Source organism: Pseudochaenichthys georgianus, chromosome 20 (assembly GCF_902827115.2).
Source record: "Pseudochaenichthys georgianus chromosome 20, fPseGeo1.2, whole genome shotgun sequence".
NCBI lineage: Eukaryota > Metazoa > Chordata > Actinopteri > Perciformes > Channichthyidae > Pseudochaenichthys > Pseudochaenichthys georgianus.
This window is the reverse complement of record NC_047522.1, coordinates 15,382,211-15,454,299: the sequence shown is the minus strand read 5'-3', so window position 1 is coordinate 15,454,299 and position 72,089 is coordinate 15,382,211. Positions and strand designations below refer to the sequence as shown.

Sequence of the window (72,089 nt, the reverse complement as noted above, 5' to 3'; positions counted from 1 at the left end):
CAGGTAATTTACAAATTAATCATATTCCAACATAGATTTCTGACATAATGCTAGTATCACAGTCTAATTCATCCAGCGGATAACGTGAATGTCTGTACAAAATAGCATGGCAATGCAATAGTTGGTTTTAACTAACCAAGAATTCCTCCAATACATCTCTAGCAATTTTAGAGGCAGTCCATCAGAAATTAGTCAGAATATTTCAGTCAACCTCATGTTGGCGATAAAGGAAAAGTCAGGGTATAACTAAAGTCTTTGGGATACATCTTCTGGGCACTATACATATCTTTATTACATTGAATGGTTATCCATTCATTTAATCATGAGCTTATTCACAAATGTCAAGAGTTATCCTCTGGGGATCAATAATGTCAGCAGAATCAAATCAAATATGTGTTGAGATATTTAGGTGTTGATCAAAGTAGGGGACCAACTGACTAACATGCCATGCTGCTGTGTTGCTCAAATGAATCATTGTATGCTATTCTAGTTTTCATTAATGTTCCAACAACAGGAGTCTGTGTGTTGACATCTTGATGGGGGCTCTCGGCTATTCAACATTGACCTTTATACTATAGACTCAGCATACAGCAGTATACACTCTGAGAAAGAGTGTGTACCTAGCTCTAGTACTCTCCCACAGCACTCCTGTATTGGAAACCGATTTTCACTGATGAATGAAGTTTAAGTTTGAGTACAACGTGTGTAGTGAAGAGTTTGTGATTGATAGAGGATTTACAATTAATGGTACAGCAAAAAGGATCAATTGCAATTAGGTGTCTGTAACACACTATGGCTGATAAGCATCCCCGCCATCGATCAACATGCCAACACCACAGTGTTGTGAACCTGAGGCGCTCCACGTCTTCTCACAGCCAACATAATTGACCCCACAGGGTCAATAAACAAAGCTCAGGATTTGTCATAGCTCCGGGATGATCCCTCATGTGAAGGAAAACAGCAGACTTTGCATTTGCAGTCATTTTTATTTGTATGCAAATGCTCAGTAATCTGTGAAACCACTGACACAGTCGGGGCAATATAGTGGCATCATGGCGTAGTCTAATGCTAAGCATGAAGACTGTAGGATGTTTTGAATTCTTCTGCATTCTCAGCAAACCAAAGATTAGCTCATGGAGTACATTGTCAAAACAGAGCTGAAAATGTCAAATCTGGCCTTCTGAAATTTTTTCACTCCTCGTGGTTTGGGCCAAAGTTGGATTTTTAATAACATAACTTTAAACTTGTATTAAACAATTCAGAGGAACCTAAACCTGTTTATGCACTGAGCCTATGTATGTTGCTTTTAATCATGTGAATGTTCAGAATCCTTTTATAGAGAATGCCGTCTTCTTTAGCTTATGTTTTGCCCAATATCATTAATCGAATCAATTAAATGCTAAAAGAAAACATTTTATTTGAATACCTTGAGGGAACTTTATACTTTCAAATACGTCCCCAAATCTCTAGGTTTGAAATGGTAGAAGAAAATGTGACTTTTAATAGGAAATTCATGAAAACAACATTATGCAATACCAGTGTTGGGACTAACGCGTTACAAGTAACGCGTTACTGTAACGCCGTTATTTTTGGCAGTAACTAGTACTCTAACGCATTACTTTTTAAATTCAGTAACTCAGTTACCGTTACTACATGGTGCGTTACTCCGTTACTGCGTTAGTTTTTTTATATAGTCAACAGCCAGGTGAACAGAAATGAGAACTGTACTTAAGTACTTGAGTAAATGTACTTAGATACTTCCTGTGTCACATGCGGAGACGGGCTGTGGGCGTGTTTGTGTTGTTTACTAACAAGACTGTCATGGCGGCGGCGGAGCTCAAGTCTAGTTTCTCCACCTGGAGATATTCTCACTATTTCACTTTTGTCGAGCACAAAGAAAAGAACGTTTTAGTTCAATGTAAGTTGTGTCCTGGCGGGTCAAAGAGCCTATCTACTGCCCAAACCAGTCATTCAAATCTCTTAAAACATCTGCAAAAACAACATGCTGGGACGAAGCTAGTAGCTAACACCACCGAGACTCAGCCGACGCCACTCCACCTCCACCTGCACCGAAGCAACAGCAGCTGGATTTTAACCAAGGGACTGCTAGCCAGGGAAAAGTCGATAAAGCCATTGCACGGTATGTTGTAGAACACATGCAGGCTGTTGCTACAGTGGAGTCACCCGCTTTCAGGGAGCTAGTTAGCATGATAGCATGTCCGGGTGGCACACGGCATATGGGACGGAAAACTTTTTCCAACTACCTGGAGAAAGAATATACAAAAATGTAAAGCCAGCTAATATCGATGCTATCCAGATTGCATATAATGCATGTCAAGTTGATCAATAGATTGTATTATTCTCCAATGCAATAACAGTACTGAAATTAAGGCTATAAGGGCATTAATGGGAGCCTTTTTTTAAAAGTAACTAAAACGTTACTTTTCACAGTAACGCATTACTTTTTGGTGTAAGTAATCAGTAAAGTAACCGAGTTACTTTTGAAATGAAGTAACTAGTAATGGTAACTAGTTACTGGTTTTCAGTAACTAGCACAACACTGTGCAATACAGACAAGAATAGCTCACTATAAGCAAAACAAAATTAATTGTTAATTCCTGCCGTGCATTCTGGGTTCTGTCCTGCGAGCTGCCGTCAAACGCAATATTTTGTATTCAGTAGTCTCTGAATTTGAGTTGCTGGGTTAGCCTCAGTCTACTACATCCATCTTGCTTCCCTGTGACCAGACATCCGCCAGGTGCAGCTGGTAATGAAACAGCCTTAGGCCCAGCTGGGTTAGCTTAGCTCCCATCTCAGTTCGCCTTCCTCTCTTCCTGTAGTGGCCACTCTGCCAAGTTGTCACCCCTGTGAAACATAAATTGTCGAAAATGTTAAAATGTTCTAACATTATTCAAACGACATCCAAAACAAAAGTCAAACGTGTGTATAAAAGATGCTTCCATTTGACACATTATACTTGTTAGGCTAGTTAGCAACCCTTGTCACTTGTTCACTGCACTGGTGCATAGTGGCCTTTACTGACACATTATTAAAAGTTTTTCATATTTTATTGAGACGAAGGTTTGAAAATGATTTTGATTTGAAAGACTGGCTGTAATTTAAATTCACACACTTTACAATGGGTCCAATCACAGCAGCAGCAGGGAGCTGTCCCCAGAGGGATTTTTGACCCTGTCATAAGGCAAGAAGAACTCGAGGAAGGATAGATTTGGTGGGAAAAAGGAGCATTTTGGAACTGAGTGAAGAGCAGACTGGAGCCAAATGTCACAATATGTCAAAATGTATCAATTGTATGTAGCTATTAGACACAAAGTCAGCATGGTAACATGGTTCTGTAACTATTGAGCTCAAGCTATAGGTGGGGCTCACAAAGGTCTGGCAATGCTGATGTTTTAAATGTAAAAACATTGTTTAGAGTAATGGGTATTTTAGGATAGAACTTCCCACCCCACACTTTTTATTCTACAACATTAACTGTATAGCTCTAGACACCATATACGGTTATTAAAATGAGCAAGCTGAAACATAACGTGATGCACAAATGGATATATAATAATTACAATCAAGTAATATGATATATCATTCTGATTGGGCCATCATGCATACTAGGTTTCTAATATATTTTAATGGTCATCCTTTTATTATTTGTTTACTATTTTAGTTGAGTATATTGGTATTACTTTCACGTAAGAAAAAGTTCGGAATACTTTTTCCACCGCTGAAATGTAGTGTGTGTTTGGAAGGAATCAACACACATTGCTGATAGGAAGAGTGCAAGAGTTTCAGAAGGCAATGACAAACCATACTTTGTACGAGTTTGCATAATGGATTGGCTTTCTTGTCTTGGCGTTGGGCAGAAATGATGTTACTCTGGTCCTGACTTGATTTGCACACCATGCCTTGACTAAAGGAGATCTGTCATTGCTGGGCTGACGCAGAACAAGGTCCATGCAATGCTCTGACTCCGTCATCTCTATTCTGTGGACAGGTTTGATCCATTTGGGCCGAAACCTTCCCAACTGTGAGATCACTGATCTTGACCTTGAATCCCTCTCATGGATTAATCTAGGCAACACTACCCCGGAGTTTTTGCAGTGCTGATTTATGATATTGATATGTTTTTCTGCACCTGTGCACCTTAACATGTTTCTTATGAGAGACTTTTCATACAAGCATTTGAACATTATAACAATTTCATTTGAATTAAACTTCGAGTTAAGAAAAGATCAGTGTTCTATGAAACAACAACGTTAAGTTAAAACAACAACCCACAATTTGCAGCTAATTATCGTTATGTGTATAAAACATTAGAAGTGCATTTCCTCTTATCCTCCCTCATTATACACTTTCCTTTTTGTTATGTAATATATGATGTAACCAATTAACATGCATAATTAATTACAGAGCTTAATGAGGCCATATACCAAAAGAGTCCTGAGTAATTTACATTACTGTAAATCAGGTAAATAAACTATAATATAAAATATTAGCAATGGCATATTTGGGTTTAAATATCCACATATTTTTAAATTCATTACATCCATACGATCTAATCCTGTGCAAATTGAATATGTGTTCAATCTCAAACTGACAAATAAATAGTAGACAGTGAATATCTAATCTAAAGCTGTGATTCTCCTGGTTACAAAGCTCTTAATACCCCTATAATGCAATATGCATACTTTAGCAATGCACAGCTTAAAACCAGCTTCTCTGGGAAATAAAACTGAACAGCTTGAGCAGAATGCATTTACTATTTCCTCAAGCTAAATACAGAAAAATGCCAAGCATAACAAAAATATAACAGCCAGTCGTCAATGTAGTTTGGGTTTTTAAAAGAAGATAAAATCTCACTTTTATTGGCCTTTGTGTGTTTGTCGAAGTGCCAAGAGGATTACACAGCTAACACTGGAATCATCATTTCCTTTCTCGTTCATAAAGCAACAGTATGACTCAGGCTAAGCGGGTTCATACCTTGAGCGTTAGCACCAACAGCTCTGTGTATGTAAACATTATGTGGAATCAACAGATTTGCTTTGCGACTATAGTTTACTTGGATGTCTCTTTTGCTCTAAACTAATCGACCTCTGTAAACAATTGTGGCTAAGAATAATTTCCACTGTTTTAACACCATTGTAATTTGAATGAATATATTGATAATGTTGTTACTGTGACTGTCAAGCTATCTATTTCAGCACATCACATATTCAGTAAAGTTACAATTTGTCCACAATTTAGCATTTTCATAGTCCAGCTGCACCGTATGTTGCAACGTTTGGCCTACTTTACATTGTGCTTTCTGTTCTTTTTTAGTAAAAACGTATTGTGCAAATTCATAAAATGATGGACCTGCCATCAGTGATTTTAGCTATGAATCATACATCCTCTGAAACAATTGCTCTCCAGTTTATAACAAGAAACGATGGCTTTATTAGCTGTCTATCTAACACTGACATAACCCACTAAATTCACTCTCAGAGAATGCAATGTTTCCAACCAATTAGCTTTAAACTGAAAACACTATAAAAGGGTCTTAACAATGCACTTACTGACTGTATTCATGATATTGAGAGAGCTGCAAAAGTCAACATAAAGCAACAGCATTGTATAGTATTTCCCCTAGAGGTGTTTGCACTATAAATTCAAATTGATCTAAAATTGATATGCAACTAGCTTACAGAAAGACAAACAACAAGCAACATTGTGCTTTGATATATGCTTCTGTTCATATTGTAAATGTTTAGTCACATACAAGAGAGAAGGATATGAAGATGAAGAATAACCCACAAGCTTGGCAGTAGCCGGATTGTTCTTTTCCCTAAATAAATAAAAAATTGGACGACGGAGTTGCTAATTTTACTCTAACCTCGGATACAGCATCTTTGCTCTTTTAATGAAACCTACATTACAAACTAATGTAAAAAGTAATCAAATCAACAATATATGTGTTTGCCTTATACTGTAAGAGCTTAATGAAGAAACCATAAATACATATCACTTTAATAAAAAAAAATGTTTTCATGTTTTGCGAAGCTACATTTCTTTGCATTTTAAATGTTGTGTCTGAAAAAAAAATTCTGAGCGTACAGTTGGTAGGCCTTCGTCCTGATGGCATTTTACTTGAGTTTAGGCTTCCACTTGAAGGATGTTAGCGCTGTACTCCATAGGATCTGTCTGTTTTTGTTACGGCTCCGTGTCATCTTTGAATTGCTGTGAGGAAGTGAGACATGATGTATGCTTCTGTCTCTTGTCATCATGAAATAATCAGACGCACTGCAACTATTGCAATTATTCAATTTATTCTGATGATACTGATGTTCCTGCACTTTTATTCTTTGTAATCTATGATGCAATAGTTACACAAGGTGCATCAATAAAACATTACACAAATGTAAAAGCCAACAATCTGTGGGACATATTAATATGCTAATGAGTTTATTTCAATTTGTAAATGCTTTGAAACTTCACTAAAGACGCTCTCTTTACATATACTGTACACCATTAGACTGACTGAATAAGGTGATATACATTTAAAGTGGCACTTGGTGAACCCATACAGACTATTTCATCTTCAGTCTTAAGATGTTGAGATGAGCGAGTGAGATGTTCAACTCTGCTGATTATCAAACGCAGACCAAAGAGGCCAGATCAAAGGGAAAGTGAGAAGAGGTAGGGATTTGCAAAGTCAATCCCCACCACCCTGTTAGCTTCAGATACACTGCTTGATAAGGACTCTGAATCGATACGCTGATGGACACGGTGACAGAAGCAGTGTGGTAATGTACTCCCCACCAGCGGTGTCTTTTCATGTGTTGTGTTGCAACAGGATTGGCTCATTACTTTTGACCTACATGGACCCATTGACATCTCCAGTGACTGTGTTTTCCAAATGTACTTCTTACATTTTTAAATATTAATTCTACAGTATGTCATTTTGACTATTAAAAGCTTTGTGTACTTTTGTGCATGGGAGGTTCTAAAGGGGGATCAACAGGGGCCAGTGCCCCTGTAACATGGAGCTTGGACCCCCCTGTGGGCCCCTCCAAAAGAATAAATCTATGATAATGCAATTCCTTTTAATAAGTTACTGTGCTTTTTTCAGTAATGTAATTTAGTGCAACTAAGTTACTGAAAAAAATGTAGTGACTAAAACAAATCCCAACAAATATTAAGAAATAAAATAAAAACAAAGTTTGGCTGCATAAACAATGTATTTATTACCCCAAACTTATTTTAATGTTCTGTATCTTGGGCCAATGTAAAAACTAAAACTAAAATATTAACAAAGTCAGTGACACAAACTATCTCACTAACAAACTAAAATGCTGACATTTAAAAAAAAATATCCTTCTTCCTGTATTCAATGGGCCCCTCTCATTTAATGATTGGCACCATCACGCCCCCCCCCCCCCCCCCCAGTCAAATTAGTTTAGAACCGCCACAGCTTTTGTGCGAGTGCATTACACATAAGTTGCAATGAACCACACCTTAATGCTTGCTATCCACAGTTTGAATAACTATTTACACTTTCCCATACCCAAGTGTACACATCCAGATAAATAAATAAATAGTTTCTCAGTTTAGTGTGTATGAAGTTGACCTTCCTGTACACGGCCCTGACCTCAACACCATCCGACACCTTTAGTATGAACTGGAAACCCGATATTGAGCTGGGCCTTATCCCCAAGATGGCTAACCTCACTAATGCTCTAAATGTGAGTAAATCCCTGCTTTCCAAAATCTCATGGAAAGCCTTGGTGCAGGCAGACTCCTATCCATGGCTTTGGAGAGAAATGTTAAACAGGATGTTCTGGTGTCCACACACCTTTGGTAATGCAATGTTTGAAGTGATATAAAAGAGCATTCTATGCTACTTCAATGTATTTTACTCTTTTGTACTAAAGGAAGACTTCTGATTTTTGACTTGTGCTTTAAATAAAGTATTTGTATTTTAACTTGTAAGTATACTTGAGAGCAAGCTCCACAATAATACACAAATCAATAGGATCCACATCATAACATCGTTTGTATTGCAGGCTTCCTGATATAAATATCTACTCTGCCCAAGCTAAATTACCAGAGTGAGTATCAAACTGTTTTCTTAGGCTGAGTGATTTCTAAATATACATTTGGTGAAGTGCCCCCTATTTTTGAATACTTTTTTCACCACAAACATATCATTATCTATTAATGATCAGTGGAGAGTTCCCTTATCCTAAGAATCGATCTTCTTTTTTTAGCACCTTTTTGAAGTGCACCCAAAACATCACGCAGCCTTTACAAAAACACCATAACTCACAAAGGCCACCATTCTCCTCAATTCTCTAAAAACTGAAAACATTTTTCTTTGGTAAATGTATTGAGGCAAACTATAGCCGATGTGTTTCAAAATGTTGTTTTCCTCACCTGTCTAATGGAGATTCTGCTGTTACTGACACTCGGCCGTCAAGAAAAGAAAGTCCCCCTCCTCCTTCCCCCTCTGCTCTTATCAGCGTGGGGAGATTGAAACTTTCAATTGAGTTTATCGTATCAATTGTCCAGACTGACATTCAGGGTAAGGACTGGCAGTATTGTCATGGTCCAGGAAAATGAGTGCTCTTAAACGGAGACGGAATGTCAAATGGTTGAATGCAATAATGTGAAGGAAATTATTCAATATGGTCTAATAACTTTATATGACAGAATATATTTTTGTACAAATCATTTGGGGGATCAATCTGAAATACATTTGGGTCTGAAAAGTGAAGCCAATGCAAGTGCGCCGTACACCTGCATTCTTTTAAATAGCCAACAGGGGGCGACTTTCAAAAAGAGGTGAGATTGAATAAAGGTCTGAGAAAATCATAAAATCTCAGTATAATGTTTGGTTATGAGGTTATGGTCTCAATCATTAGAACAATAAACGTTTTTAAAACAGCATGATGTTTATTGGGAAAATATGGTCCCATGTAACATAAAAAGTGCCATACAAAGACAAATCCTGCAGCAAAGCAATTCATTTAGTCAAATGTTGGAAAATAACTTTCATGGGAATGAGTTTATTCAGTCAGGATTGTTTTGTGTTTGTTTTAAGATATACTAAAGTGAAGCTTGATCTGGCCATTTTACTTGGAGTCCATGTCACAGGTGTAGTAAAACAGAGAATAAAACCTTTGGGAGGCTCACCGTCTTCTTTAAAAAAAACTAAGTGCAGCCTTCTAGCCTGAGAGAAATGCACAAAATCAATAAATCCCCCAAAACTATGATACAATATTAGCTAATCTTTTTACAATTCAGAATGACATGGATGGGGATTTTTTTTTAACAGGTGCATTGCTGAAGTGCCTTGGGGCAGAGATTAGCTACTGCACCAACACATGACTAGGGGACTGAATAAATAATACCACGAGTATTACTGTGACTGGCTAATGTGAGGACTGACATGCTGTTATCTGAATGTCAATATTAAGCTCATACTGTATATCCCCATAACTGACATTTGTTCACCCTCAGTTATTTGTGCAGCTGATAAAATAATGTCAGAATCTGTAGACCAGCCAGGGCAATCAACTTCTCCATGCACTAACATCCACCCACATGTTGTGCTGTAAGAAATGATGGTTAAAAGTCACTGGAATATCAACTTTAAAATTGGTTGCAAACATTAGGGTGGCAAAAGTTAACAAGTCATGCTGTCCTTGCCACTTGTCAGCTTGTGTCAAGATGCCCTTTGGCAAACACTTTCATTTCCAATGTCCTCAGATGACCTGCGTGAGACAATTAGTGGTTTATAGTTTGCAAACGTCCTTCCCTCTGTACCTGGGTTGGGCTTAATAATGTTATTTGCTTGTTTACTTCAAAACATGTTCTGAAAGGGGCCATATTTGTGGGTTTTCCCTTCTCTGTAGTGTGACCTACATGTTTGTGTGCATGTAAATGGTCTGCATCCCAAAGTTTCCTCCAGAGGGACTTTTCTCTGCCCCACACAGACCCCCTGCCTGAAATGACTTGATTGCGCTCCTTTGTTTACTCCCATGACATGGTGACATCACTATGTAACACGCTCTTCTCTTGGCTCGAGTTTCAACACATTGTATGTGATACCTGGGCTCCCATTTCAGACAAAGGGAGAAAATAGGTTCTGCAGCACGGGCAGTATGGGAAAAATAAAGACCTGTTTGAACATTAAAGCATGTAAATATGAAAAATTAAAATGAGTGTAATAGGGCCCCTTTAAAATCGAATAACAAAGATATGCATTTGGCTGCAGTGGTGTTCTCTAATTGCCACTAGAAATAGTTAAACACTTTGAATTCTAATGGACAAACACTCAGTTAACCAGCATGTACCACATGGTCCTATGTTCTCCCAGATCAATAATAGTTTAATATGGCACAATAAGGCGACCTTTCAAATGGTTTATGTTCTCTATTTTTTTCCCTTGGTCAAATATATGTTTCCCAGGGAAAAAGCACATACAGCTTATAGCCTAATGATGTTATACCTATGCCCCGTGAATTGCAGGAAAGACTGTTTTCTACACTTCAGACATATATTCACGGTAGCTGAACACTCTTTGACCACTCAACCTGCATTCAAATCATCCGCCTCCCTTCGTTATTTTGCAATTCAATCTGCAAAGCTAGCAGTTACCAATCTTTAACAATATTAGTTTTGATTAAACCCAGGGAACCTACAGTAAGGGTAACCCTAACCAAAGCTTGGAACTGAATTGCTAGTATCTGTTATTTCAGCACTCCCATCATTGGGTACACTTCTCTATGTCATGATTCAAATCATGGGGTACTATACAGAGAGCTTAGGTTACATGACAACCAGTTGCTATGAAACAACAACTGAACCCATGAAAAGAAGGATTGCTAATGCTAGCTAGACTTCCTTAGTTTAGTATGACCAACATAGCATGGACATACCAGGAAAAGTAATGTGGGTTATGTGGCTATGACAGCAAATTATGCTATTCCACCTCATTAGCTTGAGCTCTCCGAGTGCAATGTAGACAGAGATCATTATGCATCATCTTTAATGCTAAATGAGTACAAATGTATTTACAAAGCCAGCAGTATGTGAAGAGTAACTGACGAAATAATTAAAGGAAACATATTGTATAGATGGTACAGGTAGTAGTTGTAGTCAGGGTTTAAGATTACTTAGTTCGGTTGGAAATATGGTTGCTATTTTAACACCCTCATATATTGAGTAATTAAGAAACCTCTTAGTCATACATGAGATACTTAATGAAAACGTGACAAAAAAAGAACAAAAGCTTCACCTAAACAAACAAAAAATATTTCTCAAAATGGTTGCCAACGGCTACCTGAAAACTGTTTTGAGCCCTGGTAGTAGTTAATATCATCTCTTAGCAACACCAGGTCTCAGATGTCAGTCTGCTACTAAGGAAACACCCACACATAAATTCAAAGCTTAAAGGCTGTATACACAAATGTTTATAACTGCTTTTGGAAGTGTAAAGTTAATATTTCCCAGCCTAAAAGAGGATGAAAATAACTGTATTGCACAGTGCATTCAGACTGCATGGTATGTGGATGTTATGTGTGCAAGAAATGCCTGAATGTGAAAGGGACATTTAAGAGGATGAGATGCAAGCTAAGTGGACTCTCAAGTTCGCCAAAATGCACTTTCCTACTTCAAATGGTGGTCTGCAAGGCAAATGTATAAAATAATTAACCATTGGATAACATAATATGAAAAGGACGCCATTGACCTACAAATACAATTAAGAGGAAAAACACAAACTCAAAAATAAAATGTAGCCTTTAGTATAAGGGAAATGTGTAGCTATTGTAATTATTATGCTGTGAAAGGGGTAATGTACATTTACATTTGGGACAAACCATGTTTATTCAATGGCACCTTGGCCGGGTGACGTCCTTTTAGTAAGGTGATACACAGAAGATGTAGAGCTTGAATTTGCATACTTAATTGCTAATTTAGTTGGGATAATACAATTGTTTTTGTATGCAGAACGTTAGTGTGCGATTTCAGTCCACTCCTCTGGTAATGGTCCTCAGAAGCAACACACTCTCATAGAAAGACCTTGAAGAACAGCTCTTAACTGCTCCGCCCAATCATTGCTGCAATAGGGAACAGCTGTCTACCAGCAATACCAGCACAAATCACTCATTAATCACCTGTTTATCTTAAATACTGCAGCACGGAGGTGGCCTGAAAGGTGCCAGCAATTTGATGCTTTCATTAGCGGCTCACCGTGATGATTACCTGGAGGGTATTTGAAGGTCATAGTCAATTTTCTGAGATTGTTAAGATGTGTAACCTGTGTTTAAATGCTGTGCAGGAGTAGCAACATGTTCATTATTTGGTAAGAGAGATAAGGAGCCTCTGCTGGGACAGACATAACATGACAAAAGGAGCTGAGATGTTGACATCATCCCTCTTGTCCTTATATAACGCGCGCTTGTCGCAGGTCTTAGACTTAACACTTTTGTTCATGCCCCCGGAGGTGGCTGCTTTCCCACCAACTCAAGGTAGAGGACATTGTCGGGACGCGGCAGCTTATACATGTTAATGTTCCCTTGTTCCTATTCCACTCCTGTTAGATTGATGGCTCAGCAGTGGTTCTCATTGATCAATCAGACACAATCTGCGTCTTAAATGAACGCGGGCCAGGGGGACTGTGCATTCTTCCAGGGGAACCACATCCCTAAGGGTATGACAGTGTGCTGCACTGGATCGATTGTTTTCAAATTATTTGTGTAAATACTTTGTAACCTTGCCGATATATCAGCTGCATTTCTTTGCCACTGTGTTAGAAAACTACAATAGATATCAACCCAGCCTGCCGACAAAAGGCCCTGCCTTGTAATTCTCATCTTTGCGGTCAAGTCTAGAGAAGGATTATAGGAATGATGAGAATTAATTATGCATTTCATCAGCATGATGGATACCGCACGTTCAACTCAAAACTATATTTCCCCCGAGAACAGAGAGAAGTCTGCTCCTTCCTTGAGTGACTCCTTTGAGAAATGCTGTCAGTTCTCCCTCTAAGAAGATTAAACTTCGCTGACATAAAATAAAAAAACACTGATATGACTTTCTCATCATAGTGTAGGTATTTTTACTTCTTAACACCATGTGGACTATTCTTAAGTATACTGAATAACTATAAAGAGACTGCATAAATGACACCTTAGTTTTGAAACACACTTTCTTTATTCTAAATAACTTCAGGACATTTATGACGATAACACACTTAGGTTGTATTCTGCTTTGTATGGACGTTTTGAGAAAGGGTTCAGTCTCTCTGAAGCACATATATATCCAATTTCCAAGGAAAGATTGTAGAATAGTATGTATTTTAAGTGATTACAAACTGTTCTGTAATCACAACCAATGATTATGGTTTAAAGTAAAGCATTAACTGCATGGTAGCACATGGCATCCATGTTGTTGATATGTAGTTATTTTCATCTTACTGTGATGAAGTTGTGGAATAGGTGGCCGCCGGGTACAGACGTATTTTCCCCAAATCAGAATTCCCATTTCATTTTCTGCTCTCAATGACGTCCTCAATATTACTCATCATATAACAATAGTAGTCTCCTGGATAATTGCACAATTCTATAGTTTTATGTAATGATCCTATACGTTTATGTAAGGGCTACAAATAATTTAAACCACCGATCTTTTCCTGTTACTATGTGGAAGACATACGAATCAGAATAGCGTTTTGTTGCACCTTTGTAGTCGTAGTTAAAGTATTTTGTTTTATGCCGCTTGGACCTTTGACTTTTCATTAATTGAACAGTGTTTCAAGCATTCAAGGATTATTGATTTTGAATCTAAATGTAGTAACAATATAACACAATACAAACTTGACGAACAACAAAACAAAATTGAATTTGCATCAGGAAGAATGTAAAAGCTGCAATATATCTGTGTTCATTTTTCGAGACAGTATGAACATTAAAGCCATAGTATGGGCTTTAAAATAAATACTTTAGGACCCAGAGGTGCTCACAAAAGCCATTTTCCAAATATCTATCTATATCTATTTTTAACTGGCTCTTAACTGCACTGATTGCCAGCCAACCAGAAACAAGTAATTCTATAATAATTGTTCATTGTCATTCCTGGCTATTGCAGTACTTATAGGAACACTTCTAAAACGGTTCTGTGGCCCATATTTAGGCTACATGCTTTGTTTATAAGTCTGTAATGTAATTCCAAATATATATATGTACACAGATAATCAAATGCACTTGGTGACATTCACCTTATCTAGTTTGCCTAGTTAGCCATTGGCATTGTCAGACATTTGAGTTCATAAGTTATTCCAAAATAGAGAATATAGATACAAATGTATATATGCAGCTTTCTTGAGTATTTACAAAGAATCTGACCAGAGAGTAATTTAGCAGCTGATTATGTAGATTTATTTTCTCTGTATATCTAGAAATCAATGCAACTTTTATATTGTGACCCAATTTATTTCCCCCTCCATCAGCCCAAGTGTTGACAAATGCACATGTGTCTCGTGAGGAGGGGGCAGAAACTGTGAGGAGACGCTGATGATTCCTGTGGAATACAGAGATCCACCTCAGGCAGCGTCAGCTCTGTCCTTATTTGTCATAAGTGTCCCCTGTTTCCCATGGCTAAAGACAAAGGCCAAAGAACGTATGAGGAACATGCATTTTTAATGTGACATTCTCATCAAATTCACCACAGTGGACTGAGCAGAATGCCAATGACCAATTACAGCGAGACGATCATGCAACAATATACACAAGCTGTGAAGGGCACAACATGACAGAGCCTGGACAGTTCAGTGCTTCTTCTCTTGTGAGCTTGAACTTGTGAACTTCATATTGATGTTGGTGTGGTAAGATAAGATAAGATGAACCTTTATTAATCCCCGAGGGGAAATTCAGTTGTACAAAGCAGCAACAGGGTAAGCGTGAAAAAAACAGTACAGCAAAGATTCACACAGATCAATAAAATCTAAAATAAATAATAAATAACATAAAATCAAGGAAATAATGATAATAATAATAAAAGACTATGAAAATAGGAGATGAATACAAATAAGAGTAAAATAACTGTCAGCATATTTGGTCATCATCTAAGTTATAAAGTGCGGAATAAGTTAAAGTGACAAGTTAACATGGGTTCATGAGTTAAACATGGGTTTAACATGTTGGATTAGGCAATAACTTTAAACTTTAAAAATACATGAATCAAGGGAGCACCATAGGGGGAGGAACTGGGGGAAACAACATTGTACGCCTGTGTGAAAACATCCGTTTAATGTCAGAGCAACATTATCTTCTCTGTGTGCCTCCTGTGAGGAGAATGATGTCTTACCGAAAAATACCGCATATAAGCATGCAGTATATCATCATTATAACCTATATTATTTATACAACACAACATCCCTGTGAATGCTGGTTTGACCAGACTCACCTTTATCTTGTTGCAAATATGCTGACCATTACTCTGTGCCCATTATTTGACAGGCCTGAAATGTCACCCGAGACTGAGAGATAGTTGGAATCACCTCTTCGTTCCGAGAGAGGAAGACAGCGGGAATGTAAATAATCCTTGCTGGGACCAAAACCGTAGCTTTCATCTCTGACGTTCTTTTGCAGTGGTCGCTCCACACTCCATCATTATAATGAGGGAGGTTCAATTAGACAAGGTCTACAATGGTGGTTTTAAATGTCACAGAGCAGGTCCTGACATTTCTCTGTTTGATATGGAATCAGAATGGGAGCAGAAGAGTTCACAGGGAGAACTAATCTCAACTTCGGAAATAACACATTCCACCCTGTCACAAAGCCCTGAGGAAAGGCTGGCGCGGCTGCTTTGGAGACTTTCACTCCCCTACAATGCTAGGTTGCCCCTGTTAAATCATTATAATGAATGCATCTATTAGTATTGTAATGAGCCCTCTGGAGGTTACCATGTGCATGAGAAGCATGTCATGAAGGCTCTTTGGGTATTCTAATCGAAAGGTTATTTGGTTGTCAAATCAAAAATGACTCAAGAAATAAAAACCGATACCTGTGGTAATTGGAATGACCAGCATGTCTGTAGCAAAGGGCAACATGGATGTAAACGCTTTTCTAATATTGTTGTTGTAACAATGTAACCTCATTTCAACGAGGTTGGACAGCCTGATGCATGGCATAATGATATGTCATATTAAAGAACAGAAAGTCAGCTAAATTATCGATTTGCTTACATTAGAAAATAATTGGGACTTGAAGGGCCACATTTATATTGATTTTATAGCAAATTCCACGTAGATAATAGTGTTGAATCCACCCACTCCAAACTTTTTTCGAGTCAAGTCTAGTTACAAGGAGTTACACAATCATCAAGAAGTCAATAGTCAATAAATAGTGAGGGAAGAATCTATTAATAGCAGTATAGGCTTATTTTGTGATGGTTAATTGGCTGTATTTTACTCTGTGTGCATGTGTTCTTACTTTGCGTGTAAAAGAAGGTTATAGATAGATAGATCTTTATGGATGAACCCATATTTTGGGTGTGTTGGTCATCGCTCTTTTATTGGGCTGAGATTAGTGGTTGGGCTATGTTTTTTATATCCTATAGTGTAGCAACAAGTCATGTAGGCGATGTTTAGAATAGTATCAACATGAAAGTCAGCGCTTATGAGTGCTATAGCTTGAAAACACACTGAAAGGGATGTTGGAGTGCAGCTTTTGCCTCAGTGATGTATATATCTGAATGAATATAATAAGAAAAATATATGTTAGAGGGGGTAGGACCAGAAAAGTTTTTTTAAGCTTCTTCTTGCCCCTGTTGAACATGAACAGAGACTATCTGAACATTATTATTATTATTTTTTTTTTTTGGTTTGTTATTATTTATTTGTTTGGTACTTTGTTATAATTATTAATCTGAGTGAAAAAAAGAGAATATATATTATATATATATATTATTGTTATATATTTTTTTGTTTCTGACATGTTCAATACATTTACTAAACTAAACTAAACTAATATGAGCAGCATTTGGGTAAAAAAGGTAGTTAAATCAAATTTGATTGGATCGTAGGTCTAGATTTTACAAGCACAACTTATTAATCAAATTGTAAGAAAAGGAGAATAACAACACTCTTTCAAAAATGTAAATGAACAGGCCAAAAGAAAGTCTGTTTTTATATTATTGACCGAGTTTGCTAGTCATCCTCACATTGGAAAAAGATACATTTATGCAACAGTTTAAGATGAGTATAACATATTCTAACATTGTACATGAAGGAACAAAGAGTGATGTTTCTATAAAAAACTCAAGGCACAACAACGAATGCAAATCAAGCAATTAACATACGTTGACAGAATAAGAATATTTTTTCTTTTTTAATTCTCTGTCTTGAAACTGTCACTTATACATGAGTGTTGATAAACCCAAGTTAATCTATCTTGTTGCTGTTTTATAGTTTTAATTGGCACAATTTTAGCTCCATAGCTTCGAAACTCACTGTTTAATCAACTCACTGTCATAGCAATAATACAAGACCAATGAATGTGTTTTATATTAGGGTTAATGAGGAGACAAGTACAATGAAACATGTAAAAGTGGACACAGAGAAACATAGAACAACTTAACATGTATCGGATTCAGGATTAAAGAAAAAGATAGTAATACAAAACTGTCAGAAAAACTGTTAGATTGAACAAAACCCTAATTTAAACTATACATAATGTGTGGATGATCGTTCTGTACTGTCAAAGCCTAATGTTCAATAATAAACTTTTCGCTTAACGTGATTTGACTTTAACATATTCTCATCCGACAGTTTTAATATTCTATATCTATAATAACGGTCATTTAGATTATGTTTCAGGATTGTTTTTTCCTTATGGCTTAAGAGTGATATGTCCACCTCGAGTAAATGAGGTGAAGTAGAGTTGACTCATCCTTTATGTACCACTATGGCCCTGATAACAAGTACATGTTAACATCCGGGAGACTGTGGAGGACAAACAACATCACAAGTGATTTTGCATACTCTGTGTCATGACAGGTCATTTAAAAAATGTGACCATATCAGGAACAGCATGCCCTCTCTTCTTGAATGTCAAAACACAGACGGTGGCCCTCCTATCACTCTCAGAAATAGTGGTCATACAGTGGATGCATTACCATCCCCTCCATGCTCCAACTGGCCTCTAATAAGTGCTGGATTGTTCACGGAGAATGGGGAGGAAAAAGGCGACAGGGTGAATAGATAGAAATCCATTTGTAAGTCTGCGCTGTGACTATTTGCATGGTGATGAAGGCTTTGAGTGTTCTGCAGGCTCCCAGACAATAGAGCCTGTGTTTGTTCTTCCCCAGCAAGTTTGAGAAGGGCAGAAAAGGGGAGAGAAGAAGAAGAAGAAGAGGAAGAAGAGGAGGGGAGGTCTTCAGCGCAGGGGATTACGCATTGTGAGAACCACGCACATTCGCTCCTGCTATTGTGGTGACTGAATTGCTTTCCAGTACCAGGGCATTTAGTCAAGCAGATTGTGTTTCTTCAGACCCCTGCGATGATCTCCTTGGCAAGTAACTCTGGGGCCGGCAGCATCACACGAACAGGTGGGTGTAGGTGGTGCGTGCTATACATCTTTTACAGATCATGTTTTGTCAGAAGATATTTACATGTCATTTAATACATTATCTATGAAAGGATGTTTCTAGCAATTCAAAGAGTAAAAAAGGCTTTAAACATAAAAGTAACAGCAGGAAGGCTGAAATCTATAATTCATGAAAGAGTCCTGGGAATTATTTGTGTTTGTCACAGCAGGAGATCAGAATATTTCTTGTGATTACTTCTGGCTTGCTGGTGGTAACCTTATAATATTTGACGAGGATGTTTTAAGTGGTTAGGAAATAACTTGGAAGCCTTTTAGTGAAGTGTACCAAAGTGATTTTCCAGAGTTGACTATTTGAGGCCTCTGCATGAGTTATCCACTTGTTTATCCTACTCGATGTACTGGCCTATAGTGCATAGCGACAATACACACGCCTTTAGTGCATTCCACCTTTGAGTGAAAACATTTGACCCAGATTATTCAACATTTGGCGAGGTTCAATAATGATTTCTGTGACCTTTCCTTAAGGTGACCATTTCTCACATGCTTTCATTGAAATATACGGAGCCCTGGAGGGTTCATAGAGAGAAAAATAAATAAAACGTGGCCACACTTTAGTAACTCGTGCGCATGAGTTACTAAAGCGTGCGCACGAGTTACTAAAGCGTGCGCACGAGTTACTAAAGCGTGCGCACGAGTTAATAAAGCGTGCGCACGAGTTAATAAAGCGTGCGATCTCCATCCAGCGGTTCTAATGAAGAGAAACGCAGTGAAGTAAACAGTAAAAGGCACCGCTCTTTGCAGCTGGTGCTGCTCTTCTCAGATTCTGCTGAATTACACGTTACTGCCTCCAGCGCCCTGTACGACGAAGCCAGTTCAACAGACCCTGGATATGTTTGATTTACCCGGCTTAATTAACCCTAAAAAACGCGATGTCGCTAAGCGGTCCTACGAAGCTGGTTATTAACTCAGCAAATCAACCAGGGTTTCTCTGCCCGGTTGAGAGTGCGTTCACGTGAAAGGGACGGGGTTACCAACATTTGACCAATCACAAACATGGAGACGCGTGCTGACAGCGCAGCGTCATACTTCATGAATGAATAGTGTAAATAGCAAATCCTGCTTCGTGGTACAGGCCACTGGTGCCACAGAGATTTCATAAAGTGAAGGATGTTTTCCTTCTATAAAACAGCTGTGGGCAGCAGCAGATTCTGTGAGTCACGGACAGGAATCCCTCCATTTAAATAAAACGAGGCCATGCTTTATTAACTCGTGCGCACGCTTTATTAACTCGTGCACACGCTTTATTAACTCGTGCCCACGCTTTATTAACTTGTGCGAACGAGAAAGTAAAACGTGGCCACGTTTATTTATTTTTCTCTCAATGAACCCTCCAGGGCTCCGTAGAAATACCCCGTCTGTCCAAAATACTAGTAAACGTACTCAAGGGCGGTAAACATTAACCAACAAATACCCCATTTGTAACTAAAGAACATCGTGAGTTTATAAAGTACAAAACCTTGGCCAAACACTGTAATGTGTGGGAACTGTCAACATGATGCTGCACTATATATCCTCAACCATAGGCCCATAGATATAAGGACTGAAAAGATTTAGACATTGCAGTTTGGTTCTGCCTTTCGAAAAATACATGAAAATATGATTGTCTGCTCTCTATGGTGTCCTCGTCTGATATTCCTCAAAACTTTTTATTCTAAAACTCTTTTTTATCACCATAATTAAGTCTTTATAGATAATTGCCTGTAGTTTAAATTTGTCCTTTTTTTGTTAACATCAGTTTAATTGTTTTTAATGGCGAAAAAATGAATAATAGGATGGAGTCCCATTGCAGAGGAAATTCGTGACCCTTTGCTAAACGATAATGATTTCCACTTGTGCACATAATAAAATCAGACAAATTACTTCCTACGGAGAACATGATGGCTTGACATTCCCCCGTTGCTTTAGCACAGTCTTTGAACTCAGTTTAGGTCCTGATTTTCACTGTTATTGTTTTACGAAGCTGAACAGTAAACAACAGGTCCCATGATAGGCTCCCAAATGACCAATTAAGGACATATTGTCTTGGGAGGGTGCTTTTAAAGAAGCGAGGCTTAACAGATGGATAAGTCTTCAAGATTGCGAAAAGTCTATATTTAGATCCACTGACACGGTTTAAGCTTTACAGATTTTAATTTATTTCTCATAATGCATCAAAAACTACCCAACTATTGCTCACATAAAGTTAGCATTACTTAGCAGTTAGTGTCGGGAGTGCATTTGATGTATATTTATGTTTCATCCACAATGTCAAGTAGAGACTTCTTCTTCTTTATTACTGCGTTTCGACATCTTTAACAGCATCCTGGAACAAAACAGAGCGACACTTTATTAGCTGGAACACATCACCATATAGGAATATATGTGGCCGTCTCAGCACATCTGGTGCTTAACATTGTGAGACTCATTGTCATTCTGTCATGTGGCGTACTGTACATACAGGCTACAGGAGGTCTGCTGGAAATGGGAGCAAGGCCTATTGAGCTAATGAATGGCTGTCATCCGCAGGCCACTCAGCATGTCATGTTCAAATGAACATTTATTTTGAAAGGAGAACATTGACCTTAGAGTTTAACAGCGATTTAACATATTTTTAGTTTCCTTGACATTTCTCAGACCGTATACACCTGACAATGACATCTGATGGATTTATAAAGGCTGTATGTGTCTATTTAATATTCACCACATATATTATCAAACACTAACAAGATAGCTGTATATATATATGTGTGTATATATATATATGTATATAGGTATATATATATGTATATACAGGTATATGTTTTACTTGCTCCCTAAACCCTATGCTATTGACAGACCTGGACATGTGAGCTCACCCTTTTTCTTGGCATAGCCATTCTTTCTGCAGAATTTCATAATTTTTTCTACCAAAGCTCATCTTGTTAAATGTGCACCGAAACATCTGTTGACCTGTGCACTATTCCAGCCACATCCTTAAAGGCTGAAGAAGTTTTAAACAGACTCCTTGGCATATTGGCAGATGAGCAGTTGCTCCGAGTAACATCATCAAGGGCTGTTGTCTAGTTTTGGCTCAATGCGTTCAGTTTGGGCGCGTACTTGGCAGACCTAACAGCTCACGACTCATTGGTTACTAATTGGACTGTCAGTCCTCAATGCTCAGAGATATGAATACGGCCCAGAAAGACATACATAAGCACAAACAAGTACTCTTGTTTGCATTCTGTATGGGAATTGTATATCATTATAAAAGCCTGCATCCGTAATTGATTTTACAAACTCATTACAAATGGGTCTTGACAGCTAATTTAGTTTTACAAGATTAAACATGAACATTATGGGCTGTAAAAGCAATAATACTGCAACTACTGTAACTGCTCGGAAAACATTGCAATATACTCTATATTCTACATGTCCACTGGGACTACCCATGCTTAAAATGCATGCGCATGTGTTCCCTTGCATCACTTTGAATACAACTTCCACATAGTGAGACCCTGTAGGTTACGCACAGTGTAAATGATATTAAAATGTTATAGAATAATGGCTGATGTGATTCCTGGCCCTTTTCATCTGATCCCACGGATTGCTGATGTACAGTATGGGTTGCTGCATGACAAGAGAGTGGCATTCAAGGGTTCATAGTATGTTCAAATAATTGATGTCAGTTTTCAAAGCAAACTGTTAAAAGTCAGAAAGGATAGGTTTGAAACTAAACTAATGATAGTCTACACCTGCAGAGAGGGAACAATGAATTACTCTTAAGTAGAGAAAGGAAGTGCTCGACGACAGTAACCTTGTGAACGTAAAGATGCCAAAGTTGTGATGGCATATTGTTGTCTCTTTGACAGTGACATGATTATTGTTGCTTGTAGAAAAGAACAATAATTGAGTGTCAGTCTAAATAAAAGGAGTTTAATGAATTTGTTGAAGTTAAACTCTGGTAACTTTGTCAGTGCAAGATATTGTATTCCTTGTTGCCCTGACTAATTTTCTGTCTTGTCTGACTTTCGTTGTCCTTACACTCTTGACCCTGATGGAGATTATAATTGATGCATCGATTCGAGTCAGAGTTTGTCAGAGCCATGTGTCTCTGTTTTCCATGTCTGGGGAGACATTGATCTAATTACAAGTCTTCATTAGTTAGCTGCAGAGCGCAGTGTCATGTTTAAGGAATGATGTGCAGGGCTTGCTCCCCCCAATGAAAAACAATACAGGGCCTTGTTTGAATTCAAAACAGCAGCCGCCCATGCTGCCTGCAGGATGCAAGACAAAAAAGAAAAGAAAATGGCAGACAAAGGGTTTGTTTTTCTTGTGTAAGATGTGATTCTGACTAAGACTTTCTTGCTTGAATTTGCTATATATTTGAGTTGTTCTGGTGCAACGGTTTTGACATGACTATAGTTACAAATAAAACATTTAATTAAAACAGTTTGCAATTAAACTCCACAGCCCTGGCTCAGAGGAATTACATACTTTCACTCATAATTATATATACGTGGATTCTTTTAGCACGCACTAATGTTTTTAAAGAATATACCTGACAATGTTCAGGTATATTATAGTTTAGGTATAAATACAGTTTGTATTTACAACAGTGTCACTTGCAATGGAAGAAGTGGCAAACATTTATGTAGCTAATGTTTACTATTTCAACCATTTATAAGATGAGATTGATATATTAACATGTAATTATTACTTTTAGCTCACACATGTCAACATATTATCAAAAACAATCACAGCAGTAAGACTTGTTTTTATGACTAATATAAAATCACCTTTTTCATTTATTGCTTATTAACTCTATATATTGAAAGTGAGATTTACCTTTCATAGACTTAATATTGAATTCTAATTTCTCATAGATAAACCAAGCCTTTAAATTAAGACTTGTCATTATGTACTGATACAGGTGTGAATTTGAACACTTGATATCTGGATTATACTCTACAGAGCTAAAGATTTCAATTTCCTCTTTTGCAATCTCTGCGCACTGCTGGACATTTCTCAAAGCAACCGTTAATTCAATTGTTAACTTTTATTTCAGAGATATGAGCCTGCACATGAACCACATCCTAACGAGATGGGATACAGCACTGCCGGGATCATGAAATACTGTGCTGTTGAGTGAAGTATTGGCAACAGCGGACCAGTGAAACCTCTTCTGTCCATTAACCATGCAGTGGAAGGAAATGCACGGATGGACAGTAAAAATGAGCATGCCGAGTGTTTTGGCCGTGGTAACGGTCTTTTCCATTATTCCTGGTGGGGTGCTGAGCGATACGAGAAGTACTCAGGGTCTGGAAGCCCAACAAATAGCCCAAGGGTCCACTCATCTGCACCGTCGCCTGAAGAGAGGCTGGATCTGGAAACAGCTGTTTGTCCCCGAGGAAGATCCAACTCCTCGTGTTATTGGCCAGGTACCACCACAGATTGAATGTCCTCCATGTCCTTGACACGCTATTTCCTTTAGTAAATGCATGTTTCTCGTTATAATTTTTTTTTAAAAAAAGCTTTCATCATCTCTTTTTATAGCTCAAATCTGACTATGACCGTGGTGAGTTTTCCATCAAGTACATATTATCAGGAGATGGTGCCGGAGAAGCGTTTGAGATAGATGAGTATTCTGGTGAGATACGGACACTGAAGAAGCTCGACAGAGAGGAAAAGGCCTTCTATGTCCTTCAGGCCCAGGCAATAAACAGGAGGTCCAATGAACCGGTGGAACCCCAATCAGAGTTCATCATCACGGTGCAGGACATCAACGACAATGTCCCTCAGTTCCAGAACGAACCGTATGTGTCCAGCATCCCTGAGATGTGTCTAATTGGTAAGCTTTTAATGGGCAAACAAACTGATAGCTCATGAAATACCCATCAACCACTGTTGTTTTCTCCTGTTATGCAAACGTGCATGCTTACCTGCATTACTAACACCCTACACCTAAACCCTATATGTGCTGAGCAGACAGATATTAGTATCATATCTGTAAATATAGCAATTATAGCAGAATTTAGTAGCCTCTAGAGCTCACTTATTACCACACAATATCTCATCAACCAATAAGATGCTGCTCCAAAACATATACCCCAAAATTAGGAATTACCATATACGACTTGTTTGAATTTGTACCTTAGGGTTAGGGTTAGATATAACCTGTTAATTAGTAAATGTTTAAGGTGCTACAAGGTGACTATAGTTACTTATGTATGTATACAGCTGCTTCTCCACCAGTTTGTAAAGCAAGCTCCAACTTTGTATTTACCACAGAGGTGTGAGAGTGCTGTTGATCTTCTCATGAATCTCTTTGTTGAAAATGAATAAGCATATTTTTGTATATGTATCCTTTAAAGCAGTCTCTTTAAAAAAACATCAGAGATACTAGAATAGGCCTATTAATAGCATGATTACATGTTTCATGGTTGGTCTGATGTTTCAAAGAGTTATGTGTTTAGAATATTATTCGTACAAACAACCGTTTTCTTTTTTTTCCTTTTACAAATAAAAGCAAATCATTTTCTATCAAGCAGATAAAACAACTTATCAGCTTTATTATTTATAAGGATATTCTTTTAAAAATGAATTGTCTTAACTTAAATCTTAAGGAAAAAAGGTGATATGAATGTCTGTCATCTGTCCCTATTCAGGAAGTTAAAAGTATTCCATTCTGAACCCTATCTTGGATGCCTTTATGGATATATTTCTTAAATAACGTTATTATAACCACTGCCCTTTCATACCAAAACATTACCATTTCAATTTATATGTAATCTGCTTTCGCGGGGTAATATCTCACCCGTAATAAATCATAATGCATGTGACTTCGGAAAGAGAAAGAGAGAGGGGAAGGTTGGTCTGCAGGCAACTGAAAATAAGAAAGGCTGTGTTAAAGGAGGCAAGAGAGAGTGCTTTCTGGAGGAAAAGAATGAGATGGAGAGAAAAGGAGTAGCAGGTGGATAGTGAGAGAGATGTCGCTATAGGGCTTAAGAGGTTGTCACACACACACACCTGCACAGCCTTACTGAGCTGTGCAAGACCAATGCTCCCCCCCCACAGGCCCCTCCCTAACCCCATTTTCAATAGCCCTCCTCTAACCCTACCTCAACCTCACCCCCCTCCCTCCTTCCATTTGCACTGCTCCCCCCCTGAGCCAGACAGACAGACCCCGCGGGACTGTGGCATAATCACTTTATTTCCCCGTCGACTGGAACTGCTGCCTGAGCTAACTCTGACTGTGTGATCCGTTCCCCCCCACCCCCACAGGGACCACAGTGGCCCAGGTGACAGCCACAGATGCTGACGATCCCATGTTCGGAAACAACGCCAAGCTCATCTACTCCGTCCTGCAAGGGGAACCCTACTTCTCAGTGGAACCAAAGACGGGTAACACTTGTTGTTAAGTATAAGATAAGACAAGATAAGATGGACCTTTATTCATCGCCGTGGAAATTCAGTAGTTTAAACAGCAACAGGGTAAGATTGAAAAACAGGACAGCACAGATTCACACATACATTTGAGCTACTTTCTTGAAATACAATTGGCGAAAGTTTGAGGATTTAGAAGTCAGTAACACTCTTCCCACACACATTGTTGACCTTGACTGAGAAGGGTTGGGGGAGGGCATTATTGACGTAAAACAAAAAAATTACTTGCAAATTAATGCAATCTGTGAAAGGTCAAACCTGACTTCTTTAGGGAAACAACTGATGTCATTGAGGAGTGGGCAGCAGTCGATACTATTCTAGTGTATGGCTTCAGCTGACCAGTAAGGAAAGGGCTGGAGATATTCTATATTCTTCTCATTGTCAATACATGCGATTAAGTGATCCAAAAAGTATTGTGTGTGTTACCAAAGCCTACTATATGTTATTTCTCTGTTTCATAAAGCCCCTTTGTTGTTGAAATGCTAATAAAACACAGCAGCCACAGTGCCATGTTCCTTCATCGCAGAGAACATTGGCTCTTTGCAGTCCTGATAATGTAACACACTGACTACACCACATGTAGTCTGCTTGTGAAAATATTCTCCTCCAGTGCAGCCCTCATTTTCGATTGCGTATTTAACCGGGCTCAATCGTTTTTTTAGCCCATTTTGTTATTGAATGAATGAACTTACAACAGATAGACATGAATGTATTGAAAGACACACTGACATATTGTTAGCAATGATCCCTCCTCGAAGAAAATAAACATAAACACCTGCTTTATCCTTCAAACAGTTATGTTTATTGGCATTGTTAAATCGCCAGATGGCTTAAATTACAGTGTAGGTTGGTTTACAGTACAAGAAGAGGAGACAATCTATTCATCCCTGAGGGGGAATGAAAAGTTTTCATTCTGTTGGTATTTTTACATATTACACATTGATAAACGTGACCTACACACATGTAATGATGAGGAGATAGGGCTAGGGTTATTGTGATTGAGGCCTTCTATGGCAGGCGCCCAGAACAGCGCGACTGATTAGACATTGCGGTTGGTAATTGGCTTCTGGAAAGTTAATTTGAAAGGATGATTAGAGGAATAAGTGGTTAAAGTTATGACTTGCAAAGCAAAATTAGCATTTACATTTTCCAATTTCTTTTACCCGTCCCCTGCAGCCTCCACTTTCGCCAGACAGAAGAATCATTAGTCATCTTAAAGCCATCTTGTATTTCTATGGATCGATCCAATGTGTAAACTTAACATTTATGATGGTAAAGTGCTCTCGTAGAATGATTGAGACAAAGTTGATTTTGTAAAGAAAACACACCAACAGATACATTTTTAATTCTGTCTTTTGTTGACGCTATATTTGTCCTTCTCCTCACCTACAGGGATTATTGTAACATCTTGGCCAAACATGGACCGCGAGGCCAGAGAGCAGTACCTGGTGGTGGTGCAGGTGAAGGATATGCTTGGCCTCAGCGGCGGTTACTCCTCCTCCACCACCGTCACAGTAAGCCTGACTGATGTCAACGACAATGGACCTACTTTCCAACACCGTGAGTCACAATATGAGTCACAGAGATGCAAACACCAGGCCACACACACTCTGGGAATCAATGAAAGAGCACAAAGCGTTGCAGACTGCGAGGACATATTTAATATTATACCTAAGAGGCATTTATTTGATCACACTTCTCCGGTTCGGGTGGGTGGTTTGCACTGCCGGCGCTGCATTCCGCTGTACACATCTTGTTATTCAGCTGGCAGCCAGAATTAAAAGGAGACAGTCGAAGAATGAGATCGAGCGAACGAGACGGAGATGGGGATTTTCATCTGCGGGTGCACGTGTAGATGCGTCGCCCACTGGATGAATTTAATCATTCACACATGAAAGGACATTTGTCATGACCTTTAGAAACAAACCTAGCATTCTCAGTGATAAACCCCACTTGGGAAGAAATCAATTCTTTAGAAAGGAGAATGATACCTTAAACTATTAATGTCACATTTACATTCAGAGCAGGTGCTTTCCTATGTATTCAATGTTGAGTCAAAAGGCCCTATTAATATTGTATGACCTCACTTCAGTTTTGAACCCTGTTTTGTAACATAATTGGTAATTATTATCAGCAGAGATAACATTTTGTCGGGAGCAGCTGGTTCCTTTCGAGTTCCTCCCAATTGTGGCTGCCATCCAAACAGAGTCATTTCAAGACAGAATCACATTTTCTCATCTTCTTATTAGAGTTAGGTTTATATGGAATTGCCACAATTTATCTGTGACTAGCACAAATTGATGCTCACCACAATGTCCTCCCTTCTTATCACTGTACACACTAGGAACCTCTCCTTACTAGCCATTAACAACTCACTGTCAAGTTCAGTTGGCAAAGCCTTAGTAAAGAAACTTTTAATTTGTTGTTTTCCCCCCAAAATGTGAGTTGTCATTCTGTACTGCAACAGTACCAATTTGGTATCTTTGGGATTCTGTATTCCTTTTGATAACATATTCCAACATTCTCTGTGTAATGGTGTCAATAGTGTGCTTAAAATATCCTTGTTTTTTCAGACCTGTACACTTTTGCCGTACCTGAAAATGCAGCTGAAGGCACCACAGTTGGCAGGGTTATGGCGTATGATGGAGACAGTGGCATCAATGCTAAGATGACCTACAGTCTGGAGGATGACCTGGAGGAAAGCTCCACTTTTATCATCAAAACAGACCCAGCCACGCAGGAGGGATTGATACTGCTAGCCAAGGTGAATGCATACAGTGTCTAATATACGAGTTTAGCATATTTTTCTTTTAATCTTATGTTTCATAGTGTGGGTGGGCACAGAGGCCATGAGGTGCTGAAACATTATTTGTAGAAAATAACTAATTTTTTAATCTCCGGCATTTAGAATCTAATTAACATCACTGACACCAATGCGAACACAATTTCAAAAATCATTACACCTGATAGAGGGCATGGCAGCACATGCTGGCTCTATGCACTCACACATACAGTACAGCTGGCAGACACAACAACAGCAGCATCAAAGCCAACAAGACGCAACAGTGTAACAGCCTGGCACAGGGACCCAGCCACCCCACACTGTCGTACACCTGGCAGCAGCAGCAACAGCAATATCCACTTCTCTCCAAGTCACAAACGTAGCAGCACAATAAACTACAGGCTTCAAAACGAGAACAGAGAAAGTGAAGAGCTTACTTTGGATGATAGCATTGAAATTAGCCAATTTTCAATCAATGACTCATAATAGTGATTACTTTTTTTGACATGTTTTGTTCTGTAGGGTGACAAAGGTCTTCTATCTGAAGATTAACAAAATATCCACCCATTAGGACAGCTAAAGCTATCTAATTAATAAGTCATGTATTTGTTCAATATGCATGTAACCCGGAAATGTGCTGTGATGAGCAGATTTAAAAAAAAAAGGCTGAAGAAATGTTGAGGACTATTACTTTAGTAAAAGTATGGAAATACTCTATAAAAGACATGCCTTGAAAACCTTTATTTCAATAAAAGCACATACATATTAGCAAAATAATAAATTAAAGGACCCTGTATGCAGAATGGCTGTACACTTATTATATTTCTGGATTATAATAATTGATGCATTATAGTTTTATAATTGTAATGTTGCAGCTGTCAAAAGTGGGGCAAATTTGAATTGCTTGATATACTTCTAGGAAGCTTAATATATGATTATAGCTCATAAATTATTAGTTTACTTATATTTCGTGTACAAATCGAAATCTACATAATAACCTTGTGAAGCTGAACCTATCAAATGATGATCAGTATACGGTGCAATATCTGCCCCAAAATGTAGAAGAAGAAAGAAACATGGGTTTACTCAAGTAAACGGCAGGAACCATAACATTGTGCGATGTACTTAAGTTAATGTAAAAGGACCTATGCTTCATACTTTTTTCATAACAACAGTATGCTTCTCTTTTATAGCACATGAGATTTCAATTTAGTTGCCGTGATAATGAAATAAAAAAAGACATTATTGACTCTCTGAATCACTTTGGGAACCCAATAATGGTTTGCATGCTGTTTTCTTATTACTGGCATAATAATGGTAATCAAAAACCCAACAATAGTTAAGTGCGTTCTCACAGCTTGTAGCTTATTGACACTGGCTAAACAATGTTAGCATGTCGCCTGAGTCGTGTCCTGCTCCCACGGGCATAATCATCTGTTTAAGTACAAGTTGGCAAAGCATATCGGAAAAGCTGTTACTCTTTGTGCTTGCTTTATGATCAAGAACATTGTGTTTTCTGCTTTTAAAATCTGCGGTAATATAATGAACCTTTTTAAAAGCTGTTTTTCTTTTCTTCACAGCCTTTGGACTATGAAACTAAAAGACGTTTTGTCATGGCCGCAGAGGCAGTCAATGACCATGTGGACACTCGTTTTCTGGATCTAGAGGAGTTCAGGGACAGAACAACGCTCAAGATTATTGTGGAAGATGTGGACGAGCCGCCTGTCTTTCTCTCCGTGGTGTACGAGTGGAAGGTTCCTGAAAATGCAGCTGTGGGAACTGTGGTTGGCAGTGTTAGTGCCAGAGACACTGACACAGTCAACAACCCCATCAGGTACAGGAATGTGAACCGTCTAAACCAGAAAGAATGGGATCTGCCACCCAAGTATGGTAATGGCAAGGTAGATAGACTGGTGGGGGCGGAACGTCCCCAGACAGCTCCCTCCACAGGGTGAAATATCATTCCATTTCAAATAGTGTTACTGGCTCGGTGCATCCATTTTACCCTTGATCTCTGGATACCTTGTACATGGTCATATTTATCTCATATTACTTTAATAGGAAATGAGCCCTGCTGAATAAATCATACCGATTTTATTTATTTATTTATTTTTACACCTCACAGGTTTTTCTATCTATTGCCTTGGTATTATCACAAAGTGACGTGGCTAGGACGTGGGAATTTAATAAAGCACCGTACGAGGTGGCATATGGAATTGAGATTTGCAGTAATTTGCAAGTGGGGCACATTGCAGAGGAGACGGCAGCAGCACCGGTGCCTGTAGTCCATCTGAGCTGAGCTTAAGAATGGCAGGTGCTGCATATCATCCTCAGCCTAGCGTCTATTAATGTCCCTTCGGAGACAATGTTTCATTGATTAATACATTATAGCTGACATTTTAGGGGCTTCCATAGCTCTACTAAATATGATTAAGTTTGCTTTGGTCAAATTAGCTTATTTTTCAAAGTTGTTATCACAGAAATGAGTCATTACTTATTATGTTTTCACTCCTGGTTACCCTTACTCACCATGGTGTTATAATCACTTATAATAATGGGTGGTAAAGGTATGATAGGATGAAAGATTTCCTTCGTTAACAATTCAGTTGTCTTCGCCCGTGGATGATACATTTATGTTTTTTAAAAGTCGTTTTTTATCCACTATCAGAGAACAAGTCACTGCAGCTGCACCACCTGTAACATTATTTAATTGAAGAAAGACTGCAGAACATTTCTCTACAGATTTGTCCTTCTGTTTTTAAATCCTATTTCCTCACAAGGTCAGGTTTTTATTTATTGTCTTAAAAAATATACAAAATGGTGTGTTCGCCCACTGTGTGAGATGCTTTGATTCATGTTGTCTCTGTTGTCACTAGCTTGTGTGTGTGCTCTCTGTGTTGGATATCTGTCAACAGATACAAACAATTGAGCAGTTTGCCTAATTAATCTCCCTGTGGTATCACAATGTTTTGTTTGCCCAGAGAACGACCTTGCCTGCTAATGTGTGCATCTGTCTTTTTTCTTCCAGATATTCAATTGACAAACGGAGAGATAACACAAAAGCTTTCAAAGTAGACCCAAACAATGGAACTATAATTGTCGCTAAAGCATTAGACCGAGAGACTGCAAACTGGCACAACATCACGGTCGAAGCCAAGGAAACAAGTAAGGAGAATTTCATGTATTGTACAATGGCCTGTTGTTAATATGGCCAACCCTGGCACCCTGGCACCCTTTATCCAAATAGTTCACAGAACTGTGTTAAGACGAACATAAACAATGTCTAGAGCACCGATTCCCAACCTGACGTAATATCTTGAGAAACTACAGTTAGATCAAAGAAAAAATCATTCGGCTGATACCCCGGAACAATAACTTTCACAAATGAGAATATATGGAAACTAAGCAGGCAAGAGAGATCTTAATTGTAAACTAAAGGAACAATAACATGGTTGACACTGTGGTTGTTACACATTATGTACTTTTCAAGCAGTTTCAGGAATTAAGAAATGGTTGAATTTGTAACGGAACCCGACTGTTTTTAATGAATTAACTTAATGTATTTTTGTTATATGGCATGTTTGTGCCTCCGGCAAAAGACTGGTCTGACATAGTTGGCTTAAACTGTACATAAGCGGTATGCTCAAAGTAGCTAAAGGTTTTTCATAAATATGTTGATTTGTACTCCATAAACCCTGCACTGTGTATTGGCTTTAATATGTAGAAATGCTGATTGCTGCTTGAAATAAACATTTATTGAAATCAAGGTAAAAACAAGTGATATCAATTAAAAGATACTACAAAAAGTTGGGAACCACTGATGTAGAGTAATGCAAACCCTAACATTACTGTACCAGGATTGACTATTTTTGAACAATGGTTTGCTGTATAGTCTGTCTTAGTTTGGAGAAAGCAGTGAAAAGTGAATGCCCATTGATTTTGCTCCACAGTCATATTTAAAGAAGCAGAAACATTTATCAGTCTGAAGTATTATTTTGACAGAGCTTTTACAAAGCATTTATGATACATGCACCCAGTGGACTTCAGCAAATGTCTATCTTCACTACTGCAGCGCAGAGCCATTTATCCTCCTCTGTGGTGGTGTTCATCAAAGTGCTGGACATAAACGACAATGTGCCAAGGCTTGCAAGAGATTACCAGCCGTATATCTGCGAGGGAACACAGGCGGGAGAAGTATGTATATTATGATGCACTGATGTTCATGATTTATTATATTATAGCTGTGTGGAATTGAGAATGTCCATGAAATGGACAGTAAAGGTTCTCATATTGCAACATATTGTATTACATCAATGTAGTATTTTGGATTCAAAAGGAGCCATTTTGCAATTGTACAGCACTATACCATGTTGCATTCATAACACTGTCATCTGCTGACTGAGATTCTGAGAAATATATTACAATGGTATGCATACAGGAAATTCCACTTGTTCTTTCTCAGTAATGTGTCTTTGTGTCTCGCAGCTCATTCAGCTGCTCAGTGCTGTTGATCCGGACGACCCTGTGGAGGGACACCATTTCTACTTCTCTATGGTCCCCGAGAAACACATCAACCCAAACTTCACCATCAGAGACAATCAAGGTTATTATTAACAATGGTGGAAGAAGTATCCTGATAGTATGAGTAAAACTAGCATTAAAGTGAATGCAGAAGTAAAGCAAAAGAAATATCAGCTTTGAAATACATTCAGTTCCCACAATACTCATTATGTAGAATGAGCCATTACAGTATATCATTTTATTCACAAATTATTCATAACATCATATCATTTATGTTCCAGCTGTAGAGTACAGGTTAAGCTTATGCCCACTGTTTCGAGTCTTTCTGACTATCTTATCCTGAGCATGAAATAAAATAGTTTCATTATACACCATTATGCACCAGGAAATGTTCTCCTCCAAATAATGGACATTTTTACATTTTGGGGCTTTAACCTGAGGGACAAAAGAAAACTAAAAATATAACACCTAATGACACCTTACTTAAAAGTCCCATTTGATGACTGGGAGAATGATAGTGGGCTGTGGCTAAACCACCACCTGTATGAGCAGTGGAAACTGTGGGACAAAGGCAGGATAAGGGCTCCTTTTCATAATCACAATCATTTTTATAACACTAGTGTTTCTTCCACATTTTGGAATGAAATCCTTCAGTAGGTTTATTCCCTTTTTGTGGCTGACACATTCCTCAAGTAAGTACATTGAAAGTGTCTGCTTTGAAGTCAGTAGCCAGTCAACCCTTTCTCAAAGTTTATAATAAAATGGGAACACAAAGCAAGCAGAAAATATGATTCAAGTTTTCAACAGTGGGATGTTTGAATGTGCAAATGAGTGGGGATGTACTGTTTGCAGGTGCAGTGTATGGGTGATTGCCTAACAACACATCAGTCCAATCAGCATCCAGGGAATTAATAATGGATCACATATATTATAAAACACATTTCCAAATTTCACAGGTCATATTTGACTCTGAAAAGTAATTGTTAGGTGCCTTGATGAAGTCTTATGGGGACTCTGAAGTATACTTTACAAATGTACTTTTGTACACACTGAAAATGAGATTTGACAAGGTGCTCCAGACTTTCTGAGAGCTCGGATTGAATTTTAAATCACATTACGTGTGTCAGTTGAATTCCCCCACAATATCAGCACTCACGGTGGAAGTGCTACTCATGTTTTTTTTAAAGAAATTGAAAAGTGCACCTCTCTACATTTCATTTTTAGACAATACAGCCGGCATCGTGGCACGCAGGAGTTCTTTTACGCGTAAGGATCGAACCCAGTACCTCCTGCCTGTTGTGGTGACTGACAGTGGATCTCCAGCTCTCTCCAGCACCAACACTTTAACCATCAGTGTATGCAACTGCCAGCCTGCCGGCCATTGTCCCACAGGGGGGGTGGAGGCCCTCGCCCTGTCTATGGGGGTCAGCCTGCAAACCTTGTTAGGAATTGTGGTCTGCTTTATCACACTTATAGGTAAGAAAGCAGGGTCTTATCTTGTATTCACATTCAAGCCTTGTCAAGTTTATCAAACTAAGGTATACTAAGGATGTGTGAAAATGTGCACTCTGTAGATAGACAGATAGATACAAAGTAAAGATATAAAGATGGAAGTATAGATGTAACAAACACACACATACAGACATTCGTAGATAGATACATCTGTGATATTGTCTTGTAAAAAAGTCATTCTCTTTCAGCGAATCTGTTGAGCTAGAGCAGCTCCAACTCACAACATTTTGGCAAGTATGTAAACGTGTGTTAAACAGCAGGATTTTTTCATTAACACGTTTGCACTTTCCTTTGAATTCCTTTTTTTTAAAACTCACCAGCGTGCCTTTAACACACTTATAAAATGCTGAAAGCTTGCAGAGCGATGATGTCAGGTAATGAGCATATTGGTTGCAATACGTCAGTAGCAATGCCACCATGGGACATTGATGGGTTTGCATAGTGAAGAGCTTTATTATGACCTCGGCTGCTGTGTGTCCTCCCTTGGCCCATCACATGAAATATTAATGACAATACCTGCTATGCTAACATTCTGTCGGATGAGAACAATACACGGTGAAAACACGGCAGAATTATATAAACTCTTTTAGCATTCTGTGCCACATGGAGCAAATACAAGAAGTCTTCCTGTTGTGCGTGAGCTGAAATTAAAAAAGATAATTCATAACTTAATTTACGTTCAAATTGAATTTTACATCAGAAAAACAAATCTGTCTGCTATTATTTCCTTTGCACAAGTACATTCTAAAGCTCCATCAGGCACTTAACACGCGTTTTTGTATCACTAAGCTCATGCCCTGGTGTATGTTGGTAATGAGCTCTTGCTCTGTCGTGTCTGCAGTGCTGTCAATTCTAATGCTGGTGGTGAGGAGGCACAGGCGGAAGCAGCAGGAGAAACTGGAGGTGGAGGGGAAAGAGCTGGAGCTGCCTGAGACGGTGTCGCAGAAGGTGCTGTATTACGGAGAAACGGGGGGTGTAGGAGCCGACCTCAACTTCTGCCAGCCTGCGGTCCCGCTGCGCCGCCACCCCAGGAGGAGGGAGAGGAGGCTGCGGAGGGAGGACGTCAGGGCCAGCATACGCATGTCCCTCAGAGAATCCCACCTCATTGGGCCGGACGACGACGTCTTCAGGCAGTTTATTCTGGACAGGCTGACAGAGGCTGATCTCGATCCTTACGTCCCCCCATTCGACTGCCTAAGAACCTATGCTTATGAGGGGTCGGGGTCTCCCACAGGGTCCCTGAGCTCGCTGGACTCTACAACGGAGCTTGAACCTGAGCAACCTGTTAGTAATCCCAGAACCTCCACAGTAAGACTCACCCCTTGGTATTGGGGAGGAGAGGAAGACACCATCTTCTGAGGGTCTCTTCTTCTACTCTTTCAATGGTTGTTTCTCGAATCTTTGCCACGATGGACAAGTTCACTTCACTTCCAATGAGCGATCAGCCATGACTAAAAGTTGCATTTAAAGGAAAGGCCCAGCATTATGAATAATTCCTTGTCGAGAGTTGTACCTGATTCATTAATGTGCGCTGAATATAAATCAAAAGCAGCCTGTCAGCTTAGCTTAGCTTAGCTTAGCATGAAGACTGGACTCTTTTCAGAGGCTTTAGTTGTGCTATGCCACTTTCATCATATAATGTCTCCTTTCTACGGTCTTCTGTTGCTCTGTTAGGCTAACTGGAGCCTGGTTGTAGCTTTATATTTATCATACCGATATGAAAAAAGTATTTAATTCTCGTGTTGTTTCACGCTAGAAAGCATAGCGTATTACATACAATGACAAGCCATATCCTCTTAGATGAAATCAATCCATAATGATTACATTATGTACGCATCAATTCTGTGTACAACTCTTTGAACATTGAGAGCATTTATGACTTTGTATGGCTAATATGAATGTTGATGTTAGACTTTGTCTTAGTGCCTTCAAATCTAAGAGCAAGGGGTTTATTCTACACTCACTTCTATGCAACAATCAAATCCATCTTCGTCCTACATCGTAAGCCATTTGTATAAATGCTAAAACAACCTGTATTCTCCTGACAAGCGACCTCTTGTAGTTGTGCAAATAAGGACTATCCTCTCTAAATTGCAAAGGTAGGATTAACATGCCGACATGTTGCGTGTTCGTTGCATTTTCCCTCAACTCCAGAAACTGCAGTTTGCATCCAGTGATCTACCAAACATGTAATGTAACTCTTCCCCAAACCTTTAAGCTGCATTATTTTTATTTTATTTTATTTAGTCCGCTTAGGGACAGTGGAACAAGCTGGAAACACAGTATTATCACATTATTAATTTGTGGCTGTTAAAGAGTAAAACAATGGAATTCATGCTTTAATTATTATAAATATTACAGTGTAATGATATTACACTCATTGTATAATACCTACAGTATTACTGATCAGTCAAATACATGTTTATGGTACTACTAGGTCACTTCTTATCTAGTTTTATATTTGGTATTTTGGCTCATAACAATTTGTTCTGTACATTATGTGTATTTTTGTATTTACCCCTACGAAATGATATTATTTAATGCATATTCTTTGGTTATGTGAATGGCAACATTATTTTCAAATGGAGATTTTGATTCCTGATTCGCGTTTTCTTACAGAAATTAAATGTTACTTACAGAAGACTATCCATTATATATGAACTGTTTAACATGGATTATGCTGTATGATATGACTTTCCTTTTTGTGAAGTCACGGGAGAGCAGATCACACGACTTGTGTAAGCCAATCAGCAGCGGAGAGAGATCACATGGGTGATTGGCAGCAACACTTCAGCAAAGTAAGAGAAGATTTGAAATGTATAAAGAGAGTCTTATACAAGAGCACTTTAAAGATAATTATAATAATATACAGTGCTGCGCTCTCTTCTTCCTTCATGGTAATTTAGCCTACAGTATTATTGGAAAACAGTACATGAGCGCGTTATTGTGTGGGTGGCTGCTCGTGGGGTGACTCGAGGTAATTACAAGGGGCTCAGGTCCAGCCTCCTTCACCTTCTCATCTACTAATTGGGCTGTTTGCTGTCTGCGAAGACCAGAGAGCATACCGTTCTCACTGAAGGAGGAACTGTATACAAAGACATACAAACATATTTGGAAAGTAATTGGAAAGCCTTGGGCAAAGATACAACATAAGGGAAACAACTAATTGTTTGAATCTATTCAGCTTTTCCTTTTTCTGCCGTGATTACTTATATATAGGTGCACCATGCACTCAGCAGGACATTTTCCAGACATTACTGAAACTCAAAGTGAGCTTCAAATAGCTTTCACTGTTGGAAACAATCTATCTGGGCACTGCAAAATCATTATCTCACAATGACTTCTAAAGACACAGATGTTCAAAAAAAAAGTCTTTTGAAAGTCCTTTCAGACCAATCTCCACAGTCCAACATGTAGGTTATTGGATTTGCCCATAAAGGCCCTGTTATAATTTCCTTTTCAAAAAGTACCGTAATGTCAAAAGTCATTCAGCTCTCGGTGTCATTTAACCTTCTGAATTTCTGTCATTACCCATGGTGAATATCACGGGTAATTTAACCTAACAGCCCTTTTCTTTGTGTAATTATACCCATTACAGCAATGTGAAAGATTTCGCTCCGTCAACCGTCTCTGTCCTCTGCACAGGTTAGAGATTCAGCTCTTCTTTTCAGAGCCATTGCCAGACTCATCACAAAGCCCCACAATGCTCACTTGAGGGTCTTTGAGAGGGGGCTCTCATTTGGCACACGGTGAGTTGATTGAAAAGATGCCTGAAAGGTTTTTTGAGATCCATATTTGTAAAGAAAAAGAAATCATTACTTACATGTACGCCTCAAGGTTTGGCTGATCAATTAATTAATGTGCAATTGGGGATTATACAGTTACTGTAATTAAAGTGTATGAAGATTAATATTTAGATATTCTGAGTATTGCAACGTTTTTTTAAGTATTTGTTTATAATAGTTGTAGACCAACAATCGAACAAAAAAGAATGTATAGTTGAATTAATGTTATAAAGTTACAATACGCATAATTGTTTTAATTCAACATGACCCCATGTCACCCCACATGAATGATTTTAAGGAAGATGTAGTTTTGACCAAGTGAGAGCCCTTCTTAAATTAAACCCATATATTATCTGATCTCTGCTAGGACAGTAAGACACTTGAAAAGATGAATAGTTAGGTTGGGAAATATATGTGTATGCTTAAACATTACAACTTGTCTTTGATTATCCACACATTGTCAAATTGCAAGTTATTAGGCAGGAACAGGACATTGACTTAAGCTTTAACATCACAATAATATATATGAAATCATGCTCAACACTATAATATTTAAGCAAGCTATCAACACCAATAGAGAACACTTCCATGTGTGAGCCTACACATATCCAGGCTGTTATCACAGCATGTGTGCCGCTGTCAAATCTGACAGCAAATGTGTTACAAGATTATGCAAACTTGAATATTTCTGGCATTTTCAGAAAACATTTCTGGCAAGTTATGTCATGTGAGCCTTAACCACTCTGGTCCATTAACTTTCCCGAAATGTGGTGAGACTAGGGGAATGTCACACTTCTAAGAAACAAATTATAAGTTGTAATGCTGTGCTAACGATTTGGAAAGTATAATTGTTCATCACAAGCTAATGTTTGGCTGTGTTGGGTGGTAATGTGTGGCCTTGTTTACAAGACAGTTGGTAGTTTCAAATCGCTTGAGGCAAATTGATTATTATCAGGAGCATTTGCAAGATTAATTTAGTTTTTGGTTGGTGGACCTTGCTAAAAATACATTTTTAAATTAGAAATTGACATTTGCTCAACCAACTCCCCTCTACCGTGATTACATTGTGTATGAATGTTACCCTTTTCAAAAATGTGATAGTATAGGTTTAACCTTGTCCATATCTTTGTGTTTCTTCCCAGCCAGAGAGTGGAAAGGGAATTTGACACGTCTGGCCTGATGTGGGGTCACGGCTAATGTGATCGCGTAGCTAGTTTAGATTCATTTGGCAGGGTTCCTGTGTTTAAATGAGTTCGCTGGAAACTTTTAAAGTCTCTTTTCTGTATATACAGAGTTTTCCATTTGCGTGATCTTCCATGGACTGTGGTCCATCTTCCAAGCAAAATCCACAATAAGAAAAGCTGCTATTACTTCAATCTGAAATGAATGACCTATTGTGTACAATAATTGTGTGTGGAAATTTGAACGGGAACACAAGAAATTGAGAACTTAAATAATCCAATCTATTACAGCTGACACTAGCATGATCAGGTAGCTAGCTCCAGCTGATAACATCTGAAAGGGACACCAAAAACATACAGGGACACTAATCAATGTTATCTTGCCATTGCCATTATTATAATTGTACATTAAAAAGCATATATGCTGTGAGTGGGGACAGGACAACTCACCTTTTAAATAAAATCCTTTTACTATTTGCCATCGTATTAAGAGGTTATGTTTGACACAACGTAGGATCAGTAAGACTCATTTAAAATCCAAACTAAAAGTGAATATACAGCCAATGTGCAGAACCAATCAACCTACACACACAGGTGTTAAAAAAGTGATTAGCAGCTGTGACATTGAAGCCCTCATTGAACACACCAAAAGCGAACATACACCTCATTGTAAGCTTTATAGTGATGATGTAAACTAAGAAAGTATCCATGTTGTAAGCACCAGCACAATTGGTGTCTTCTTTGTTAAATTAGAGAAAGCAGATCAGACTGTGACTGTTGTGTTATTGTAGAGTTAGTGAGCCTGTTGCTAATCACCAATCATCATTTTGACTCCAGCATAAAATAAACATAAAAACATGTCCTGCCATTTCCATTGACACATCAACTTGCAATTCACAGCGGCTCATACAAAGATCAACAGCAAGCTACATAAGAGCCAATAGAGTGGTGTTGTGAGAGGTCATCCTTCAACTAAAGACTGCTTCAAACCCAGACACAGCCATCATTATCACTGACAAAATGTGCTTGGCACTTACTTTGCTTCTATCATTTCCTGTTTCCCTTTTAGTGGTTGGGACGCACTTTTTTGTTTAAGCTAACGAACCTTACACTCTGATAAAACATACAAATAATGAGCTCTCCTTGATGAGCCAGTTGCTTTTCAGTTAATTAAAAGATACTTAGCTATACTTCTAGAAGTCATTTCTTACATGAACACAGTAGCGTCTTCCAAAAGACAGTTTATCTTCCATTAGGGATTTCTGAATGTCTTGCTGTAACTAGAACCTCTATAGCCTAGTCACAAAGAATATCCCTTCCCGTTGGCAGACACAGTTGTTGCCCTAGAATGCTGAACTTATGCATGGCGACACATGTTTCGCTGTTGTGTTTAAAATTGCATAAACACATCCATGTGAGTACATAGTCTTATATTTTGGGGCATTTGAGCTCGTGGGCTACAGAGTATAGTGTATTTCAAGCTGCAATCTCCAGTCCTAAAGAATAGAGTCAATGCATAAAACGGTGTTCTTTGAATGGCCACCTTGGGATAGCTCCAAAAGAAGGTAGATCCCTGTTGGCCCAACTTTACAGCAGAAATATCTCTGCTATGCCAGCTAACCCAAGCGCTTCAGCGAATGTGGCTAAGTTATGCGTTGTGGGCGATGCCAAGATGGCGACGGCAGGAGCCAACCATACTGAATTTGACAATATGTACTCCTTAAAAACCTATGGTTGACATCACAGAGACTGTTCATTTTTGATACAGTCTGATTTCCATTTGGAAAGGGCTCCCTTAGAAAAACTGATGCACCAATTTAGAATTCAGTCAATTGAATCCGATGACAGTTGAAGGGTTGCTTGGTTACTTTCCAACAAATATGACCTTACCTATTCTATTGAGCAAATTAGTCATTATTTTTGTGTACATCTTTACATTGTTTTCGTAGGAAAATACTGCATATTATACCTTTTAATTGATATTAAACCAAGGCTTCCAAATAATTGGTTTTCCTTTGTTGAGAAATAATGTCCCTCATTTGCGATGGGACTTTTTCATCGAATTAAAATACGTGAAAAGCTATTTTCAGAGTTGGGCTCATTAGATCTAATCTTTTTTCTGAAAGGGATTTGCTGAATTAGGAATGAAAGACTTTCCATTTATGATACATAACATATCCACTTGATCTGATATCATATTGTTCTTTCCTTAGGTCTTTACTATGGCACTAATATTATGGAATACCAAAGACTTGGGGTTCAAAGTGAAAAGTCTGATTAATAAAGAAGAGATTACTTTCACTTACTGTCAGGGCCCTGTGCCGCTAAAGGATTGATGCTCTCACATTAAATCAGCCCCTTGAAAGGTCCTTCCAAAACTGTATGAGTGCCAACTGTAAAGGTAATTTCTTTCTCTATTTTGTTTTACTTTCAGGGCATGTTCAGTGGTATTATCAAGGCATTGATGTAAGGATGTGTGCTTTGTTGTTGCTTTGGTCATTCTTTCCAAATCTGTATTTGTCATTGGTTCTCTCTCTCTTTATTCCTTTCCTACTTTCGTACTTTCTTTCCTTCCTCCATTTCTCTCCTCTGAGCCGCAGGGTTTGTTGTTCACTTTTTGTTGTCTGAACCATCATTCAAAATGCAGGGCTTTCTTCTGACAGGCACTGAAGCAAGGAAATGAGAAATGACTTACACAGTTTAGCTCCTCTTCATTTTCACTCGCCTTATTATTATCAAACACATGCACTCCACGTTCACACACGTACACATGCGGGCGCGTGCATGCACACACACACACTGCGCGCACTTTTCACAGATGATTAGTGAAGTCTCCTCTGCAAAAAGACACCCAAATCTGTAAAGCCCTGAGACTTTGACAGTTCAGAGAGCGATGGCCCCTGCTCACCACAAATTAGCTGTCATTCATAATTGATTAAAGTCCGAATGTAAATAATACATGGACATTTAATTTTATTTGGGATGCCATGTCAATTACATTTTCCTAGGGCACTGCTGAGAGTGGATGTAAACATGGATTTCTACTTGCAAAATGATTTGCCAATGAGATTAGGCTAATCATGTTTAAGGCAAAGAGAGGTTGGAGGTGTCACAGGTTTTTATTATTTCAGTCTTTACACTTTTTCTCAGAACTAATTCCAAATTCCGGGCATGAGGAATGGATGGAACAGGTCTCTGGTTTTGCTCTGAAGGCAGCACTTAAAATCTGACACTGATATTTTCTGGAGGATCTTTTACTTTTTCCTGAGGAGAATGCACAAATGGAATAATTATACTTTTTCTTCTCCTCTTTTTACCTCCTTAATGCATGCAGTAGAATGACAATTGTGATTTCTTTTTCGTTGGAAAATGATCCAAACAATCAGACAATGCCCACAGATGATTTACTCTGGAAGGTTTTACCATCTGTTTCCTTCTCTCTGCTGTTTATATTATGGAAACAACACATTTTAATAGAGCTGAAACAGGAAAAGGACTTGGCTCAAAGTGCCTTACTGCCTTAAAACTGAATAGATTAAACAAATCGCACTAAACACAAGATACTTAGACCATGTTAATATTCATCATATTCAGCTTCTTAATTATTATGATCAGTTATGGAATATAGCCTAAGTACCAGGAATGAAAGTAAAGAATGATAGTTGCTGTAACATAGTTGTGTGTTACTCATGAGTTATCCTTAGCATTATTGTTTAGAAAATGTGCTGCTCTTTTTTAGAGATTTTAAGAAAATATTTGTTGGCGTTTTTTTCTTTAAGTATTTTTTTTTCTTTAATAATGCAGGGATTCTGAGCTTTTATGTAGGCTTTACTAGGCCTTGTTTAGTGGCCATTCTTTGGCCAATGGGGGGAGGGGAGGGGATTTGGGGCAAAAACCAATCCGGGCGGGTTCCATGGGAAATCAGAAAACTCTATCAGAAATAAATACAGCGTTGAGAATGAGAAAAAACATTGACACAGTCTTAGGCTCTTCAGCCCAGTGCCCTGAAACATTGAACACTGCAGCCTGTGATCGTTTAGTATTTAATAACTGTTTTCCATGCACATAACATTTGTGATTTTACTGAAAAAAATCCAAAAAAGGAATAATAAATGAATTTGTTTGTATTTCACCTTCGGTCGACACCATGCCTCGCTGCTGTTGCTTTTATCTGGATTTCCCGTTTACACATTGCTCCAGCAGAGAACAACAACACCCCAGTCAACGGTTTTCAAAATATATAATTGAGTGTGTGTATACGATACACAGCCTCGGGTCGTGTCCCCCCTCCTGTTGGTTGGTTGGTTGGTTGGTTGGTTGGTTGTGAGAAGTGTGGTGCGCTGATTCTTCGTAGCAAATCAATCACATATTGACAGTGCTCTGATCAAATGGGCGTTGAGGATTGTCAAATTGACAGGTAGCCATTGACTGCGCTCTGATGTGATTGGGCAGTGTCAGATTGACAGTAGCCCAATGTTGTTGGCGGGGCACAGGGGGGGTGGTTGGGGCCACACTTTAATGACATCCTTCCTTTGGTGTATCTGACCCTGTATTTACCCCTGACATTGTCAAATAGTGTATTCAGTGTGCACTTTAGTTTAGTACAGCCAATTCAGTTATCTTAGGCAGCCAGCCACATGTCTCTTCTTGCATTTTGGATGTCTGCGTGTCTCCATTGTGTATGTGCATCTTGTGAGGCATGTGCACTTGGAGTCAGAAAAAAAGCCATCGATGCAGTCCTCAGAAGTAGCACATCATTAATAACGGAGGGACCTTTGAAGATCCTGCATAAATGTCTAATTAGGTTTGGTAACCTTTAGGAAACTCAAGTGGGTGAATACTAAACAGGCCCGGAGATCTTGTACTGCATGGCAAACTAAGCACTCAACATGTGGGAGAGAGCGCTGACATTGAGGAGGGTTGTTCCCCTGCCTGAAAGGGCATGCAATTTAAGGCACATTACAAGCGCGTCTGAACTCATTGGCCAATTTCTAGCCAATTTATCGTTGTTACCATTGTGTGTATACACGTCATCGTGGCGGTAGAACAGAAATATGCAGTCTTTTTTGTGCCCTTCATGCTGTGTTGATCATTGTTCAACATAACTGTGACAAGCGCGGGTGGAATTAGGCAGACCTCAAAGTTTGAGTATTCGAGCCACCAGCCATGTTTGTTCTGATAGTGTTAGAAGGATGTGACCTGGAAAATACTGTGAGGGCTGCTTTACACTATACTGTCCTTGTCTCTGGCTTATAAACCCTGTGTTAAAGGATGACAGCACTTGACAATCAAAATGCTGCCATGTTGTGTTATAATACACGCTGCTAGTTAAGCTCCAATCTTTAATGTCAGGTCAGAACATTGCTGTTTCACCTTGACTGTTGCTAGTTAACAACAGATCTCCTTAAAAATAACAAAGAGTTGACTTTAATATGTGTTTGCTATGAAGAAAGAGACATTTAAATATGTTCTGTACAGATATTTCGAAAACATAAAATCTGTCAAATTGAAGGGTAATATATTTGGATTGAAAGGCATCAAATCGATGTTAAATTGGAAAACAACAAAGATTGCTAAATGCAAATAACGTCACCGGCTCAAAAGAAAGTCTATATTATATATGATATCTGCTATATGATAATAGTGATAATATTACTCTATTAGCATTACTAAACTAATGTTGACAGTTTTTTTTTTACCAACATTCTTTTGTCAGTACACCATTGACACTTTCTTTTTTTCCACTTACTTCACCAATAAAAATAAATAAAACAAATGATAAATTGCTACATTGGGTTGCTTCTGCACTGGAACTCAATCACATTAAAGTTAAACATAACTCTCCAAATCACACGGCAAGTTTTTGAAATCCATAGGTCATAGTAAATATTGTTATTAATACGCCTATGGTTACCCCCGTATTCCCTGACTTTACTCCTATATATATATCTATAGTGTACAGTATATCACTCATAAAGTATATTGCATGCAAGGTTGAGACGTGTACACAGTATATCATTGTTGTGTCTCCCAACTGATTTCGGGCTGTGTAGATTTTTCTAAAAATAGCCCCAGTGTGTCCCGGTCATGATACCTTTATACCCCCTGCTATAAAGCAATACAAACATACACATCCAAAGACATACATCACAGGCACTCCAACATATTTATTATATGCACCCACACACACACACACACACACACACACACACACACACACACACACACACACACACACACACACACACACACACACCACACACACACACACACACACACACACACACACACACACACACACATCACACACACACACACACACACACACACACACACACACACACACACACACACACACACACACACACACACACACACACACACACACACACACACACACACACACACACACACACACACAGGGTTGTCAGAGCGCGGTGTTAAATCAGAGGGGCTGTTAATGGAGGCGGACAGCTTGGCTGCTGTTTCATCAAAGTGCGGAGGAAATGCAGATCTGTGTCCTGCAGGATGGGGGGAATTGGATCAGCTTCCTTCTGTCTGCTGAAACAGAAACAGAAACCATTAGGGATTAGACAGCCTTTACCACCGAACAGTGACTTTCTAATGGCCGTCTACAGGAAATATTTACTCACTGTCTCGCACGTGTTGATCCGCCCATCAGGAGCCTAACTTGTCCGCTGGCCAGATAGCTTTATTTAGCTGCCAGCCATGTTGCAACCTTGAGTTTTTTTAACGTATTTGATTGATACAAGAAGCCCCGAGTGGCTCAAACTTTTCTCCCCCGCTGTGTTTGCTATCTGTGTTATGATAATAGAAATACTGACTGGGCAGGCCTGCGATTTAGATTGCTATTGATTATAAAGCAATAATGTGCTCAAATAATTTATGTTTATGTAAGGACATATCTTCTCACCATCCCATATATCTCTGTGAATTATATTGTTCTTGGCAATATTACAACATATTTTACAATTCCGTATGACATTTGCATTCATGTAATATAACATATGTTTGTATTAGTGTTGGATTTTGGTATTTACCTTGTGATTTTATTAAATAAAACACCTCTATGATTTTCTAGAAAAATATATCATAAGGATTCATATTGCAGTGATATGAAATTATATTTCACTTGGTTATCCATATTTTCTGATTCTTTATTTACTTGTCCTGGTGAACTTTGCCCCCTTAAACTGCTAAAAATAACATGCTAAAATGATTGTATCATGTTGACAATATATGAATTACTACACAGATTATTTTAATCTGATGTCATGAGGAAGACATGTCTCATGTTTCAGATTTCACAAAGACATAATCAATTTGATATTCTGTCATTTATAGTCCATATAACATAAACATGAAATATGGTAAAAAATAGGTAAAGAAGGTTTAGGTACACCTAAAGTTGATCAGATATAACAATATTCCTGTTTTTAAAAGGATGCTAGAACCAGCTTGGCACTTTTAAGTATTTGCATCAGTTGATATACATATATGATATACCATTTCTCTCATCGTTACATACTATTTGTAACTATTCTGCTTCTTTTAATTCAACTTCTTTCAAATCTACTGCTTCTTCTTGAATTCCCAATACCAACTTTTTTAAATATCTAAATAGTGGATTACATGAAGGATAACTGCATCTCCCTCTCCTTTAAAAAGAAAATGACAATAAAATAGAAATGTTAATACAAATGTTCCCGTCATTACTTTCCACTCCAACAGTTCATTACAAAGTATAAAAGCAGTAGGCCTATACGAATAATAAAGGCAGAGAGAGTCCCAAGTTTAAACAATGTATATTACATTCACATTTACAATACAATTTGTAAATGGGAATCATTGTATTAAATATTTGTGGGGAATAAGTTGTATTTTGTGTTTCTCGTTTTGTTATTTGTTGTTATTCAAATATATAGTTGTCTCATATATGGTTGGCAATATGTGCGGTGAAGTATACAAACATATAACTATGATGACCCTTTGTGTACAAGGTTATTATTATTTTGTATTTATCTGAAGAAAAGATTATTTGTGTTTGATCTGCTTTGCACAGCTGGAAGAAATTACATCTGTATTTAGGAGAGATTGTGAACCGCTGTAATGTATTTATTTGCTACTTTCACTAGTTAAGATGGACTTTTATTAATCCCTCGTGGGGAAATTGTTTCTCTGCATTTGACCCATCCTAGTGTTAGGAGCAGTGTGCTGCCATTTGGAACGGCGCCCGGGGAGCAGTGTAGGGAACGGTGCCTTGCTCAGGGACACCTCGGTAGCACTTGGTCTTGCCGGGACTTGGGATTAACCCTGCTGGCTCATCAACACCTTTCCCATAAGAGTCGAGTCATTTCTGGCCTTCCATGTTTGTATTTCAATTTGAACCTCTAAAAGAGAAGTTCAGCTTCACTTGAGAGCAGCTACCTATTTAGTGTGTACGACAACAACACAAACAAGTTAGATTTTGTGCCGTTACAGATGTCAAAACAAGGTATTAACTAAGACTAAATGCTGGAGCCATAGCAATTCCATCCCACCGTAGGAACAATCGACCAGATGTTTTGTCATTAGGTATCAAGGCAACGCAGTTCATCTCCACCATTCAACAAGGACAGAGTTTTTACAATAGCTTTAAACGAATTACTTTAAGCCTGATGTTATTTTTAAGAGAATCCATGTCAGCCCTTCGGGAACCATATGCATTTTTTTCGCGTTCCACAATCTGTCTCCGGCGCCTTTTTACTTCAAGGTGAAGGTCAGAGAAAGAAGTGTCTATTGTCTTCCTTGTCCATGTACTCGAGCCATAAATACAACATTTTACAAATTAATATAATCACGTAAAATACCATTATTGCTCTCCTGCCTCTCTTCATTCTGCTCCCCTCTCTTGAGAACAACAAAGAGAAGGTGTCAACTGGTTTTGCCATATTGATGGAGCCTCTGGTCTACGGAGACCTCTAATTTTCTGAGTGAACGGTCCCAGAAAGAGCTAATGATATGTTAATGCTGAATGACAGACATTAGGGAGTCCAGATGACGGCAATTACCTCTCAGGGACGTGTCTTGTGTGGTTTTGTCACGCAAACAAACTCCGTAAATACAAATAACTAGCGAAACGCGGCTGAAAGGACTCCGGGGTGGCTGACAAAAATGTCATGGATCTGAGAAAAGAATTGAGGAACTGGAGACCATGCGACTTAAACTCAAACAACAATAACGCCTCCACACTTTGTTTAGCTCGGAAACACAAACATGAGCGGCACCTCACTGTGAGTGATTCACATATTTGATTTCCTGTGAGAACAATTATACCGGTGCTTTTCGTGCCTTTCCAAAAAATGACACAAAACTTCATATGCAAACTTTTTGATTGTTCCCTTTTGTTTGGAACTTTTTTCTGGCACCCTTTATGGCAGGAATATGGGAATAGAAGCAGAGGGAGCAGGTTCGTTTTGAACGGTAAAAAGATTGAAATATGCCACGGCTGATTGTTGAATTCCCAAGCTTTACCACTTGTACATATCCCCCTGTGTGGGTTTACCTGTGGATGTATCTGTTAGTACGTAGGCCTATGTGTTCCTGTTTGGCTAGGCTTAGCTGGAGATTGCCTCCCCCCCTCCCCCTCCAGTGTGTGCAGCATATGGCCATTGTGATGGAGGGTAAAAGGAAATGACAGGCCATTTGAAGTGCTCTAGTCCCTGCTTCATGAATAATGCAGAGGGTGCATCGAGCAGGTTATCAGCGTGGCTTCAAAGTTTATCGGCCTCCCCCTGCCTCCCTGGGAGAGAGACTACAGTGCTGCGGGGGAGATTAGACCGACACTGAGCACAGACCTGGTCAAACTTAATTAAATACAACCAGGATAATTCCATCCTCTCATTGTGCCATTCGCTTTTATTAGAAAAATAAACCCAGCATGCTCACACCTTGAAGGAAAACAGGCAGTGCATTATTAAGCAGGGCGTTGACTGTGTGCTTAGTTGCTTCATGTACAAATATGTAAATTAGTGGGTGGCAGAAGACATGATCGATGAATATTTTCATTAATTATGTCACACACACACACACACACACACACACACACACACACACACACACACACACACACACACACACACACACACCCTCAGATCAGCAGAGAGAAACATCTCCCACAGTGTTTAGACTTTGTTTTGCAGCTGAAGGACGGGAGACGTTGGGATTTAAACACAATGGTGGTACTTTGACGCACATAAGTGGTGTTAAACCGTTGTTGATGGGTTGTAATAGTCCCACTGATAGATGATTTATTACTCATTCTGATTTGATTGTGTAATTCAACTGAATATGACTCATAACCCCCCCGAACACCAACAGTAAATCTAGTGTTTGAATATGCATGTTTCCTTCCTCACTTTTCCGAGTCTTTTGAGATCTAATTAGCCCCAAAGCCCCTCCTGAGGGCAGATGTAGGCCTACAGAACCCCCTCCCCCCTTCCATCGAGGCATGTAACTATTTTCCGTGTCTACATGACAAACAAACACTTATGCCACCCACATATATGGGCTATATCAAGCCAGGCTTGGCTAATGATGATAAACCTACGTAAAAGTACAAAGTGCTGCTAATTAGGCCTATGTCGATTATGGCTCATTAATGCTGATGTTGCCCTGACATGTTTTTGCCAATCATCACTGGAGAGGGCTCCAGTGCATCATTTTCTAATTACCTTAATTCGTCATTGTACTGATGCTCCAAGCATGTTTGTATCTGTGGTCACGTGTTTAAAATAGAATTAGGGAGAAAAAAAGACCCAAAATGAACAAAAATACGGTTGTTTGAGCAGAAAGTGGATTGTCCACTTGCTCCTATTCGATTCTGTATGAGACATTGCTCCAAAAAATATCTTTCAACCACCCAAGGAAAAGAAAATGGATGGTGTAATAAGCACTTATTTCAGGGTGAGATTTCAAAGCTCAGAATGGGACAAGTTAGAAAAACTAGAATCCTTTACAACCTGAAAGGTGATGGTTTTAATAGTAATAGAAACCATCACATTCTATGAGTGTGCAAATACATTTGTATGTTTTAAACCTTGCCCCATTGAGATCCACTGGAAGATCGTGCAATGATTTGTTGTTTCAGGCCTATCTTGCCTCAAAACGATGCAGAGAAACTAGTCCATGCATTTGTTACTTCTAGGCTGGATTATTGTAACTCTTTATTATCAGGCAGTACCAAGAAGTCAATCAAGTCGCTTCAGCTGATTCAAAATGCTGCGGCTCGTGTACTAACCAGAGTTAGGAAAAGGGACCACATTACTCCTGTTCTGGCTGCCTTACACTGGCTCCCTATAGAACACAGGATAGAATTTAAAATTCTTCTTCTCGCCTACAAAGCCCTTAATGGGCAGGCGCCATCTTACCTTAAAGAACTCATTATACCCTACTGTCCTACTAGGGCATTGCGTTCCAAGAATGCAGGGTTGTTGGTTGTTCCTAGAATCTCTAAAAGTACAATGGGAGCCAGAGCCTTTTCTTATCAAGCTCCACATTTGTGGAATCAGCTTCCAGTTTGTGTTCGGGCGGCAGACACCCTATCCGTTTTTAAGAGTGCGCTTAAGCCCTTCCTTTGTGATAAAGCTTATAGTTAGGGCTGATTAGATTCAGCCCCTAGTTTTGCTGATATAGGCTTAGTTTGTCGGGGGACATCTTACTTCTTCCTTCTCTCTGTCTATACCCGTGTACTCTCATGTTCCGATTAACCCAGCTTCCCCAAATGTCTTTCTTTTTGGTGTCTATATACGCCGGGATCCGGAGTCATGGATGATCCTGCGGTCCTGTGTCCTGGATCGCGAGCCCTGGATCGCGAGTCGTGGCTGTGGTCCTGGATCATCGGTCCTGGATGGACATCCTCGTGGATTCATCTTCCTATTATACACACATGCATTTCCAAACATTTGGACTACCTATGTTGCAAATGTATTATCTTTTCAATTTACACACGGCATCTATTGCACGTCTGTCCGTCCTGGGAGAGGGATCCCTCCTCTGTTGCTCTCCCTGAGGTTTCTCCCATTTTTCCCTTTAACTGGGTTTTCTTCGGAAGTTTTTCCTTGTACGATGTGAGGGTCTAAGGACAGAGGGTGTCGTATTGTCATACTGATATTCTGTACACACTGTGAAGTCCACTGAGACAAATGTAACATTTGTGATATTGGGCTATATAAATAAACATTGATTGATTGATTGATTGATTGATTGATTGATTGATTGATTGATTGATTGTTTCTGATCTCCAGTATCTGAGCATTTTAGTTTCTCATCCTACTCCAGTCAATTTGTCATCCACATCTTTATCATTCTAGCAATTGTGTTGGATGTACACGTATTGATGGATTTATTTAGAGTTTTGTTCCTACATTTCTCATCTTTTGCACCCTATTACCCTAATCTTGCCACTTTGACCTACTTTTCCACTCGTTGCGTTCCCCAGGCGTCTCAGGACCCACTCACATCTCAAGAGAATTATTTATATTGCCCAGGTCTGGGACCAGTCTAATTTGTGTGGAACTATAGAATACACAAACCTCAGGTCTGACATTTCTGTTGCTGAAGGCAGGCAAACTGTGAGCGCTGCTGAGAGATGGAGAATAAAACATGGCGCTGCAATGGCCTTTGATCTTCCTTTCCCTCCTTTTCTCTTGTTCAAAGGCCCAGTGGAGGGGTCCAGCTGATGGGGGGTGCAGGGGCCCCGTCTCTCCACCACCAACAGGCACCGGGGTGGCTGACCAGCACATTATTTATTTTGTTCTGCGTGAGAGCAAGAAAGACGCAGAGAGAATTTTCTTTGGAGTTTTCTTTCATGCTGGGTAATCGCAGAAAGACATATTCACACGCATGCATTAATATGCAAGTCCTCAGTTGGTTTAAAGTAAGCTTATATTCAATGAATTCCTCCACATCTTTGCAAGAGAGGGGCATGTTATACTTAAATGATCCCACCTGAAAGACATTTGTTACCTTTATATGAAATTCCTCGCAATAAATGCTTCTATTTTTGGTTGTTTATAATATATCTCATGTTGTGGTGCATACATACAAGTAAAACAAAAATTAAATACACAGATAGAGAACTAGAAAATATAAAAATAATGATAATAATATAATAAAAATATAGTAAAATATAACAGTATATACATAGGAATGGAATAAAATATAATAAAATATGGAATAATATGGCCTTATTTCGACATAAAATACCATGTTTTTCTTTTGCATTTTTTCGAAATGATTGTTTTCAACATAATTTACTGTTGTATTTTTACTATATTTTGTATTTTAAATATTTTTCTAGTTCTCTATCTGTGTTTTTATTAATTTTTTTACTTTTATATATGCACCACGACACCAAGTCAAATTCCTCGTACGTATACCTGGTAATAAACCTGTTTCTGATTCGGTTTGTGCTGGAATTAAATATATTATAAACAACCAAAAATAGAAGGATTTATTGAGAGGAAACATCACTGTTAATCTTCTCCTTCCAAGAGTTTGACACGAAGCCATCATTCTAGAAATGACAGAGTCTCTGGATATGGGGCCCTCTGTGTCAGGGCAATCTGTTGATGATGCATTATGATAAGAATTGAGTGAAGTGGCTCTTTACTGCCAAGGGCTTCCAGAGGGGCCCCGACCAACACCAGTAATCAACCAAGGTCGAGATTGGGCCCCCGATAGAAGAGGGTCCCTGATTGCTCATAAGCAGCCCCCGGCAGCCGCCATTTAAGACACTCTTCCTGATTTTGATTGACAGCTGGTCAATCCAAATCAACTTCCTGTCGCAGCTGCTATCAGGGCTGGGGTTTACATCATATCTCTATGTTATCAGCTAAAAGAATGTGATACACCAGCTGCTTTTTGCTATAATATCACTAAAATCTCTATAGGAACTATCTTTTTTATAAAGCTCACAAAACAAACAGCTTTAGGGGAAACAGAGGAGAGCTGTTTTTGAGTTTCAACTGTGTAACTGTGGCTAAACGACCTCTAAAGTTTTGTTTCTGAGTTTCAGATATACATTTTTAAAGCACAACAGTTTAAAGTAAGAATCTATATCTTCACATCAGATATCAGCCTTCAAGATATTTGTTTCTCAATGTTAATGCAGATAAAATGCAGTTATAAATGTTTATTCTTCGTTTCCCAGTGAATGGTTGACTTAATGCTAAATATGCTATTGGTCAACCCCCTTTGTTAAGTGACTTATATGTAGATTTTTTGGGGGTATTTTTGTATCTTAATCTTCATTTTTGGTTTAAGATTCAACAAAGATTATATCTTGATTATCTATAATGTATTGCATAAAATGTTAATGCCCATGTAATTCTTGTCTTCAGTCATGAGGTAAGTGCCTTCTTACTAAACCTTTTAAATACTCTGTAAATCTACACTAGTCTCAAGATTGTTTGCAATAATTTATTTTAATTCTATATATTGCACCTATTTCATTCCATGTCTTTTCATTCAGCCCTTTTCCTCTATTGTTATGTGTTTGTGACCACGTGGCATCCCAATTAGTTTTCTACTTTGTGAACCTCTGCCTTTTCAAAGTTAAATGTACCTAGCTAGCATTAGCGAGCATAAGCTCTAGTTGTTATTGTAGCATTGAAATTGCGCAAAGGTGCATTTTATTCCTTACTCAAAAAACCTTTTGTCTGTAAGAAAGATATGTTTCTTCTCCAAAATGTTAAATATTCTGGCATTCAACTATTAAAAAAAGAGGACAATGTTTATTTATGTTCAGGTCTCAAGGCGTTTCTTTTACACATGACTCGATTTAGAAAGTTTTATCAAGCAACATCATTTGGTGAAAATGCTGTCCAACTCCACTTCCTTGCTCTTTAAAGCTCTTACATGTGTGGTATTGAATTAGCGATGCAAGAGGATATCATGTGAATGTATTTCTTCGTGTTAATTGCATCATAATGAGCACACTGTGACCCTGGTTACTCCTGACTCACACTTAAACATTCTCAGAAGTCTTGTTTTTGCCAGGTTCAAAGCATTGGAAACTGTGTCAATACCTGTAAGGAGATGGCATATCCACCAGGAGACAATGCATAACAAGTTCATTGCAATTTCTTTCATCACTGTGAATCATACTCTGTATTCATAAACCTCTGAGCTGTCGAGACGCGGAGACCGCACTGTGACAAAAGTCGACTACTTTAGAACCCACATCTTGGTCGTGGTGGGTCATCAACTGAGCGGATTGTGCACGCTTCAAAACAGTTATTACTCGAATATTACTTCGACATGCTACAGTATATTATGACTTTTCTGTCATTTTTAAACGACATACTATACTACGCCTGGTTTCTACACACTATACCGTGCCTTATTTAGACAGAAAATACCATGTTTTCTTGTTATATTTCAACATACTAATATGTCATTTCTTCTGATATTTTCGACATAATACACCAAGTTTCTTTCTGATATTTTAGACAAACTATACTATGTACTTGTTTCAGAACATTTCAACATACTATATGTCAATATAGACACTTTATTACAATTCTATATACATGTAGTGTATACAAAAAAAGCCTTGTTGAACATTAGTGGAGTATAAACAGTTGTAGTTAAAGGTAACATTCAATGTAAATATGCATGTAAGGTATAGTTAAATAGTACTTTTTTGGGGGGTAATTAACTTGATAAAGGGCTGATATCAATGAGAGCAAACATACATATATATATTAAATAAGAAGAAATAATCTATTAAGAAAACATTTTAAGACTTTTTTGACTTTTTTCTTTGGAAGTATGTTCCAGTGAGGACTTCCAATACTTCCACACTGAGCACGTGTCTTTGTCCGGGGAGTTGCTGTATTTGAATGCACTTCCTTGGACTTTCAACTACAAAAGCCTCATCAAAAAGAGATATAAAAGACAACAAATAAATCCCCCTCCCTCTCTAGTTGTTTGAACATGCCCAGCAATAGGCACCATTATCTTTCTTGTTTTCTAAATCATTGATGAATCCTCTTTGATTCCGGTTTAAGTTTATCAGAGGTAAACTTTATTTCTACTGGGTCACATGGAATGAAACAAATCCCTTCAGTCTTTTAAGTAACTGAATGTCAATTTTATTTTCAGCAAAAAGGATAAAAAACATCATTTGCACAATTCTGCCTCTTCAAAATAAATATAATACATAATTGGTTGTACATGTTGGCACCCAATCATAACATAATTAGTTTAAGCTGGAAAAACAACATAGCACACTGTGTCCTTTCACCATTATTTAACAAACAACCAAGTTGATTTTCATTTCTGAATGACAATATATGCTGGACTCTGCAAACTACAGAAGCAAAATGCAGTTACTTACAAAGTTCATCTAGATAAGGACTGTTCCTTAACAATTCTTTTTTCTGGAGTCTAGGTGGCATGAACCTCGCTATTCAAGCACAACAAGGACGGATCCTTCCACAAGATTTCTCATGTAGAAGGCCCCGCCCCCCCGACTCGTATAAAAGCAGAACAACCAATGTTGACATTTTAGAGCTCAGAAATCATACATTGGGACTTATAGAAGGCGGTAGACTCAGACAAACACTACATTGCAACATCTGCTAGATGTATTGTTAGGAGAATAAAATAAATTATTCTTTCCTCTTCCCCCCAGTGAAGACATCAACCGACATGTCATTCTTTTGATTACTTTGCACAACTTACAGTATGTCTTCCATCGAGTGTTTGTTTATTCTGTACGAGTGCAGCTACGCTTCTCATATAGTGTCGAGAGGTATGAATAATGTTGAAAATATTTATGAAAAACAGCTTCTCATTACACTGATCCCCCAACCAAAGAAAAGAAGAAAAAGAAAATAAAGCCCACGGAAATTGTTGTCAAATTTCAAATGAACAGTCAAGTGACTGCTGATTAGCCGCCAGGGACACAGTATTTCATGAGAAACTTCAATGTTTGTTTTTTTTTAGCACAAAGAGAGCAAAGGAATGCATCAAAGCAGAAGAGTGCTGGGCCCGTGCCCATCGCTGGAATGAAAGGACAGGTGCCTCCCCGTAAAAATGTTCCAACATGTATGCAGTCAATGGTTGGACTGGAGCCTAAAATCTGCAACCTTTAATGTCTTTTGAACACAAGGTCTCCTCCTCAGTCAAGCCACTTTTGAAGTCTGTGTCCAAACTCACCATGGCACGCTTTTGAAGAATCCACACAAGGAGGTAAACAAACCAAAACAACCTTTGATGTCAAAGTGTTTCTCTTTCAATCTCTCTTGTGTTGAATCTTTTTCCTCCAATGCACTAAGGCAGACAAAATCATTTTTCTCTGACAATAAATTACATTTTTTTTTTTTTTTTTTTTATACTTCGAGAAATGTTAAGAGAGACATTGAGGGGCTATGAGAAGACACTGGTGCCGTCGCTGTTGCCGTACAGGTCGGCCAGCTTTTTGAACCGCGGCCCCAGTTGCTCAGATAGTCATAGTTCTGATCCGAGTCTGTACTTAGAGACTCCAAGGAGCTTAGTGACTCCGCCACAGAGCCGCTGCCTTCAAAAGCATACGTCTGTAACGAGTCATAGGGGGGGGCCGACGGGTCCACGTCAGCATCTTTGAGTCGCTCCCAAATAAACTCTCGAAACACCACGTTGTCCGGCAGGGCCTTATAGGGCGGGCGAGCGGTTGATGGGTAGTGAAAGAAGGTGGGGGTGTCCGGTGTGACGTCCCGCCTCACGTTGGGGTCCCTGATGATGTTCAGGTTGCGGAGGGTAACCATGTCGAAGGCCTCAGTGTCCTCCTCGCCCCCCCCCTCGTCGTCGTAGCGCACAATGTTCTCCCTGATGTCCCGCTCCTCCTCGAGGATCAGGGGCTCCTTCCTCCTGCGACGCATCGTCACTATCAGCAGCACCATCACTGCGGAGAAGAGGAGAAGACATGTCTGAGTCAATATTCAGTGACTCTTCTGTGCCCAGTCAGCGGAAAATATGCAGGGATATGGAACTTTTCTAAGAGCTGGAAACAGTGTGACAGCAACCAGGGGTGATTTAAGCCAGGGGGGATGGCAGAGTGATATGATATACAAAATAACTTTTACAGTACACTATATATATGATAGGTATAAATTCACTATCTTTTGAATATATGTATACATATTTACATTAAAGCAAAAGATTAAAGCTAAAATATACATGCCAAAGTAATGTATAAATGGTTAAAAAGGAGAAATGGTGGACAATTGTATCTAAGAGTAATAGATAAATGTCTCACATGTTATTTATATCATAGTTTAATTTGTATTAATGTATTATATGAATTGAATGAATTTGTGTTCCTTGTTAAAACCTGATAAAAGACCTTGTTGTTCTTGCTTATGTTCGAAATGTAGCAGTTTGTTTATATGTTTGTATTTGTGTATAGATGTTGCAACTATACAGAGCTTTAGCAATACAACTATGGTCACGCTATTGAATTGAACTGATAAATGGTTGAAATAGTAAGATAACATAAATGGATAAAAGTTTCAAATTGTGGGCTAGAAATGTTCTCCTTTTATATAATTGACAGTGAAAAAAGACCCCGTTTAAAACCAAATGAGCACATTAGAAACATGGCAGTGGTGTCAGTGAAGGTGTTTTTGACTTCAGATGCCTGGGCTATGGGGAGGACACAAAGTTGGGAGAACCACTGCACTATGAATACAATTAAACTAAACAAAACTAAACCTGCAATGTATCATATTGCGCTCCTCTGAGGTTTCCCCCACCTACATTTCACTTCAAGACTCCAACAAAGTGGAATGTGTGTCCCTGTGAGATCCTACAGAGCCCCTCCTCCAGCCCCCGCTCCCTCTCCCATACATTGCTGCTGAAAATAACTCTACGCCCAAGCAAACTGGCAAATGTCTAATGATCCTCTATCCATCAACGTCAAGCTGGTGCCAGTGAAATATCGCTCCGTGGGCCCATATTTATTTTTTCCTTTCTCCACGTCTAGCTGTTGCAGGCTGAGGAGAAGGTGGCCGAGGAACCAAATCCAAACCCCACTACACACCCTCTAATGAGGGAGCAAATGGAAAGGATGGAATGGAGGAAAATGTCACATGGAAAGGCAGCAGGAGATGAATGGTTGGCTGTTTGGCGACCCTACAACAATACTCAGTAAGGTCCCTGCAGTTTAATAACAACTGCTAATATCTGTGAAAACGTATTTAGAGCCGAACGCCAAACATTTCTGTGTTTCCTTTTAATTTTCAGGAACTCTAAATTCTATTCCATTCAGTAGGGCTTCACCAAAGTGAATTACAGAGTGGCACATTGAAATAGAATATTCTCAGTGCTATCCAGCAAAGCTCTTTAGGGTTTAATGCCTAGAAGGCAGTCACGATGCTTCACAGACTGGAAGCGGGCCAACATCCAATCACGTCGTACGAGGAGGAGCAGGTTGATGGCCGGGCATACAAATAGTGAGTTTGTGTCAGGTACTGTACCGAGGGTCCTATAAGAAATTATTTCCAGCTCCAGACAGTTGAGCAAACACGAGCAAAGATACGCCTCTTCATAACACATGCTCTACACTAAATGAAAAGCAGAAGCAAAGGAGATCCATTTTGAGGTACAAAGGCTTTCTGCAGTAATTGAATTGTTTAAATGATCTACCAGGCTGAATCGATACAGAACAAGGTGAGTTTTCTGTGCTGCCCTTTTCGTACCAGCATGCATCACTTTCTCATTAGAGCGTTTCTTTTTTTTTTCAAATGCTGTGTGGTTCTGGTAAAACTGGGACTGATTATTCTCTCTTTATGTCTCAGTGCTGCAGTTTAATTTCTGAGAGATGTATCAAATAACAACTGTCTGTAGGGAGGGAGAATGTATGTACAGTATGTGTTTCCTACGGTGGCCCTGAAGTGCAAGACACCACAGCATTTCAGAAAACACAACAGCAAATTGCAGAAAACACAACAGCATTTCAATTTCAGAAAACACCACAGCATTTCCGAAAACCCAGCAGCATTTCAGAAAACACCGCAGCATTTCAGAAAACACCGCAGCATTTCAGAAAACACCGCAGCATTTCAGAAAACACAACAGCATTTCAGAAAACACCGCAGCAAACACCACAGCATTTCAGAAAACACAACAGCATTTCACATTGGACGGAAAGGGTATTCCTTTGGGAGAACACTTCTTGTTTGTCATTGGACAGAGCCAGCCAGAGAAGCACTGCTGTGATTGGTTGTTTTTGCTGCCAGTCAAGAAATGACGCTTCGTGATTGGTCACCACCCGACAACATGTCCCAACCGTCCCAACACATCAGCCATTAGCTGTTAGCACACACTCAGAGCTCACAGCTCCTCATATCTGTTCAAAAACTGGACAAAAGTTAAAGATATACAAAACACAGACTGTCTATGTCATGGCGAATACAGTCGCTGCTTTATTTATGTCTGTATGACGTTGTTGTGAGTGTGGATGGAGCAGCTACAGGTTAGCTTAGCCTGGTAAGGTTGAAAAGTTATTCATTCCTGCTTTAAGTTTTCAGGGGCTTAAAGCACACAGTGGTAAATGAGGTCCAACAGGATATAAAACAATTATCAAGTGAATCAAACTCCTTGGCTAAAATCACTGACAAAAAGTATTCTTAATCAAACTATCAATAGGATAAATGTGTAAGCTGATATTGAAAAAAGAATGTTCTGCTGGTGATTCAGAGCCCTTTATGTGACGGCGCGGAGTGGGCGGCTACAGTTTAGCTGCTGATTAACTGCTTGATTTAATAGCAGATTAATCGACCAGCTGTTCAGCATCCGCTTTACATAAGAACAGCATGGGTCCTTTTCATGGCCAACATATAAACCAAGGTGGACATAATTTGTTTGAGTATATATTAGAGTAATAGTTTTAATTATAAAAAGTAACTGCAATCATGCTGCATTTTTAGGAAGACTCTAACCATTTGTTTTAACCTACATTTGAATATGGCTTTTAAATTGGGTTAACTTTCAATTCTCACTAGTATCGTTGTCCATGTTTTACTGTACTTTTTGCGTTTTGCTTTTATTGTACATGTTATTTATTTTATGAATTGTTTTATTTGAACCTATTTTAATTTCTTGTCAGCTTTAATTCAAGGGAATTTCATTAGGATCACTTTAGATGTTTTATTTTGTTCTGTATTTATTGTAATATTGTTGCCATGAAAGGTGCTATACCAATAAAGTGTATTATTATTATTTGAAAAGCAAAGTAAACACTTGGTATTGGATTTATTCTCAATTATTTAATTTATTGATCTCTAAAAAGTCAGAAAAGGTGAAACATGTCTAAAGAGCACAATGTGATTTCTTAAACATTTATTTTTTAGTGTGACAACAAAACAAAATCAGCTGTTCCTCATATTTAAAAAGGGGAAACAAAACTGTAACCAGGTAACATGTAGCTCTCTGTTTCAGTTTTAACTCTAGCTGACTTGCTGACTTTGTAGCTATATGAGAACAAAGAAAAGAAATGGAGGACGGCTGGAAAGAAAATAAAGGTGTCTGTCTAGACACCTGCAGAGGTCTCAGGCGCCCTCATCAACAAGACAGATTTCACTCTCCTCCATGGATGACATTGCCACATTCTGCAACCCAGCATGATGAAGGGCATAGAAACAATCAGAATCTGCAAACACAAATCCTCCACGTTATTGGCTTCTGTATCAGTCGACTGTATGTTTTCTGCATGATTCAAACAGCTTTTATGGTTCCTTTGTTGCTGATGTTATCTGTCACACTGTTATTTCTGTGTCTGTCTTTATTACACTGAACACAAATATAAATGCAACACTTTTGGTTTTGCTCCCATTTTTCATGAGATGAACTCAAAGATCTAAAACATTTTCTATAAACACAAAATAACCATTTCTCTCAAATATTGTTCACAAATCTGAACAAATCTGTGATAGTGAGTACTTCTCCTTTGCCGAGATAATCCATCCCACCTCACAGGTGGATATATCAAGATGCTGATTAGACAGCATGATTATTGCACAGGTGTGCCTTAGGCTGGTCACAATAAAAGGCCACTCTGAAACGTGCAGTTTTGCTTTATTGGGGGGGGGTCCGAAAACCAGTCAGTGTCTGGTGTGACCACCATTTGCCTCACGCAGTGCAACACATCTCCTTCGCATAGAGTTGATCAGGTTGTTGATTGTGGTCTGTGGAATGTTGGTCCACTCCTCTTCAATGGCTGTGCGAAGTTGCTGGATATTGGCAGGAACTGGAACACGCTGTCGTATACGCCGATCCAGAGCATCCCAAACATGCTCAATGGGTGACATGTTCGGTGAGTATGCTGGACATGCAAGAACTGGGATGTTTTCAGCCTCCAGGCATTGTGTACAGATCCTTGCAACATGGGGCCGTGCATTATCATGCTGCAACATGAGGTGATGGTCGTGGATGAATGGCACAACAATGGGCCTCAGGATCTCGTCACGGTATCTCTGTGCATTCACAATGCCATCAATAAAATGCACCTGTGTTCATCGTCCATAACATACGCCTGCCCATACCATAACTCCACCACCACCATGGGCCACTCGATTCACAACATTGACATCAGAAAACCGCTCACCCACACGACGCCACACACGCTGTCTGCCATCTGTCCTGAACAGTGAAAACCGGGATTCATCCGTGAAGAGAACACCTCTCCAACGTGCCAGACGCCATCGAATGTGAGCATTTGCCCACTCAAGTCATTTACAACGACGAACCGGAGTCAGGTCGAGACCCCGATGAGGACGACGAGCATGCAGATGAGCTTCCCTGTAGGGTTGGGTATCGTTTGAATTTCCACGATTCCGATTCCGATTCCGATTCTACTTTTCGATTCCGGTTCTTAACGGTTCTCGATTCCGATTCTTTGAGGGGCAGGGTAAAAAAATGATACATGCTTCTTCCACCAAAAAAATTACATTTATTTGAGAAACTTTTACACAGGTTAGTTTAAAGTAATATTCACATTAATCAGTCTGTTTATATTCACTGCTATGTAACTTTAACCTGAGAACCACTGAAGCTGCAACAGTCCAACTTTTAAAAACAGTTCTTGTTGAGAAAAACAAGCATATTTGCCTCTCAGGCATACCGGGAAGAAATGTTTGAACATTTTGAAGTAAAATGCTTCAATCTGGTGCACACGCAGAATTACTAGAGACTAGATCTAGGGGGTACAACTCTAAACACCCATATGAAAAAGATCAGTTTACATTTTAATAATTAAATAACAAATAGCCTACATGTAATGCATTTTATTTTTGTTGTTCATTCATATCTTATTTTACTATTTTATTTATGCATATCTTTTTATCTCTCCAGTTTAAAACGATATGTCTGGTTTACTGTCCTATAGTATACATTGGAATGATTTCAAACCTGTTTTATCCCAATAATTATAAAGGAGAGCCTTGGAAATATGTGTTTACATCAATTGTGATCAAAACGTTTGAGACCCACTGAGATAACTTAGACTAAAGTGAACTATCTAAACACTCAGAGTCCTTTACCTCACTGAGCTGAAGTTATCAGCCTCTCAGTCAGACTGGAGAGGACTCTCCCTCCACATCATTGAAGAAACATCTTCTTCTTCCGTAAGAGCAGCTAGCACCAGATGCTAATAACAACAGCGCCGGTTCCAGTGCACCCTCCCTTTCTCCCTCGCTCACGCGCACTTTGGCTGTGAGCTGCGGTTGCCAGATAAGCCAACATCCCCCATTTTCATCACTTGCAGCGCCCATCGTACAGGGCAAATGAAAAGTGTAACCGGGGTGAAAAGGGTGTTACATTTACTTAATTATGAATGTTGTTACATCAAGGTCGAAAATTAGGATGAGCCCCAACGGTCAAAACATTTATTTTTTCTCCCAGAGCTGTCAGCGCAGCGCCTCCACAGATCTGGCGCCCAAGGCGAACATTTATCATGCCAGTGCGACGGGCCGGCCCTGGTCTCAGGTTACACTGTAGGAAATGTAGATACAACGCTACATTTCCCGCCCCGCCGCAGTCATGCAGCAGGCTACGGAGAGCTGCGAGAAACAGTTCCTCAGGAATCGAAAAGCGGAACCGAAATTCACATTTCTAAATGATACCGTTGGAATCGAAATGTTGGAACCGGTTCCGAACCGGAACCGGTTCTCGGTACCCAACCCTACTTCCCTGAGACGGTTTCTGACAGTTTGTGCAGAAATTCTTTGGTTATGCAAACCGATTGTTGCAGCAGCTGTCCGAGTGGCTGGTCTCAGACGATCTTGGAGGTGAACATGCTGGATGTGGAGGTCCTGGGCTGGTGTGGTTACACGTGGTCTGCGGTTGTGAGGCCGGTTGGATGTACCGCCAAATTCTCTGAAACGCCTTTGGAGACGGCTTATGGTAGAGAAATGAACATTCAATTCACGGGCAACAGCTCTGGTGGACATTCCTGCTGTCAGCATGCCAATTTCACGCTCCCTCAAAACTTGCGACATCTGTGACATTGTGCTGTGTGATAAAACTGAACATTTCAGAGTGGCCTTTTATTGTGGCCAGCCTAAGGCACACCTGTGCAATAATCATGCTGTCGAATCAGCATCTTGATATGCCACACCTGTGAGGTGGGATGGATTATCTCGGCAAAGGAGAAATGCTCACTATCACAGATTTTTTCAGATTTGTGAACAATATTTGAGAGAAATGGTTATTTTGTGTATATAGAAAATGTTTTAGATCTTTGAGTTCATCTCATGAAAAATGGGAGCAAAAACAAAAGTGTTGCATCTATATTTTTGTTCAGTGTATATGCTTCTTGTTCATTTGTTCTATGAATCCTTCTGCAAGCTGTTAGCATGTCTTCCTCTAAATTCCCTTACAAGAGGCCTTTTAAGCTTCTGCCAAGCCGTCATTATAAAGACAAATCTGCTCTTAATTGATTTCAAGCTCATTTCCTTTTCTTCTTTTATTTGAACCAAGTCAACCAGTGTGATTCCAAATAATAACGCAGTTTAAACACACATTTGCAGGTTACAATGTGCACAGCGAAGCTTGGAGATCTGATCTGGGAAAATAAATGGTCTTGTGTCTGAATAGAGACCCATAAATAGACGCATACAGAGGGGATAACTAGAGACAGAGAGTAAGAGATTGATCTGGTAAGCAATACTCAGACGGAAAGAAGTGTCTGGATATTCTGACTGCTACATCATAATGTCCTAATTGGCCCACTGGAGGATTGAGCCATAGAAACAATTGTAACAAGATAATGATCATCTCAGTAGTTCCAATATTTGACTATCATTAAAAAATGTTTTTATACGACATTTACAAAGGGAAAAAAAACTGTAGTTGTATCGAAGCATTTTCAGGAATATAACTGCTAGGAGTAGAGGACAAGCTCTGTAATTAAATCTAAAAATATCAACGTATGATTAATGACCACTTAGCTTATGAGTACGTAGAGCCAGAGCTAATGTGCACGCACCTCTGCTTTACAGGCAGGCAGGTGGAGACCGCTCACTTTCCCCACTGTTAGGATTGAGGCTCTCAGACACAACTGATGACACCTCAGAAGAGTGGAGGGTGGCACGCTGAAGAGCCTTCCACTCACAGCCTTCTATTGTAGTTATTAGACTGATGACGGGCAACTAGAATCAGTGCTGCTCTCACCTGATCACACAGAGAGACTGAAAAAAAGTGATTTAAGAGTGTGTGCTTGAGTATTTCCATTTTAGCCTTCTTCAAACGTCACTACATTTCTGAGGTAAAGGTACTTTTTACTTCACTATGTATTTGGCTTGTTTAGTTACATTATAGAATATGTTATAATACAATACATGACACTATATAATACGCTTAGCTACCCAGCAGTGTTTAAAGTCATTGAAATTAGCTTCACGTTTAGCAGTTCCAACATTAAAGTGATGAAGCCTATTATTTTTAAAACTCATTTTAGGTACTTTTACTTCTGGTACTTTAATGATAAGTGGAAAGGAAGGTACTTTGATGATTTAGTACTTTTGATTTGTGCAATTTGAAATGCAGGACCGTTTTAATAGATGATGTTTCAACAGAGGCTGTGGTACTTTAACTAAAGTAAAAGCTCTGAGGAAGTATTCTGGTCTTGTTCAGCTCAAAGGACGACAGAAGCCCGGGTTTTATTCCGTCTGGTGTCTCATTCAAAACAATACAATTACATGCAATCACAGTCCAATTGCTATCTACAGATTGAAAGATGTCTTGATGGAAGAGCATCAAGGAAGATTGGAATAAGGACCGCTTTTAATACAAGGGAAGATGGAAAGAGGGAAGAATATGCACATAGAGGAAAAAGAAAAGAGGCTGATACAATTGAGCAACGCAGGATGATGAGGACAGCTGAGGACACACACACACACACACACACACACACACACACACACACACACACACACACACACACACACACACACACACACACACACACACACACACACACACACACACACACACACACACACACACACACACACACACACACACACACACACACACACACACACACACACACACACACACACAGAGAGACAAGGCGACTCAGAGGTATATTAAACTGGGGGCCATTAGTTCTAAGCCTGTGGCCTGAGGCCATGCTGTGCAAAATAGAGCCAGCTTTCATTAGCGATGCTGGGTTCAGGGCCGCTCTGACACATAGTTGCTCTTGTCGCTCTTTTGAAGTTTTCATTTATCAAGAAAAGTATGATCTGCAGTAGGAGCAAGGCAACCTTAAAGGCACAAGGGCAGAGATGAGCCCATCAAAACACGACTTTTATTCTATATACTGTTTAGGTGCTCATCAGCTTTCAATGAAGATCACCTGAGTATTAAACAGCAACTGTGCCCTGATGCGGAGACGCTCCGTCTGAGGGCTTTATGAGCGCAAAGCAGCCAGGAGGTTCCGGCTCAGTGCTGCAGCAGCTATAAGCTTATGCTAATGAATTCTCATGTCTTTATGAACCTGGTATTACAGTAGAACACAGAGGCAGAGCAGTGCCTGCCCTTGGAAGGCAGTATTCCATACAGTACACATCTCTATGACCTTTATGAAACATAATTAGGTTTATAAAATACACTGAAATGAATCTGGGGGAAGGCTGCATGAGCGCCTTTTAGGAAGGAAAAGGATCTCACATCTCATCACTGACTCAGGCTACCTTCAGGCGCTGCTTTCTTTCAGTAAACGCAGGAGGAGCACTGTCACATAAATGACACCGAATCTTTTTTTTGCCTCTTTGTTATAATTATTATTGCAAAAAAAAGATTTCTGACATGTTCAATAAATTGACTAATAAAATAAATAATAGAGCATAAATATTTTGTTTATTTGTGTTTCCAATCGGTTGTTCATACCTTCTTTTTAAGAATAGTGCTATCACAGCTAGTATTTTGGACAAACCTCTCACCTTTTAAAGGTTAAAATATATAGTGTTTAATATAGTCAAGGTTACCATATTCCTTCAATCCATGTTTATATATTGACATCAGGGCAGCAGATAGCTTACACACCATCCGGCGCAGACTGAAAACTCATCTCTTTCGACTCCACTTCGAGCAATATAACTATTAACAAAGCACTTATATACTAATAAAGGGCTGGCTTATCGAAAGCCAGTTGAGTAGCACTTGAAATGTTTTTGCTCTATGAAGCCTGATGTACTTATATGATTCTGTTTTCTTCAAGTTTGTATTATGTTGGTCGAACGCACTTATTGTCAGTCGCTTTGGATAAAAGCGTCAGCTAAATGCAATGTAATGTAATGTCATATATTTGATCATGTACTACTGGGTCCAGCTTAACTCTAAGGCAATAATAATCCACCAAAACCCAGAATACTCACTCAGGTTAATTGATCGTGTTGGCAGGATTTCAGTTGTATTTCACTAGTAGAAATCCAGGCTGCTTTTCAGAGCGGACTGACCTAGGTCACATGCATTTAACAAAGAGGAAATGTGAGGGGATGATATCTCCCTCCAGGTTTGACATGCGCACGACCCCCAGATGCAACTTTGTTTTGGAAAAAGCTTCTCTCAACCGCCCGCAGAAAGCGTAAGAGTGAGGATAGGTCTGAATGAATACTGAGGTGTTTAGCAGTGAAGCATTATATCAACATCCTCGCCACTTAAATCTGAACCTAAAGATGAACTGCAAAGATTGCTGGCTTGAATATAGTCCCGCTGCAACAAAGCCTACGAGCTGCTTCAGGCAGACGCGTCCAAAGCGATGCGATGGTGGAGTCTATTAAGCTATCAATGCCCTGCCCACTCTTTTGCTTTGCTGAGGGAATGGGCAAACATTATTATGTGGGAACAGGCGGTCAGAGCTGAAAGAAAAGTACTAGGATTTTATTGGAGAGCAGGGGGGAAGATTTGTATCTCAGATTCATTCCACACTAGAGATTTATTACAAAGCAAATATCATCTGATTTACTACATATCAAGGTATAACATTTTCCAGATGTAACTCTTATTTTATGATATAAAAATAAAGAATGGCTCAAATATTGCCATGTTTAAGAGTTATTGATTTATAATTGTGAGAAATTGAATTTAGTTGTGTTCGTTTTTTCCTTCTGAGTCTAATTGGAAGGTCCAAAAAAAAAGATTTTTCATGTTAGGGACATTATTTAAGATTCCAACCTCTCCAATTCCCCAATATGTTTTGGGGTAACTCATTTGATTTGTTTTGATCACTAACTGTTGCATATTTTGTTCTGCATTCACCAATGTTGGTCATATTGGTCTAAATCACTGACATTCAGTGGTTTAGTTATGTTCGTTCTCTACACTACTAGCTGTTTAGGTAAATTACACTTTTACTACAAAGAGCATAGCTACCTTGCTCTGTTGTTGAAATGAAGGACTTCAGCAACTCCTTAAAAAAGGTTTACTCCACACAAAGATGCCGGATTACTGCCTCACTGCATAGCAATATTTGCCTCTTTCAGTTGGCTGTGGTGTTCGGTTCAAATTGACCCGATTTCCATTTTCAATGAATACAAAAATAAATAAGGATATTTTCGTTCAACCTGAAACTCAATGGCCGGGGCTTATTTATTGTGAAGGACATGTGGAATTGTTTTTATTTTTTTCCACTTGTGGAAAAAATGCCCACCCGCATTTATGTCCTTCATAAGAGGTTCGGGTCAATCTGACCCGGATACAATACCAGGACAGACAGACAAAAACACACAGAAACACAGAAACTAAAGACACACACACACACACACACACACACACACACACACACACACACACACACACACACACACACACACACACACACACACACACACACACACACACACACACACACACACACACACACACACACACACACACACACACACACACACACACACACACACACACACACACACACACACACACACTTGTATGCACAGAGAAGCTGTTTGATCCTGTTTTCCCTTGATCTTTACCCTTTGTAGTGTGTATACAAAACTATCCTAGAACATTATAAACATTTTAGATCTTCCAGAAATGTATACACATTTTAAATGTTCTCGCACTGTCCCCCTCGCACCTGCATGCCGGAGGAGGGACTAAACAGAGACATAACCTCAGTGTAGTAACAGTGTAGTGCAGAACTACAATTATCTACCAGCAAAATGGCCAAAAGATATTCTGCTCAGAGAGCCTGGAGCTAATAATGGATGAGAGTGAGTGGGATGCACTAGAAGAACACGGTGAAGTGGAACAGGAAGACATTTCTGAAAATGAAGATAATGTGGAGGTAAACTCAGAATTTGACAGCAAATTGGAATATGAACTTGACTCATAGCCAGCTGCTGGAAGACCCCCGCAGCCAGCCGCTGAAGGACCCCCACAGCCAGCCGCAAGAAGACCCCCACACAGTCAGCTTCTGAAAGACCCCCACAGCCAGCTGTGAGGTCTGTGGACCCTCAAAGGACTCCAAGACACATACTACATGCAGCAACTGCAACAAGTACATCTGTGCTATATACACGAAGAAGTTCTGTACATCATGTGTTTCCTAAAGGGACTTGCCCATTGACTCACATGATGTTCTGCAGCGTCACTTCATCAATATAGTTTTCGGATATACTGTATTTTATGAATAGTGACTGTTAATTGTTTTTATTTGCTTTGTGTTTATATCTGTTCTATGTAATTTATATGGATGTTTCATTCTCTCTATATTTCACAGCCAAATACTTTTGGATGTGTGCTTGTGTTCCAATTGCTGATAAATTGCTTTATTTACTTCAGGGCTTTGATTATTATATGACAGATTAAAAATAATAAACATTAATGAAAAAAAATTTCATTTACATTTGTCCTAGAAAAGCATGAGCAAAATGTAAACTTAGTTTTTATTACAGTGTATTTTTTTTAACATAAATTACATTTTTATCACAAAAAACTATGGACACTTCCATTGTTAGTATTTTCAAAAACTAATCATATATTTCATTGATATTGTTGGGGAATGAGTTAAAGACAATATATATATATATATATATAAGGAATTGTGCATGTTGAATTTAGATCTGTATTTTTTTTAAACCCTGAAATATGTCCCGGGTCAATTTGACCCGAACATTACCAAAGGGTGCGAAATGTGAACATAACACAAGGGTTAGGTAAATTACACTTTTACTACAAAGAGCATAGCTACCTTGCTCTGTTGTTGAAATGAAGGACTTCAGCAACTCCTTAAAAAAGGTTTACTCCACACAAAGATGCCGGATTACTGCCTCACTTCATAGCAATATTTGCCTCTTTCAGTTGGCTTTGCAACATCAGGATCTATTAGCTGCTGATACTGCTAAATGTCTAATTGCTGTCCTGCAGATCTACATTTGGGAGATGTCTCAGCTTGTTTTCTAATCATGTGCTCCTGCCATTGACCTATATGCTGTAATTGTATTGACGTTAACTGCTAATGAAAGCATCAAACTGAGCTGAGGTCATTTTCTTTTAGTTGTTACTCAATTGCTGATCTGAGGACAGGGAGCTGTGGTGGAATGTAGCTAAGTACATTTACTAAAGTACTTAACTTAACTAGATTGTTACCATGACATTTTATACTTTTACTTCAACACATTTCAGAGCCAAATATTGCACTTTATATAAACTATATCGAATATAGATGTATGAGAATGTCCATTATAGTTTGGGCAATTTATTTGTAATACATTTGTTCCAAAACAACACAATAAAAAAGCCAATTTTAAAACGGCAATAATAGAATTGGTGTAATTTAAATGGGTGTTTGATTACTTTTGACTTCTGATATTTTGAGAACCTTTTTTCAGATGATACCTAATTTAAAAGACTCTCGTAACTCGTTCTCATTGCTACTTTTACTTCAGAAAATACCCTTAACATTTCTTCCACCACTAGTGAGGCAAGCAACACCATGATCAGACAGTTTGTAAAGGGCTATTTTGGTGAGTTACTGACAGGGACAGTGGCTGCAAAAAAGCACCCCGACAACAATGAGCACACAGAACCTCACACCGGCCTCTCCAGCAGCATGGGAGTGTGTGCTACCTCTGAGGCCGTATGGATCTTACCGAGAAGTGTGATGATGCAGCCCAGAATAGCCACGAGGGCTCCGGTGCTCAGGCCGGTCGCAGTGTAGGCCACGGCTCCACAAGACAGGGCCACGCCGTCCGAGTCACAGTCACACACTCGCACTGAGAGTGTGTTTGTGCTGCTCAGGGCGGGACTTCCACTGTCCACGATCAACACCGGCAGCCGATGAACAGGCTGCTCCCGCCTCCTGAAACCACTCCTCTTCGTCAGTATGGAAGCTGTGTTGTCTGCAGGGAAGAAGGAAAAACATCCATCGGTCAGACTTCAAAAGAAATGCCTCTAGCTATTTGTAATTTGCATGTGTATTGGCTTCAAATGAACAATGAAATGCTTATACATGACTTGCAAGAGGTTTCACTAAATGATGTGATGTTGCGGTGCTTTGGTTATGCAGTTTGAAATGGTTTGACTGTATTAAAAGCAGGCATGCCAACAGATGGTGTCATTAACACGATTCATTACATGACACACTGTGGCGTCTCTCCCTGGTTGTGGCCACCTGTTGGCTAATAACAGCTTTGGTTTAATGGTAATAATCGTATATAACATCTTAAGAGTATTAGAGAGAAAGAGGCAG

The 72,089-nt window shown here is 39.0% G+C and overlaps 2 protein-coding genes across 2 annotated transcripts in view; one reads left to right on the top strand and one right to left on the bottom strand.

Annotated features, from left to right (window-relative positions):
- The first annotated feature begins 18,431 nt into the window (after positions 1-18,431).
- Positions 18,432-37,648, top strand: cdh19 (cadherin 19, type 2). Its single transcript, XM_034109271.1, has 12 exons — positions 18,432-18,606; positions 23,689-24,061; positions 24,177-24,471; positions 25,905-26,024; positions 27,459-27,626; positions 28,640-28,830; positions 30,429-30,682; positions 31,877-32,013; positions 32,921-33,042; positions 33,334-33,451; positions 34,594-34,845; positions 35,723-37,648. The coding sequence occupies exons 2-12, from the start codon at positions 23,819-23,821 to the stop codon at positions 36,238-36,240; spliced, it is 2,418 nt and encodes an 805-aa protein (XP_033965162.1). The 5' UTR covers positions 18,432-18,606; positions 23,689-23,818; the 3' UTR covers positions 36,241-37,648.
- An 18,811-nt stretch (positions 37,649-56,459) lies between these two features.
- The window catches only part of LOC117465457 (cadherin-7-like), a 112,353-nt gene continuing 96,723 nt past the window's right edge, over positions 56,460-72,089 (bottom strand). Inside the window, 3 exon segments of the mRNA XM_034108258.2 lie at positions 56,460-57,345; positions 57,348-57,797; positions 71,491-71,739. Of these exon segments, the coding sequence (XP_033964149.1) occupies positions 57,284-57,345; positions 57,348-57,797; positions 71,491-71,739 (761 nt within the window). The 3' untranslated portion in view covers positions 56,460-57,283.

Coding starts and splice junctions, on each gene's coding strand:
- cdh19 (XM_034109271.1), top strand. CDS start 23,819: ATGCAGTGGAAGGAAATGCACGGATGGACAGTAAAAATGAGCATGCCG. Junction 24,472..25,904: donor CCCTGAGATGTGTCTAATTG/GTAAGCTTTTAA, acceptor CCACCCCCACAG/GGACCACAGTGGCCCAGGTG. Junction 26,025..27,458: donor CTCAGTGGAACCAAAGACGG/GTAACACTTGTT, acceptor CCTCACCTACAG/GGATTATTGTAACATCTTGG.